Consider the following 65,692-nt stretch of genomic DNA (forward strand, 5'->3'; position numbering starts at 1 on the left):
GATGGGTAGTTATTTGCTATTTTTTTTTAGCCGAGACGCCTTAGCCCTGGCTTGGAACGAGCCATTGAGGTTATCTACTCGGACGAACCGCTGACGTAGGTGGACAGAGATCTGATCAGAGCTCATCACGAAGAACTCAAGGATCATATCCCTTCTCATGTCCAGAAGATCCTGGATCATATGGACGCCAACTGCTCCAGGCGGCCGCCAACTGACAGGAGTCATCCACTTCCTCGTCAGGTCACCCTCGAGGATGCCATGGTAGGGACATCCCAACCACCTCTCGACAGGAGCCACCAACTTCCTTGTCAAGTTGAGGTTGAAGCCGCCATGGAGGATCTGGAGGAAAAGAGCACCCGCCTCTTAATAGAACTAGGCCGGATCGAGAGGGAGATTAAGAAAAAACATGGTCAATGAATGTATTGGTACTTTTTAGTCTAAGGGTGACTTGTACCATGTCGGCCATGTATCCTATTACTGTACCAAATAATGAATCGGCCATATTGGTCAAAGATTCTGTCCTCGAGGTGATGTCTCCTCGCATCGGCTATTTGAACACAAGTCAATAGGAGTCGGCCATAACGTCTCAACACTCAATATCGTCGGCTACGCATCTACCCATATGCTAGGGTAATACCTCTTCAGATATCTCCCATTTAAAGCTCTTGTGAATTCCTCTCCTTCGATAGTTTCTAGTATGTATGAATTTCCCGGAGCGCATCGGCCGATTCTGTACGGCCCTTCCCAAGTAGGTGACCATTTACAGAATGTGGGACCTTTAGACCCTATTGGCAGCACCAACTTCCATACCAAATCTCCTTGGAAGAATTGCTTGACCTTGACCTTCTTGTCGTACCACTTGGCCACCCTTTTCTTATTTTCTTCAATGCTGATCAGGGCTCTTAATCGCTGACCTGCCAAATCGTCGAGCTCCCCCTTCATGAGGAGGGAATAGTCATCGGCCGTCAACTGATCCTGAAGTGATGTGCGCCTGGACCTCATCCTTAATTCCCAAGGCAATACTGCCTCGTGGCCGTACACCAACTAATAAGGGAATATTTTAGTGGCCCCGTGGCAGGCCATCCTGTAGGCCCATAAAGATTCAGTTAAGGATGCGTGCCACTTCTTGGGTTGCTCTTCTATCTTCCTCTTAATTAACTTGATTATCCCCTTATTGGATGGTTCGGCCTGACCGTTACCTTGAGCATAATATGGAGAAGAATTCAACAATTTAATTCCCATATCGCTGGTGAACTCTTCAAACTCTCCTGAAGTGAACATCGTTCCCTGATCAGTTGTGATGGTTTGAGGGATACCGAACCGATAAACAATATGATCTCTCATGAAATTGACCATAGCGGCCGATGTCATGGTCTTCAATGGAACTGCCTCTACCCACTTGGTAAAATAGTCAGTGGCTACCAATATGAACTTGTGCCCCTTGCTTGATGGAGGATAAATCTTTCCGATGAGGTCTATCCCCCAACCTCTAAAGGGCCATGGCTTGATTATTGGATTCATGGCCGAGGCTAGTGCACGCTGCACGTTGCCAAACTTCTGACAATCTTGACATCATTTATAATATTTAAAGCAATCTTCGAGTATCGTCGACCAATAATACCCATTGTTCCTGATCATCCACTTCATTTTGTGAGCCGATTGATGAGCCCCGCACACGCCCTCGTGAATTTCTCCCATCAGAACCTTTGCTTCTTCCGTTTCGAGACACTTGAGCAAAACCCAATCAATCGTCCGGTAAAACAAATCATCTTCGAGTAACACATATTTCGTGGCCTGAAAACGCACTCGCCGATCCACTTTCCTGGACAGGTCTTTTAGGTAATCGGCGATCTCTTTTCGCCAATCGTCGGCTGCAAGCTCCAGAGTCATGCCACCTTGAATCGGCCGATACCTGGACACGTGTTGGGCAAGCCTATTAGCTTCTTCATTGTAATTTCTGGGAATATGCTCAATAACCGCAGATTTGAATTCCTTTAAAAGTTGGAGGCAATCTTCATAGTAAATCCTTAAGACATCATCTTTGCATTCGGATCTCCCCATTAATTGATCCACAATGAGCATGGAATCCCCAAAAATCTCCACCGCATCGGCTTTGATCTCTCTCAATAATTGAATACCTTTTAGGATGGCCCGGTATTCTGCCTGGTTATTGGTCGCGGATGCCTCTATCGGCAGAGAGAAATCATAACTTGCCCCCCGAGGCGATATGAGAATGATGCTGATTCCTGATCCGGCCCCACACGAAGGACCGTCCAAGTATAGAGTCCATGGAACTGGTTCAACGATAGTGACTTCCGGCCCACAATGCTGAGCCACAAAATCGGCCATCACTTGGCCCTTGACAGCTTTGGCCGACTCATACCTTAGGTCAAACTCTGACAGAGCTAGAATCCATTTTCCAATTCTCCCTTTCAAAATTGGTAATGACACCATGTATTTTACCACATCATCCTTGCATACGACTATGCACTCCACCGATAACAGGTAGTGCCTGAGCTTGGTACATGAGAAATACAGACACAGGCACAGCCTTTCCACTGGGGAATATCTTGTCTTGGCGTCCAGGAGTATTCTGCTGATATAATATATTACTCGTTCCTTTCCTTCGAACTCCTACACCAGCGCTGATCCAATAGCCCATTCATCGGCCGATAAGTATAGTCTAAACAGCTTGTCAGCCTATGGTGGGACTAACATAGGTGGCGAAATCAGATATTGCTTAATGTCTTCTAACGCTTTTCGCTATTCTTCTCCCCACACAAATTCCTGGTCGGGTTTCAACTTCAACAAAGGAGTGAAAGCTTGAATACGCCCGGACAAGTTGGATATGAATCTTCTAATAAAGTTGACCTTACCGATTAGGGACTGCAGCTCAGTTTTGTTCTGCGGGGCCACGACCTTGTTGATGGCACCTATGATCTTCCAGTTGACTTCTATCCCGCACTCATGGACCATGAATCCTAGACATTGTTAGCCCGACACACCGAATGCACACTTGTTCGGGTTCATTTTCAACCCATGCTTCCTTGTGCACTCCAACACTTCTCGCAAATCGGCCAGATGCTCCTGATGTCCTTTTGACTAGACCACAATGTCGTCGATGTAGATTTCCACCAGGACAACAATGAGCTTGTGGAAGATGTAATTCATAGCCCGTTGATATGTAGCCCCGGCATTTTTTAGGCCGAAAGTTATCACCACCCACTCGAACAGACCGAGGTGGCCCGGACACCTGATAGCTGTCTTCGAAATGTCCTCTTCGGCCATTAATATTTGATTGTACCCAGCATTACCGTCCATAAAACTGATGACTTTATGTCCTATGGCGGCATCTATCAAAACATTGGCTATCGGCATCGGATACCCATCCATCGGCGTAGCCTGATTAAGGTTCCTGAAGTCAATGCACACGCGCAGTTTTCCATTTTTCTTGTATACGGGTACGATATTAGAAATCCACTCGGCATATCGGCACTGCCGAATAAATCTTGCTTCAATCAATCTTGTAATCTCGGCCTTTATATCAGGTAGAATTTTGGGGTTGCACCGTCGTGCAGGCTGTTGATATGGCCGATATCCTGGTTTTATAGGCAACCAGTGTTCGACAATGGACCGGTCTAGACCAGGCATCTCATAGTATTCCCAAGCAAAACAATCTTTAATTCTTTCAACAAACTTGTCAATTTACATTTGTACTCGGGATCCAAGCTAGCACTAATATACGTCGGCCTTGGCTTGCTGCCATCTCCTAAGTCCACCATCTCCAATGAATCGGCCGACATAAATCTGTGCCCAAGCTTTCCGTCTTCCTAGATGAACTGATCCATCTAATCTGAATCTTCAGAGCCGACTGCTCAGATCGGCTGTAGGCAAAAATCAGACACTTTTAGGAAATCGGTGTCCCAGGTTCTGCCGGATATGCACTTGATGTGTTCACAGCTCCACTGTTGTGCATCGACTGCAGCAGCACTGTAGGCGGAATCGGCGGTGACTATATCGATGTTGTCGCCGACCCACTGGACAAGGCATTGATGCATTGTAGATGGGATGTAGCAGTTTGCATGTATCCAATCGTGTCCGAGCAACATGTTGTAGGATCCTTTGCCATTAATAATAAAGAAAGTACTGGGAAGGGTCGTATTGCTGATGGTGAGGTCGACACAGAGTGCTCCGCAGGCAGGGGCACGTTGCCTTCGAAATTCTTGAGCATCATGTCTGTCTTGGTCAGATCTTCATCACTTTTGCCCAATTTTCGGAACATAGCATACGTCATGATATTGACTGCAGCACCTCCATCTACCAGAAGCCTAGTGACTGGCTGCCCGTTGACGTGTCCTTTGAGGAACAGAGCTTTGAGATGTTGCCGTTTGTTGTCTTCAGGTTTCTCAAAAGTGGTTGTCATTGGCTCCAAAGCCAATTGTGCCATTTGCTCCTCTATTCCTGTTGCGTCATCCTGATCGGCGGAGCCCATGAATTCCATCGGCAAGATGAACACCATGCTGACATCAGCTGCTGATCCCTGGTTGTCATCTTCCTCATCGGTTTTTCTCTTGGGACGCCAAACCCGAGACCTGTCGTCCCTCTTTTCCATCATCTGCCTCTGTTCTTCTTCTTGTTGTTCCCATTAGTGCAGACGTTGAATCCTTTGTTTCTGCGATTTGGTCAAACTGTCGGGGCACCATCTGGGGTTCACCGGTTTGATCGGCAGTTTTACACACTCTCAGTCTGGTTCTCGTCCTAGGGGGTTTTCATCCAACACCCTGGCATCGGCCATCTCCTCTAGCCGATCCCGTGCGCTGGCCCTGCCCCCCAGCCGTTTGCACTGGTCAACTCTGCCCCCCGGCCGATCATACCGGTCGACTTTGTCCCTTAGCCGATCATACTGGTCAACTCTACCCCCCAGCCGATCACGCACTGAAAGGCGCCAATCGTCCTGTTCGCGCCAGTTTCTGCTGATCGGCTGATCCTCTATCTCTGGAGCGTGACCTCCTAAACAGGCGACCGTTTCGATATTGACCGCCGCACTCAAGGCAGTTGTCGGCTGATGGTAACCTGAGGTTGTTTTCCTAGCAGTGGATGAAGAACGGGCACCGCCAGTGATTTTCGTGTCGGCGCATCGTTTCTTCGCGGTGTCTGGAATTTTCTTGCTGCCGCTGGTACTTGTTGAGTAAGAATTGGGAGGTGACGGGTCTACGCGATCTCTCTGATCCTTCACCCTCGTCTTAACCTCGTCTTTGCCCTTTGACATCGTCAACCGTAGTTTGATTTTTGGGGTCCACGGCGCCGCTTTTCTTGGCCAATTCTAACGTCAGCACCTTGGTTTGGAGTGTGTTTCTCCCCGCATCAATCATGTTAGTAGGGAAAGGATGCTGATCGATTTTCATCAGTTTCACTGGTTTCGCCAGGACTTCAAACTTGAGTCTGCCTTGCTCAATGGCCGATTGTATCTGCTGACAAAAGATCTTGCATTCATTTGTGTCGTGGGACGTGGCATTGTGCCACTTGCAGTACTTCATCTTTTTGAGCTGCTTGGCCGATGGAATAGTGTGGTAAGGTGAAAGCTTGATCTGCCCCTCTTGGAAGAGTAAACCGAAGATTTTGTCGGCCTTTGACGTGTCAAAACCGAACGCTTCTGGTTCTTTCTTCCCGAACAGGCATGATATCGCCTTCTTCCCTTTTACCCATTCTGCTAGGCCGATTTCTGCCTCTTCCTCTGACTCAAATCCCTCTAGGTATGCCACCTTCTTCTGAAAATTCCTCCGATGGTCGAAAGGGCGCACCTCTTGATTAGACAGTCGGTGGACAATCTAACTCAAGCTTTCGAACTCCTGAGAGGCGTACTTTTCTTTGATGTGTGGCAGGAGACCTTGGGAGGCGATATCGGCCAGCTGAGCGTCGGTCAGGACTAGGGTGTAGCACTTGTTTCTGATCTCCCTGAACCAGTTGGTCACTGATTCATCGCTCCTTTGCTTGAGGCTGGTCAGATCTGAGAGTTTCATCTCGTGGACTCCAGCGTAGAAGTACTTGTGGAATTGCTTCTCCAGATCGGCCCATGTGACAATGGAATTAGGCGGTAGCGTAGTGAACCACTGGAAGGCCGATACAAATAGGGACGACGAGCACAAATGCACTCGCAGAGCATCTTGTGTGGCGGCTTCTCCACATTGGATGATGAATCTATTTACGTGCTCCACGATTGAAGTGTCATCCAGCCCCGAAAACTTGGTAAAGTTGGGAACCTTGTACCGATGGGGAAACGGCAGCAGGTCGTAAGCAGGAGGGTATGGCGTCTTGTACGTGTAGGTTTGCACCTTCGGTTTCAACCCGAACTGATCTTGAATTACTTCCACTATCCTTGCGGTCCAATCCACTGGCTGCTGATGAACGACCGGTTGAGCAATCGGCACATGTTGCTGGACCGGTGGTGCAATGGCTGGATGATGGATCAGAGCGTGCGGCGGATTTTGCAGCTGCGTGGCCGGCTGAGCAGTTGACAGTTGGTGGCGTAGAGAATTTGTCATCCCATCGTATAGAATCATCGGCGCCGCACTTCTGAGTGTTTCTGCAGTGTCTGCCCCCTACCAATTTCTGACGAAACTGGTTGATATTGCGGGACTGTCAGCTGACTGGCCGACTAGAAAGAAGCTTGGACCGGAGATTGTCTGTAACCGACTGGCTGATCTGGTCTGGCCGCTATTGCTAGTGCCCCCAAGGCGTCGAGTGAGGCGGCGCATGCGATTGGTAGCATGGCGTACCATTATACCCTAGGGGCATTGAGGCATTGTATCCTCCATGTTGTGTCGGTATCGGCTGAGGAGCCGAGTGGGATGTGCCTGGTAGGCCTCTGACTGGAGCTATGATAGGTGGAGCGTACGCTGGCCCATGATACCCCTGAGCTGCTCTGCTGACAAGGGAACTGATGATGGCATTGTATACCATGTTGGTCATCACTAAGGATTGGTCGATGAAAGCCTGGTAAACGGACTGTTGGATCATATCGGACATCTTCCCCGAGTCCTCAGCGATGGTGATCTGGCGGGGGGTTGGAAGAAGAGCTTTCTTGACGGTTTCCCCGCTTCTGGTATGACTAAAAGATTGCAAGCATGTCTTCCTGTATTCTTCTAGGTGTTTTTGCTAATTCTTCTTTCTGGTCGTCCTTGAGATCTGCTTCCGTAACTTTGATGGCGTTGTCTTTGGAGATTTCGGCGGCTTTTGACATATTGAATGTTGAAGTGGTCCCACCGGGCGTGCCAAAAGTGTGTTGGCGCTAAAAATTGGCCAGTGATCTTCAGCGTCGGACACACGACCCGGGAGAATCTGCTTAACTCCTATTCGGGTTATCGCCCTGGTGCGGTTCGCGTGGCGTGCCAGTCAATCTGACCTGTTGATTGACAAGGAAAGAAACATATTAAATTCCAGAGGTTTCAATCAGCTAAAGTTTTGATCTGTCTCGAAAAGCGTATCAGCGAATCGGCTGATTTACTGTGGAGATAATCGGCTATAGAGCAGCCGATAATCATGTTGCAATTGTGAAGAAACTATTAGAGTAGGCTAAACAACGCTACAAATGCAACACTTGAAATAGATCTAATCGGCTATACGGCGATAAATCAATAATTGTTGGGATACGAGGTAGGCGACACTAGCGCAAATCAAAAATTTCTACCGCGTAAACCAGGAAAACTACCGTATAAGGATCACAGGATTACCACTCGACGCACTACTAGTGCGGAAGATGTAGATTCGCGTCGATGCAGCGAAGTCGATCAGCGTAGTCGTACATAGTCGATCACGTCGACGTCCAGCAGCTCCTCAGCAGCTCGTCCATGTGCAGCAAGATCGCCCTCGTGCCGCGGCTCGTCGTCGGCTCGTCGTGGCTCGGCGGCGGCTCGTCGTGGCTCGTCGTCGGCTCGTCCAAGTGCTGCAGGCAAAACACCTCCAAGGTATCCACACGTGCAGGGAGGAAGCGTCACAAGCCGGATTGCTAGATCCGTGAGTTGCAACTGGCGAGGGCGTGGGAGGCCCGGCGGATGTGTTTCGTCAAAAAGGTGTAAACCCTAGGGCACCCCCACCCCTCTATTTATAGAGGTTCCTAACGGGCCTCTGGGTCCAAGGCCCATTAGTACTTCTAAACCTAATCCAACTCGGATCACATCTGAATTGGCCTTCTAGCCCCTTAAGTGTGTGACCCTATGGGTTCGGATACATATAGACATGGCCCGAGTACTCCTACTTGGCCCAATAGTCGGTAGCGGCCTCTAGCAAGACGTGCCAACTCCTATATGCACACGGAGATCATATCAGACGAACCATCACAATATTATATACATGCTATTCCCTTTGCCTCACGATATTTGGTCTAGCTTCAAGCCGACCGCTCTTTCTCGATCCTGTGATTCGGAATCCCTTTGTAGGTTAACACTTAACTGTACGTAGCATAGCCATGCATTTTCGGATCCGATCACTCGAGAGGCCCAGAGATATCACTCTCAATCAGAGAGGGGCAAATCCCATCTTGATTGACCATGTCTCATAGCATGCTTCTTGACAAACCCGAAAGCTACCTTTATAACTACCCTGATATGGCGTAGCATTTGATAGCCCCTAAGTAGGTCGATCCACATCTTGAATACATGCGACAATCTCAGGTCTAATGACAAAGTGTATATGTTGTTTAAAGAGAGAACTACTTCTCGTGTTGGGTCAGTCCTAGCACATGTCTCCACATGTGCCCACATTATTAGTTCAACATCTCCATGTCCATGACTTGTGAAACATAGTCATCAACTAATACATGTGCTAGTCTAATATTCATGTGTGTCTTCACATGAACTCCGACTAGGGACAACTTTAGAATAACCATACAAGTAAAGAGTTTCACACACAATTCATCATCATCTCTATGATACAAATGGAATACAATATAAATCATGGATATTCAAGGAACACAATATAAATCATGGATACAAATGGAATATCATCATCTCTATGATTACCTCTAGGGCATACCTCCAACAATAATGAAGCCGACAGTTCGAATCTCAAGCTGGATAACTGGTGATAAAACTAAAATAATAGATAAAACCTATAGTTCTAGTTAATATCGATAACTGGTGAATAAATCTAAATGAAACGACAGTGATGCGCCCGAAGTTAAAGCTTAGATATTACTCGGTAGACGGAACTTACAAATCGGCCGGAGATCATGTCGATGTAGCCCTACCAACCCGTATGAACTCGTGAAACAAAAGATGTATTGGCGAAGTCGCCGACTTGAAAGTAAAGTACGATGAAAAAGTAGATTGTTTGTATTGATTGATGTGTTGTTTTACAAATCTCTAGAGATGGCTATTTATAGCCTATTACAACTGATTTCCTAACCGACTAGGATCTATCTCTAATCTTAAACGATAACAAATATTTACAAGCACAACTCGTATCGGAGTTGGTTATCATACTCCCACGGGCCAATCTCTTTCTATCTTCTTCTCCGGCCCACTTTAAGCCCATATTGGCCCAGCTGCCCCAACCTTCCAATCGGCCGACCTGCATCAACTCTATTCGCCAATCGGCCGATATACTATAGCACCAATCGGCCAATTCCCAATTGTAGCTTCTAATCCGCCGCATCGGCCAATCTTTTCCTTCCCTAACGCTGATTCAAAATACGTGTCAAAATCTGGTGTCAACACTAGCCCTCACCAAGATCACGTGGTCATAGAGGACCTAGTGACCCCAGGAACGATGCTAAAAGGACCAAGGAAAATAATGCCAAAGAAACACCAAAACACAAGCTCACCCAAAACTTACTATTGTCACCAACTGATTCGGTGAGCACAAGAACCCCTCACCGAATCAATATGTGGCGGCAAAAAGGATGAAACACACAGTAGTCACCGACTGATTTGGTGAGCACAAGAACCCCTCATCGAATCAAACTATGGTAACAGTACCTTGGAAAAGGCTGAAAACACTGCAATCACAAAATGATTCGGTGCGGCCTTACTATTCCCACCAAATCAATGAGTGATACCAGTTTGCACGGGAAACAGCCCGAGCCAACCAAGAAATCTCCACAACTCGAACAAACAACCTCCATATCGAACGAAATTTTAACCAAGGCCGTGCCTAGCCATGAAAAATCTTTGCCCAAAAGATCTTAGCAAAAAAGATCAAGATTTTGCCATCAATTTTGCATGAAAGCTCAAGAACACAAGAGAGGGAGAGTTTTGGGGAAAACCAAATCGAGCCAAATCCAAGGGAGATTTGAGGGGAGGGGGACACTTCAAAGTTGCTCACAAGTGTCCTAGCAACAAAAGTCCCCAAAAGATTTTAAAGGATTTGCGCTCAAACAGGAAGAACAAAAATTTCCCCAAAAATGCTCCAAAAATCCAGAAAAAGAAAAATTTGAGGCATTAGCCTTCAATCACCCATGAATTATTTGATTTCAAAAATATTTGACAAGATTCGTGGCTAGGTACCGCCCATCATCCTCCCACTATAGATTAGGAGCACTAAACCTAGAGTAATCACTTGTTAAGCCTAATCCTCACTCATTTTAGCAAACCCTAGCCTTTAGATGAAAACTAAGAAATAGAATGGGGAAGAAGAGATAGCTGAACACTTCAGCCCTCCCATACAAATAGGCACTTGACCAGATGACCAAAATGCCCCCAAGTCTATTTATTAGCCACCTTGTGATGCTTCCAAAGTTGCTTCGATTGCACAAAGCTATGGCACTTAGAACCTTTGGCAATGGTGAAGTTCAGAATTAAACACATGCTGGAAAGCCGAGACATCAAACCGACGTGACATAGACATGAATGCCAAGTACTCACCTCATCACTAACATTACTACAAATATGGTTCATTGACTTATTACAAAAATCTACAAGGGAAAAGCGGAACAAGCCTCCGCAATCATATCCTTTACCAATGAATTGTCTATATTTCACATGACAAATTTATTGGACTCTAACACTACCTTAAACCCATTCTTGCGCAAGACCGACCAGCTCACAAGAACTTGTTGATAGTAGGGACATGCTGCACGTTCCTCAATTGCACGATCTTTCCCAAAGTAAACTTAAGGTCTATCATGTCAACACCATGAACAGAAGCATGTGACCCATTCCCCTATTAGGATGGAGGAACCCTGAGCTACATGGTAAGAAGAGAACATAGATATGTCAGCACACACATGAACATTGGCACCTGTATCAAGCCACCAACCGGTAGATTGAAAAATTCAAAGAACAATAGGTAATAAATTACCATACCCGTCACCGTGTTGACATCCTTGGATCTAGATCCATAATTAGCCTTTTTATCCTTGCAATCTGTGTGGCCTGGACAATCCTTTGAGAAATATCCTAGCTTGCCACATGTATAGCAAGACAACTCGGCTTTGTTCATCTTCTTCTTCTTGAAGGTAGTAGTCTTGACGACCTTATTTTTCCCTTTATTCTTGTTGCATGGGAACTTCTACACCATGTTAGCACTAGATTGGCCTTGATCTCCTTTATCATCAGCATTCTTTCTTTTGAGCCTTCTCCTCAACATCAAGAGACGCTATCAGGTTTTCAACTGATACTTTTAGAGTTGTGGCGAAATTCCTCGATGTGGAAGATAATTTTGCAATTAATCCAGCCACAAAAATTATCGGGTATCTCACACTTGAGCTGCTCAAGGTCCTTCACAATGCACTGCACCTCATGCGCTTGCTCTACCTTAGAACAGTTGTTCACCATCCTGTAGTCATAGAAGCTCTCCATGAGGTACAGTTCACTATCTGCATCTATCACACCATACTTTGTAACCAAAGCATCCCACAACTCTTTCGCATATGTCGAGTCCACATAGATATCAACCAAACAGTCAGAGAGCACGCTAATGATACATCCCATAAAAAAGTTATTGGCATCCGTGAACTTCTGCTGTTGCTCAGCAGTTAGTTCGCCTTCTGGTTTGCCTTTTCTCGTGAACCAGATGTGCATCGTATTAAGCCAGAGATGGACCTTTGATTGCCATCTATTAAAGTTCACACTAGAAAACTTTTCTGGCACTCAGCAAAACTAACCATGGTAAAATCAGCAGATTGCCTAGTATAAGGTTTTTGGATTATTGGATAATTAGGCAATTGCAGTATTAATTTCCAAAATAAATAAATCATGACAATAGCAAATCCTAGGATGCAATTCTACAATATACTAACAGTAACAACATATGATTAAAGATTGGGTCAAGACACGACACACGTACTAAGCAGATGCAGATGACGAAGCCGTGATGACGAGCGTTGCAGATGGGATGACGATAGTGTTGTGGACGGATCGCGATAGCTGGCGTTGAAGAAGACAGTACGTCGCGACACGAAGATTGGACGGAGGATGAGCCATGGTGACGAACTTGAGCAGTCGCGTGGAGTGCTTCCCAAAACCTTATTCACCCTCTCCCAGTGCAGGATCACAAGGATGAGTTAGTTCTAAAGACCTGCTCTCTCGCTCGCCGGTGCACACCGATGCAACGGAATGGAGAATGGTAGCGCAACAGTGTAGAAGAGGCAAAACCTAACTCATGTAGACCACCTCAGGGATTCCCAAACCTAAGGAACTCCCCGTATAATAGTTTATGGTGCATCTTTTTCATAAGGGCGTGGTCCATATTTATAGAGAGGAAAACCCCCCACACTCTCTTCTATTAGCAATACGGGACTAATAGATAGTGTACCTCTATTACACTAATGGACGCTAATGGGCGTGGTCCATATTTATAACGCTAATGTAAATTTTTGTTTCCTCCTCATGACTCGTCTGATAGGAAGAGGGATATCATGATGCCTTGGCCAACAGCTAAAAATTAGATAACGGCAAAAAAAATGTCTGATTAGAGAGGCCCCTACAGACCACATCCTGCTTTATACCGATTTATTTATTTATTATATATTTGCCTCATCGAAGTAATTCCCATGGGTAGACCACATCCTGCTTTATACCGATTTATTTATTTATTACATATTTGCCCATGGGTACCGTTTCCTTCCTGGAGGCATCTACGATGTGCCTTCCCGCGCTACCGTGATGGATTCGTTGGGTGAAAAGCCAGCCCACTTCCTAGGCCAGCGATGATGGCGTCGCTGTGGGAATCCTTGTTGTGGCTGCTAAGCTTGACGATGCGCAATTTAGTTGTGATTGGTGGTAATGCCTTATTTTCACCCTTGTGTTGGGCGCGGTGTTGCTTTATGTGGTTGTGCCACAATTTCACCTTTATGCTCAAGTATGGTGTTTTCTTATTCGTGGTCATGTCACAATTCCATCCTTGTGCTGGAGTTTGCTGAGACCTAGTTTAGCTAGGTAGATCGTTGTGGTCTTCGGTTTTCCCAAATTAACCAAGCATTGTAGGATTTTTACCTCGTTCCCCGAAAAAACGAAGTAGTTGATATGTGGTTTGCCACACTTTTGAATATAATTCAGATGGGGACGCTCTCCCATGACCATTCAAAAAAAAAGTAATTCCAACTATTACATTTCATTGTTATTTTTGGATATACGTTATTAGAAAGAACACTGGCTAAATATGTTTATTAAAAACCGCATCGATGCTACAGAGGACAAGTAAATCTTAATGGATCGAGTACAAATAAACAACCCACACAAGTTCTCTGGAGAAGCAAATATTTTGCAATTTCCGTGAAATTAGTTTCATTCATCATCTTCAGCTCACAGTTTTAGGAAAAAAATGAAAAATTCAGCTTAAACGGCCGGAACACATCCTGAAATCTACTTCGTGTCCTCGTCTTAGTCAACTTGATGCCTTATCACATTGTGGCTATTCTCTGACCTTCCATTCCCCCAAGCCCCAACACCTGGTTACCGCTCCTGAACTTTTGAGGGCTCGCAGTTTTATTCAGAGCTTGAATGCAGCTTGCTTGTTCACCACACCACACCAAGAAATTTCCATTCCCTATTTCCTCCAGAATCTTGAGTCAAAAATATGTCATCTCCAAGGTTACACGTCGGATGACCGGTTTGCATACTCTTGAACTAACGCTCCAAAGAGAGATGGCCTCTCGATCAAATTCGCAGGCCGGTCAAACTCCTTTGCTAGTCCTGTTAGTAATTCAGGTTTTAGATTGATAATTATGATGATATTGTGCAGCATGAGCTAGAGTTCTAAAATGCTACTAATATTACTAAGAAGCTATGGAGTCCAGTGCCTTATAGCGTTATTGTGAACAGAGCGTTAAGCTTTAGATGGTTACCTGCATCGATAACTAGGACTCTGTCGCAATCCATAACTGTTGGTATTCTGTGGGCAATGCTGATGATTGTACAAGCTGAAAAGTCTTCCCGAATGATCTTCTGAATCACAGCATCGGTTTGGGAATCCACCGAAGCAGTAGCCTCATCCATGAACAGTATCCTGCTGCGTTTGAGCATCACCCGGCCTAGGCATAGCAGTTGCCTCTGTCCTACACTCCAGTTCTCACCGTTGTCGACAACTAGGTGGAGAAAAGGCAATGTTCATTATCAGTATGGAGCTGCAACAAATGTTTCAAGGAATTCCTTCGGTTCAAAATAATGTTATGAGGAAAAACTTAGGCTTTTTCAATGAAGTCCTTCGTGCAGTTACTGACACAGTACTCTTAAATCACTATTTTTACACACACGTTTAATGGAGAAAACAATATGTACCGCTGAAGTAGGAAAGATGAAATTCATATTATTTTCAAAACATATTAAACACATAACAGTTAACTGACCTGAAGCATCAAGCTTTTCGGATTTTGAAGTCACGGCTTCTCTCAATTGACACCGTTCCAAAGCCTAAAAGGGAAATAAGTTTAGCTTCTAATAAGATGATAACAGAAAATAAATAGATGAAAAAATATTTGTTGAAATATGTACCTGCCAGATTTCATCATCAGAATATTGCTCAAGTGGATCAATGTTGCTCCGAATAGTCCCCTCAAAGAGAACAGGCTCCTGAGGAATGATACCAAACCGAGATCTAAGGTCATGGAGTCCTAAAGTGCAGATGTCAACTCCATCAATAATTATTTTCCCCTCAGAAGGCTCTACTATTCTGAACAATGCCTGGATCAGCGTTGATTTGCCGCTACCAGTTCGACCAACAACTCCAATCTTTTCTCCTCCATGTATACTTATTGTAATGCCCTTCAACACTAGCGGAGTGTTGTGCCTATACCTAAACTGCAGAAGCACAGAGACAAACTCGTGTTACTTGATGCTTCTCAAATTCTTGACCGCTAACATATCGAATATTTTTTAATAAAAATGTAACAGACTATCAGTTAGTGATGTACCTTGAGATCAATGACATCGATGTCACCTTTTGTTGGCCAGTTAGCATCTGGTAGGCACTCCTTGATCCTCCATGCGGCCTCTGAAGGAATGTTTGTGAACTGCTTTATCCTCTCAACTGAGACCATTTTGTTTTCTATGAAGCAACTGATCCAGATGGCCCAAAACAACACCTGGTTGAGCGATAGACCATACGATAGTGATAGACCAACGTACTCTGCATCGTGAGAAGGGTATTCAGAGTTCGAAACCATTAGAGAACGTCACAGTATTTCGACACAGAACTCATGATGGTGATACTGTACGGTCAATCAGATGGTAGAAAGCCCACCTGGCTGCACGAAGCTACTTGGCAATGTGACCATGAGCAAGGCTGTGAAGCAGAGAACGAAGCTTCCGATCAGCTCGAGCCGGAAACCGAGCCACTCGTTGGCGCCATTGTTGTGGAAGTCCATCTTCAGGCTTGCGTTCACCCGGTTCAGGTTCTCCTGCAAGAAGCTGTCCTCCTTCCTGAAGCACCTGATGGTCATGACACCCTGAACCGTCTCCGAGAAGTGGTGGATCACCGGAGCCTTTGTGATCGACTCGAGGCGGGTCAGCTCCCTTGACGTTGCCAAATAGTAGCCCTGCGGTGAACAATACCAGATTGTCAAGGCATGCAGCAAATGCAGAAGACATCTAAGTGAAATCATCAGAGAGTTGTTGCCATGCATGGTGGCAGCAGAAACTCACCCGGTACCAGAGGTTCAGTATCACCAGAGGGATGATGGCGACGACAGACGGCCAGGCCACCTGGCACGTGACGATCAGCACACTGATCACGGTGATGTACATGGACACGCTCATCCAGACGAAGAACGGCAGGAAGAGATCGACGTTCGTCTGATCCGATGACGCCTGCGGAAAATCATATAAGCCATCTCAGACACTCAGAGCTATACATATATATATACACACTCATGGACAGGATCAAGCAAATCAGACCAAGAAAGAAAATAAGGACGTCGTACCCTGCTGAGGATCCTGCCGGACGGCGTGGTGTCGAAGAAGGACATGGGCGCGTGCAGGATGCTGTTGAGGATCTGCTTGAAAAACTTGTCCGCAGTCTGGAGGCCGATGAAGGCCACGAGGAAGGAGCGCGCCGCGACGAGCACCACCGAGACGGCGGCGATGATGGAGTACACGCTGATGAACAGGGACGGCCGGAACGAGGCGGCGTTCTCCGCGGAGGTCTCGTCGGCGAGCCAGTAGTCGCTGGCCACCAGCGAGCACTGCCACGCGATGGAGACCGCCACCACCACGAGCGGGCCCCACCAGCCCCACGCCTCCGTCATGTACTGCTTGTACACGGCGAGGCTCACGTGCCCGCTCGCGCGCTCCTCGTCCTTAATCAGCCGCGCCGACGCCTTCTCGGCCTTGGGCGCCACGATGGAGGACGACGACGGCGAGTCGGCGTTCCGCTTGCTCGACGGCTGCCGGGAGAGGGGGAGCTCGCCCTCGCTCGCCGGCGCCGCGCTCTCTACGAGCTCCATGGAGCTGTCGTGGGCCGCGACCAGCGCCGCGAAGTCGGAGCCGAGCTGGAGGAGCTCGTCGTACTTGCCCGATTGCACGATCATGCCGTCCTTCATCACCTGGATCAGAAGGGATGTGCATGCAGTGGTTGAGCTGATTCAGAGATGCCCATGCGACCGAGATCAATTGATAACATTAACATTTAACAGCTACCAAAAACACAATGTTCTTACGTATATGATATCGGCATTGTGCAAGAAATCAACTTGGTGGGTCACAAGCACTACGGTCTTGTTCTTCAGAGCACCTCTCACACATTCCTGCACAAACATAAGCAACGGTCGAGGTCAGTCTACTGCTATTTATTCGGTTGGGAATCTGAAGCGCATTTTATATCTGATCAAGTTCAGCAATTTTAGGACTGCAACTGTCAAACTACTAGAAACTAAAGTTAAATTGAGCGAGTACCTTGAAGATTTCTGTGCCGGTGTGTGCATCGACTGCGCTGAAGACATCGTCGAGGAGGTAGATATCGCAGTCCTGGTATACGGCGCGGGCGAGCTGGATGCGCTGCTTCTGCCCGCCGCTAAGGTTGATGCCACGCTCACCAATCTCTGTCTGGTCGCCAAACTCCATCATCTCCAAGTCTTTCTCCAGGCAGCATACCCTGATCACCTCCTTGTACCTCTCCCGGTGCATGGGCTTCCCGAAGAGAATGTTCTCCTCGATGGTGCCGTTCTGAATCCATGCTGTCTGAGCAACGTATGCTGTGCTGCCACACACCTTCACCTGCAATAGTAAGCAATACTAGATGAGGTTTCTGTTTATTTTCTATGAAAACATAAGGTTACTCTCTCAAAGATTGAACTCAAAGATTCTTTTCTTCAGCTTGTCAAAGTTTTCCAGAGAGTAGAGGAACACCATTTAATGGTTATGTAATGGAAGTTACAGTTAGCAGTCTAGTACATTGGGTTCGGTTGCTGTAAATCTTTTTTTTAAACCGATGTTATATTAATTAGAGGAAAAAAGAACTGTAAAAAACAACAAGTTTGGCACCCAAAGCAGTAGTTACTGTAAATCTCTTACATTAACTTCCATCTCAATGTAATTAGCAGAATGACTGAATCTTTAAGCATTATAGGTTGTTAAACTATATCAAACATCAGGTTCAGTTATCTACCTTGCATATCAATGCTCTAAAAGTCCCCTACTCTAAGTTTAGAGGGCTAAGTCAGAAAACCGCACTCCAGCAGACCCTTTACTTGGCTCCCAATCTTGGAGAGGCCTTCAAATTCCCCCCTCCACCCTTCATTTCTAGAGGGAGCCCTCTATCCACAGGGACTATTGCTGGAGTTGGAAACAATTTTGTGGCCCATAAAAAATAGACAAAACCACATTTGATCATTTTAGGAGCTTTTGTTTGAGGACTATTGCTGGAGTTGCTCATAAGAGAAACACTTTATTTACTTTGTCGGTTCTACAATCGGTTATTGTTCTGACTGGAATAATGTAACTTGCATATTACAGGACTTCTGCATTTGCTCAAATTTTGACACTATCAGTTAACTTTTTTACTTTTTACTCATGTCAACATCAATTATGGATTTTTTTTTCTTTCTTTGTTTTGAAAGTTGGAAAATGAAATAACCAAAAAAAGAAAAATTGAAAACCAAACCTAAATGAACAAACTAAAGGTTTGATCCTAAATGAACAAACTAGAGGAGTAGAAACGACAAAAGATCTGCTATCCCGGCCCATCCCAGTACGTATCCTGCTCCTATCACCAGAGAATCGATCTGGTCTCTGTACTATAATACTTTTTTAAGACCTAGATCCTATGACTGTACTATTCCCTCCGTTTCAAAAATTGCAAATTGTTTTAGCATTTCTATATTTATAGCTTTTATATATCTAAGTATCTAGACACATTCTATATCTAGGTGTATAGCAAGAACTACGAATCTAGGGAGTATAATACTATTTTAAATTTGTAGTATTTGTCTGATTTGATCTCCTGTACGTGCCACCCACACTTAATAATCTATCATCTGCTGTTCTTTTAGACTTATATATGATTCGCTTATGTGCGCGGCATCGTCGCAAAACTTGACAAGAAACATGAACTCCGGCGCTCCGGACAAAACATTTTGATTGGATGCTTCCATCAGGGAGATCACGGACGGTGCGATTTTTTTTTCTAGACAAGCCGTCTGGTGGTGATGTGGCACTGTGCACTGGATCCATCGAGATCCCTGGACGGGTCCTTGTTTGATCCTTTTATTTTGGAGTGACTTTTGACCTGCGTCGTGTCTTATCTACTGGCTGGATTGTAGCCTAGCTTCTTCCGTATTAAAAAGATATATCTTAAAAACATACTCCGTACATAATTAACGTCGTCGTCCAATGTACTGTAACCGTGTTTAGAAAAACATTTCCGTCACATCAAAGGTAAACAAGCAAGGAGGAGTAGCGCACCTAAGGGCCTCCTCCAACGGGGGCACGTCAGAGCACCAAAAACTCAACGCTAGCGTGGAAACTAGAGATAAAGATAAGCTCCTTCGCTAGCGTGGGAACTAGAGATAAGCTCATTCACGTGTCCCGATGCGCTGCTGGGTCCACTGCTCCTTCTCGCTCTCCCGTGGCCGGACTGAAAAGAGTGGACGAGCGCCTCCTACTCGCTAACTGCCGGCGGAGGGGAGAGCCCACGGTGCCAGGGCGCGGCACCGCGAGCGGCCGTCGGAGGAGCAGGCGGGAAGCGATGCGCAGGCCGCACTGTTAGACTTAATCTTGTTGATTTGTTAGACTTAATCGTGTCGTGTGTGTTAGCGTTACGTGTCGTTGGCTAGTTAGTGGTGTACGTGTGCTGCATGGTGCAGTGGCCGGATCGGCGATGCAAAGTGAGCAGATCGGCAACCAGGTGGCAGTGCCAAATGTGACGCAGAGTCAGCTGTGCAGGTTTTTCTCGGACAGGTGCTTAGCCTAGTGGTGGTGCACGTCCAGGAGCTGGAAGCGGTATGTGCGCACTCTGACGGCCGTTGGAGTTGAACGCGTACGAGCTGTTACCTTGGATGCTGCTTTGCATGTTCGATGCATTAGTGTTAGTGTAAGGATTAGCTAGCTTCTTGACCGGTTCTTGCGGCTAGTGGTTGAGCACGTCGCTAAACAGAGGCCAAGCCTGCTAGTGTGTGTTTAAATACGAGATCATATAATCAGTTTGTGCGTGAAAAAATATAAAAAAAGGCACAAGTGTTGTGCAGTGCCAGAAAAGCTCTAAGTGCCCTGTGCGTGCGTGTTTCTTCTGGTGAGAGTTCAGAGTATCTCCGAGAGCTAGTGCTCGTGTGCGCGTGTTCACCTTGCGTGAGGGAGCTGAGGGGCTGGGCCAACACGCACGGCGCGAGGTCGTGGCACCACGGCCGGCGCCAGCAGAGGAGCAGGCGGGTAGCGATGCACAGGGTGCACAGCGCGAGGTCGCGGCACCGCGGCCGGCCGGCGGAGAAGCTGCCCGGCGGCGGCACGCCGGCCCAAGTGCATGAGGCCGCGGTTATGCGGAAGTCCAGGGCCCGCATGTAGCCGCACGAGCCAGCCGATGGCGCGCAGGGGCGAGACCGTGGCGCGGTGTGCCGCTGCTGACGGAGCTACTGAGCGACCGGGCGTAGGCCCGCGTGGGTGAGCCCGTGGATCCCCCACAAACGGCTCGCTGGACGACCGGAGCACCGAGGGAGAGAAGGGAGGGATGGCAGTAAGGTAGAAGAAGGATCCATGGAAAGATATTGATTTTTTAGGTGGGTCTCACATCTTGAGATGGTGTTATGAGTTAGACTGATGGAGAAGCCATCTTTTATTCTTCTCTTATTGAATCTTGCTAACGTGGATCTGCCATGTAAACACATGAGCTAGCTGGTTGACTTTGGGGGTGTTTGGGAGGGTGTTAAAATTTAGCCCCTCCATTTTAGCTAGATTAAATGGAGGGGCTAAAACTTTAGGTCCTATAATCCATTAGCCCTTCCAAGAGGTACTAAAATGGACTAAAGGGGACTAAAAGTGGTCCCCCAGACCAATTTCCACCCCTACTCCTTTCCTCTCTCTCCTCCCCGCACTCTCTCTGCACTTTCCCTCTCCTGCGCCCGACCCCACCACCGCCATTGCCTCTGCCTCGCCTCGTCGACCCCGCCACCGCCTCCCCCTCGCCTCACCGGCCCCGCCACCTCGCCTTATCTCCGCTTGACCCCGCGGTGCCTCCACCTCCTCCTCCGCCTCCGCCTAGCCTCGCCTCCTCCGCCCGACCTTGCCGCCGCCATCACCTCCACCTTGCCTCGCCGGCCCCGCCACGTCCGCCTCACCTCATTTCCCCACCGACAGCCCCTCCTCCTCCCCGACCGCCTTCTCCTCTGGCGGCGCGGCCACCTGCCAGCAGCAGGGATGACGTCGGATGCGGCGGCCGCGCGTATCTCGGCGGCGCGGACGGCCGCGATGATCCGCCGCAGCGTCTTGAGGTCCTCGTCGCACTTTCCAGCGCGCCCAACAGCTTCCGCCGCTTCTCCGCGGCCGTCTCCGGCACTGGGGGCGGAGGAGGCGGGCGGGGCGGGACGACGACCGGCCACGGTGCCGCGGCGGCAGCGGGCGAGGGCGGCGCAGACTCCTCCAGGTCCATGAGGCGCGCCATGATGGCTAGCGGCGGCAGTGAGGCGCTTCCGGTGGTGGCTGTGGTGGTACGGGGAGATGAGGTGGAGGAGGTCGGCCCTGCGTCGTCACCCAAGGAGCGGGAGGATGAAGCGGGGGAGAGGAGGGGTAAAGGATAGGAGAGAAAGCAGAGACAAATAAGTCTTTTATCAAAATAAGTGCTAAAATTTAGCTTCCATCCAAACACCCCAAAGGGCTAAAATTTAACCCTCCATTTAAGAGAACTAAACTTTAGCCCAAGATTAAACTTTAGCCACCTCCTCCTAAACAGGTCTTTACCATTGGAGCCGGCCTAAGGTGTACTCGATCGTTTGGATAATCATTATCTTTAATGGAAGATAAACGTAGTAGCTGCTCCTACCCTGGCTGACAAGTGACAACAATCGATGACAAAGTTGATCTATCTCCTGTTTGTTGCAGCCCTGGGTGGGACGGGGCCCGGCTAGCTGTCGTCTTAAAGCGAACGGGGCCCACTTGAACGCTGGACCCGTTCTCCTGTTTAGGCAAACAAACCAAGAAAGCGAAAACAGCTGGTAGTCTGTGTACCACTCGAATCTAGGGCAATGCGGCATCAATGGCAACCACCGAAACACACTGTTGTAGTGTTGTCCCGAGTATAAAGTAACGGCAGCGTGTCAGTGCGTTATTTTTTTTCGAAGTCGGTGGACTGTCACTTTAGGGCGAACAGTGTTCGGCTCGAGGGCGTTAAAGTTTCACGCTCATCACATTGGATGTTTGATGCTAATTAGAAGTATTAAATATAGGCTAATTACAAAACTAATTGCACAGATGGAGTGTAATTCACGAGACGAATCTATTAAGCCTAATTAGTCCATGATTTGACAATGTGGTGCTACAGTAACCATTTGCTAATGATGGATTAATTAGGTGAATAGATTCGTCTCGCGAATTAGCACAGGGTTCTGCAATTAGTTTTATAATTAGCTCATGTTTAGTTCTCCTAATTAGCATCCGAACATCCGATGTGACACTGTTAAAGTTTAACACCTCGTATCCAAACACCCCTTATGCTGACTTGCTGTGTCATAAGGACCAAATCATTTATCATTGCGTGGTAGTACCTTCGTGAAAGCATTGGGAGCAAACGAGCAATCATTATATTTTCCTACCTATGGTACACAATGGATGTTTATTGATTTAGGTCCCGTCTGTTTAGCTCCTAAAATTTCTATCACATCGAATGTTTAGATACTAATTAAGAGTATTAAACATAGACTAATTACAAAACTAATTGCACAGATGGAGGGTAATTTTCTAGACGAATCTATTAAGCCTAATTAGTCCATAATTTGATAATGTGGTTGTACAGTAAACATGTGCTAACGATGGATTAATTAGGCTTAATAGATTCGTCTCGGGAATTAGTCTCCATCTGTGTAATTAGTTTTATAATTAGCCCATATTTGATCCTCCTAATTAGCCTTCGAATATTCAATGTGACATGAATTTTAGTTCGGACTAAAGATCCAAACACCTCCTTAGCTAGATTACGGGACCATGTTTCCAAGTCGGCCCACACTATCAATCAGGTGCAATGCAAATAGAAACAGCCAGGCATGCATTAGATAGCATGAATGAACGCAAGTGAAGTGAGCGAGTGAGGGTATCCCCTGGCGCCCGTGTCGCTTCCCCCTCCCCCCTCCCCCCGCGCGTGGGCGACATGAACGGCCGCTAACCCTAGCCGCCACTGCCAACTCCTCCGCCTCCCTCGCCCACCTCGCCGCTGCTAGAGGGGGTCCCTGGAAGCCCGCGCGACTCCTAAGGATAGTGGCGGCGGGACCTTGCCCTATGGGTCGTGAGCGCGGGATCTGCGCGAGGGGCAATGCTCGGTGGCCGGGCGGCACCGTGGCTGGGCGCGGGGGAGGTATACGACGGAGCTCGGCTCGGGGTAGCGGCAGCGCGAGTAGGGGCGCGACTTCATCTAGGGAGCTATGCTCCAAGCCCTGGAGGATGGCCATGTGATTGCAGCCACCATCGTGGAGGCTCGGGGGTGGCGGAACTGGTCCCCCAGCGACCGGATCCGGTCCTCCTGGGGCTAGGGGTGGATGAGGTGGCGCGGCTCGTGGCGGCGGTCTGGCATGGAGGTGCGCCGGTGATTTTCGAGAGCGCGGGCTCGGCAACATGGAGCGGTGGCAACGAGCAGTCTAGGCGTGCAACGGCAGGCGGTGGCGGCGACGGATCAGGGGATGCAGATCCGCACAGGAGGCCGGGTTAGGCATTTCCAAGGCTAGGGAAGCCGCGCGATAGCGGCCCTGATGCGTTTACGGCTGGCGCAGCATGTGGAGGCCGTGAGGTACGGCGGTGCTGGCAAGGACATGCGGCTAGTGGCCGCACAAGCGAGGAGGTGAGCGGCTCGAAGGCTACGAGGCCATGGTGGTGCTGTGGCGATGCGGAGGCCGCTCGCGTGGTGCCGTTGTGGTGTTGCGAAGGTCTACACTGATGGTGGTGGTGAGCCATTATCGCGGGAAGCTTTGTGTCTGCGCACATGGTACAGCTGAAATTCCGGCAGCGGCAAGGTGGAGGTGAAGTTATTGGAGTAGCTCGGGTGCACCATGTTACCCCCGACGGTAAAGCAAATCCGGATCCTTGGTGAGCGGAAGTGGCAAAGCCCCCGTTCGCTTTAAGGTGATGTGTCCGAGGAGTGGTGTACGGCGGTGGATGTGGTGAGGCCCCCACACGTTTTGAGTTGTCTTGGAGGGTCAGGATTCGGTGCGGTGTTTTGGTTGTTTGGTGTGTACAGTGCAGTAGTGGTGCTTCGGCGTTGGATCTTGTAGAGCGCTGGCCTTTTTGGTATGGTGCAGTATGCTCCTCTTTTGACTTCTGCTGACACAAAGCCGTGGATTGGGAGATCAACGACCGTGTGTGTGACCTGAGAACGACGGCGGCATAGTGGAGAAGCCCTGATAGCTACACAGCTTGCAGCGGACTATAGCGGCCAGTCCTGCGTGCCAGCGGCTGGTTCGGCGTGGGACATCGTCAGGGATGACGACACTGGTGATAAGGGCTACTTGTCGGCTTTTTCTGCTGGGTGGTGGTGCTGGTCGATGCTCAGGCGTTAGTGTTGTGTGGCTTGTGTCGATGTCTCAATTCAACCGGTCAAAGAGTTCTTTTTTATTTGAATTGAGTTGAGTTGACGCTATTTGTTGGAAGCTACTTTTGTGGCTATATTGTTGTTCTCAGTTTGTGTTTTAATATAATTGATCTTTTTCTTTTTAATATAATGAGCAGCTCCCGTGGGTGGTTCATTAAAATAAAAAAGTAAGTTACTCCACATACCTTGCCGGAGACCTTGCGCATCTCGCCGAGGATGCATCCGAGCAGCGACGACTTGCCGGACCCTACCATGCCCACCACGGCCGCCAGCGCGCCCGTCCGGATGTCCAGGTCGATCCCGCGCAGCACCTCCTGCCCGTCCTCCACCTCGTCGTCCCACGCGAACACGCCGTCCTTCACCTGCACGGCCGCCCCGCCGTCGCCGCCTGACGCCGCAGCGGCGGGCTCCCGCTCCACGGCGCCGTCGTCCAGCTCCGCGCTCGTCATGTACCTGGCCGCCGATCGATGTCCATTATTGTTCATTTTGCCATGCTATGTATATGTATGAATGTCTTGACATATATGTACAGTACATATATAGCTATGGCGTAAACGCAACGTACGAGTCGAGTCGCTGCAGCGAGATCATGGCCTGCGAGGCCTGGATCATAGCCTGTGGGAAGTTCCTCATGGGCTCCTGCAGGATCTTGAAGAAGGAGGTGGCGGTGAAGACGAGCCCGGCGTCGAGGCGCGTCCCTCCCCAGAGCACGCAGGTGGCGAAGACGAGCGCGGAGACGACGACGGGGGCGCTCCAGAGCGCGATGATGTTGCCGGAGATGGAGTACATGAAGCGGGAGAGCCAGCCGAACTCGAGGCGGCGGAACCGGCCGATGCGCGCGTTGAAGTGCTCCTCCCACGCCTGGAACTTGATCACGCGCATGTAGTTGAGCATCTCGTTCGTCGCCTTCATCCGCTGGTCGCGCTCCTTCATCAGCGAGAACTGGTAATGGTTGTTGCGGCGGGTGCCCAGGAGCACGAACACCATCACGCCGGCGACGCCCACCAGCGCCGACGTCACCGGAGGGCCCAGGTACGTGTACAGGAGCCCCAGCGCCACGCCAACCTGTAGTATACGAAACATTTTTAGTAAATAAAATTGATAAAGAAATCAGAAGCTTATTTGTGTTGGAGGACGTGGATGTAAAACAAATAAGCGCGTGCGTTTAATTGGTCTGGCACGGTGTTTGCACGCTCTTCTCGATAGGCAGATGAACTGCTGCTGCTAGTGTTTCTGCTGGATGATAATGTAAGCAAGGATGGTGGGATCGAGATGCGAGATACGTAAATAAAACTATATATTTAAAAAAAATCAAAATGAACAATTAGTAATGTAAGAAGTACGATGGGTCCGGATGCCAGGAGCAGAGACCCGTCAAAGGCTGGCAACCACAAGTACGAAGCAGTTGATTTCTCCCATAGAAAATACCCCGTAGAAACCGGTGCCCTGGGAGCACTAACTAAATACATAGAAAATTATGCACGTAATTTTTTTAAAAAAGACGAAGGTCATCTTCATCGATCCCTGGTAGCAGCACAGATGTTCCTGCTGCTGCACTGCAAACTGCACCGGGTAAGAGCAAGTTTAATAACTCAGCTAGCAAGCGGGCTGCAAGGTTTCTCTCAGTCTTTTCCTAACCCACTCGTACAATGGTTAGTTCTTCATCATTAATACATGGTCCACAAGTCATTCTCACAAAGTTTCTTGGTTCCTGTGCCCAAGTCAGTTGTAAGCTTACAGCCCGCTTCTCCTCTCTCACCTCTTCTCTCTCTTCCACGTCAGCATTCAGCCAACTTATAGTCCTTTATTATACTTGCTCTAAGAAAACAAATGTGGAGGCGGTTTGGTGAATCCACTGATGAGATCCCCTGCGCCATCAATGCCAAGCTCCAAAAGTGTACTAGTATTGTGGTACGGGTATATATGCGGCCCTGGGGTGGCGGCGGCAATGCAACGTGGCATGAACGCCCGCCATACCTGGCACCCAACTCCCACGTCAGCACTGATTTTGCATCCTCTCCTCTCTTTTGCGCTGTTCACTTCATTACAGCTGATTTATTGTAAGAGAAAAATACTGTTTGATGGCTGATAAGCCAGCTGAATAAACTCAAGCAAACAGACCCTTTGTACTCCCAAACTGACGAAGAAAAAAAAGGGTAATGAAAAAACTGACGAGGAAATAAGCTAACCTTACCGTCCTGTGACGAAAAGAAAATCCTGCCGCTGGTGTTCGTTCAGACGATAGGCCGGTAAGACAGAGAACGAGAGGTGGTGAACAGAATGAGCCAATGCATCCACCTAGGATTCATTGGCAGTACCTTCTTTCCAGGACAGCGTATACGTCGACGGCTGCACCGCCCCAAAAGCGCCCTGGATACCGTATGGCCCGGTGACTTGTACCGTCCCGTCCCGTGTGCCTAATCTGACCCCAGCCACAGCCTGCGCACGGGCCTGCCTCTGCGACAAAACCGCCGTGCCCGTCGCCTAACTAAAGCCTCCTAACTAAAGCCGCCGGATTCTCATAATTATTAGAGAGAATTCCCTATTTGACACTAAAAAAACTACTCGTTTCTTTTTTAACCTTCAGAAAATTTTCGTTCTCTATTTAACACTGAGTTCAACTTTCATTCCTTATATAACACTCTATTGGATTTTCCATATGTGAATCGTTAAATGCCCTATGAAAAGACGATTTTGGCCCTGTGGATCCCATCACCCTTCTCCCTCCTCTCTTCTCCTTCTCCCTCTGCTCCACACCGGCCTGTCGGCTGCCGTGCCCCCACGGGAGGCCGGGCGCCACCGTCCACCATGCCACCGCGGGAGGCTGCGACGCTGGGGCGAGGTGGCTGGCGGGTGCCGCTAGTGCAGCCGTTGGATCTGACCCAAGCAAAACCCAGCGGTCACCACCACTGGAGATCCATCACCATCGCCCCGATCTCGAACCCCACCGCCTTTGCTGCCTGCAGTACCTCCTGCTCATTCATGATCCAATGGCTGTGTCCCCGGTGGACTAGTAGCAGACGCAGCCTCTTGCTCGGCTCCCGAACCAAGCTCGCCGACGTGTCATGCGGGAGTGTGTAGACCTCATGCAGCAACCGGGTGAAGTCGTGCATGGTAAGCCGGCCATTTGGTGGGAACGATGCTCAGGTCCTTGTGTTGGTGGATCCCGACGGTGACGTGCGGGAAGCACCGCCGTTAGGATAAATCGGACGTGTGCGACGTCGGCGTCGAGGTCCACGGCGTCATACATGGATAGGCCGTGCAGGATGGTCTTGTACGCCACCGGCCACCACGGCCGCATGTTGGGAGCTGACGCGACGGTGTGGAGTAGAGGAGGGGGAAGGGGAGGAGGAAAGGAGGGAGAAGGGTGGTGGGATCCAGAGAGGTAAAATTGTCTTTTCGTAGAACATTCAACGGTTCTCGAATGGAAAATCTAACAGAGTGTCATGTAAGGAATGAAAGTTAAACTCGGTGTCAAATAAGAAACTAAAGTTTTTTTAAAGATCAAGAAAGGTACTAGTGGTTGTTCTGGTGGTAAATAGGGAATTATTTCTGATTACTTGCTGGTACTGTATTTGGAAAATGCTGTGCGCAAAGTAGCATAGGTCGTCGTCGGCGAATGGATCTGGACGGCTTGACGCGACCAAACGGCCGACAGGAGACAAAGGGGGGAGGAACCGACGAAGCCAGCAAGAACAAGGAGATGGATCCATCGATGCAGGCGCGCTAGCTCATATTGGCTTCATGCTTTTGTTCATAATCACAGAATTGTATTATATATATAGCGACGGATCTGAAATGCCTCGGAGGCACCGTTCCATCAGCTTACTGTATCAATCAGATGCATGAGCAAACGACATCATGGCCTGCGGATTGCAGTGGTCCGATAGGTTGTCCTGCACAACAACCAACTAGTAACTGCATTACTGCATTTGTGGGCGGCAGTGGGGCAGTGGCAGATCGGGAACACCGAACACTGGCATGCATGCCGTTCACAGGCACACAACTCGTTTGGCTTCAGGTGTTAAACCACGTCGCATGTTTGCATCCTAATTAGAAGTATTAAATATAAATTAATTATAAAATTAATTGTACAGATGGAGTGTAATTTGCAAGACGAATCTATTAAATCTAATTAGTCCATGATTTAATAATGTGGTGCTACAGTGACCATTTGCTAATGATGGATTAATTAGGATTCGTCTCGCGAATTAGCACATAGTTCTACAATTAATTTTATAATTAATTTATATTTATTTTTTCTAATTAGCATCCGAACCTCCGACGTGATACTGTTAAAGTTTAGCATCTCGTATCATCCAGATCTCCGTAAAGGAAAGTGCAAATGCGTGTGAGCGTGTGTAATGTAGCAGCCGTGTTTATGCCTAGGTGGCTAGTTCTACAATTTTTTGGTATCTCAGTGTCAGAAACCAACCAAGCGCACGGATAATATCAAAGTGACCTCTGTCAGAAACCATCCAAACGCGCGGATAAAAATCAATGTACGTCAGTTCTGATTCCAACCAAGACACGGAGCACGAGGCAGGAGCACGAGGCAACGCAAGCGCGCACCGTCCGCGACCGCGCGTTTCATTGCACGGACTAACCGATATTTAGATACTAATTAAAAATATATTTTATTAAATATAGGTTAATTACAAAACTAATTGTATAGACGGAGACTAATTCACGATACGAATCTATTAAACCTAATTTTTTAAATTATAAAAATTTATCAAATCTAATTTTACATATTTACTCACATTGTAAAATCATGAACTAATTAAGTTTAATAGATTCATCTCGCGGATTAGCCGCCATGCAATTAGTTTTATAATTAGCTCTTTTTAGATTCGATATGACAGCAACTTAACTTTTTAAAGTTAGTCCGTCGGAAAAAAAAACACCTGGTGCCCAGCCACGCGCGCAGGCCCCGTCGCGCGCAACCCATCGACATCGTCGTCAATCAACAAAAAAAAACCATGACGCCGCCGCCGTGCGATGGCCGGCCGCGCCGGAACCATCGTCTACTACCACGGTGAGGAAAGAAAATCAAGGCACGTACGACATACCTGGAGCGGCATGAGCCAGAGGTAGTGGATCTGCAGCATCATGTCGGAGAGCTGCTGCGCGTCGACGGCCATGTAGTTGACGATCATGCCGAGCCCGTGCCGCTGCCGCGCGGAGCACGACAGCCGGAGCCCCTTGCGGTAGAGCGCCACGATGAGGGCGCCCCGGATCTGCATCCCCAGCTTCTGGCAGTGGAAGTTGTACTGGTGGCTGCACAGCGCCTCTGCGCACTTGGCCGCCAGCAGCGTCGCCACCAGCCGCGCCCCTTCCCCCAGCGGCCTCTCCGCGCCCACCTTGGTGTAGTCTACGAAGCTCTGGATCAGCGTCGGCCCCACGTACATGACGGTGAGACGGAGCAGCGCCAGCGACGCGTTCAAGAGGAACAGCGGCCAGAACGTCCGGAACAGCGTGTGCCGGACCGGGTTGCTGGCCGCCGCCGCCGCGGCACCGGTGGAGGAGGAGGAGGAGGAGGAGGGCCAGTGGCGGGTGAAGAGCTCGTGCATGCGCTCGGGGCGGTGGGCGGGGGAGAGGGAGGGGACGTCGGATAGCTCCAGCGCCGCGCGGTGGCCGCGCCGGATCAGCGGGTTCATCCACGCCCACGTCGCGCGGGACGCCCACGACGCCGTTGCGTACGGGGTCACGTTCTTGTTGGTCTCGTCGTGGTGGGCGCCGTCAGCCGTCGGCGAGGATGCGTCGGCCACAACTGTGATGCCCGTCGCGCCGGAGACGGCGAGCAGAGGCAGCGGGAGGGACAGGACGAGCGCCGCCACCGCGAGCGCGTCGTCGGGGAGCGTCGCGGCGCCGGCCCCGGACAGCACGAGGCGCGCGACGGAGGTGCCGGCGAGGAGCGCCGTCAGCGCGGGCGCCGCGAGCCAGTAGAGCCGCAGCGTCAGCGGGTGCGCCGCCGCGCGGAAGCGCTTCTCATGTGCCACCACCGCCGCGGCGGCCGCGTGCGCCGCGCACTGCAGCACCAGGAACGCTGCCTCCAGGGCCTCCCCTTCACCGCCGGACCTCGTGACGAGAGAAAGGACGAGGAGCACGGCGTAGAACGCGGCGAGGACCGCGGACACCGCCAGCGGGACGACGAACCCGGCCCCGACCCGCACCGCCACCGCCGCCCGGCCATCCCCCCTGTCCAGCAGCGGCTCCTTGTCGGCCCCGCCTCCGCCGTTGAGGGCGCCGACATGCCGTCCCCGCTGCCGGCGGGTGGAGACGAGCTTCGCTACCCCGAGGCATAGCAGCGCGACGAGGAACACGCCCGACGTGGTCGAGAGGAGCACGCGCTGCGAGCACCTGGAGAGGAAAACGAACGCGGCCCACTCCCCGAGCCCCGCGCCGGAGCCGGAGTTGGGGAGGTCGCAGGCCTCCGTGGTGAGCCACCACGGCGGCGACGACGACCAGAGGGCCATGCTGGGTGGCCCGGTTCCGATGATCAGTACCAGCGGCGACGCATGCAGAGGCTGGAGACGAATCGTGCGGCCTGGTTGCGCGCCGGGGTTAGTCTCTGGTAGGCCTCTGCTCTCCCGACCGGACGAGACAAGAGGAGGGGCGGGGAGCAGAGGAGTTGGGAGGTTTCTTGGTGTCTGGTCGCGGTGAGAGAGGAGGAAGGAAGGGGAACAGGGGTTTATGGCCAGTAGCGGCTGGCGCATGTGTGGCGGCTGGCTCCATCGACGATCCCTGCTGCGGCGTTCTCCAGCGGGCGGGGCGGCAAACGGCGCGGTCAACGTGACGTTTGTGGTGGTCGGCCTGCCGTGCCGTCATTCACCACGGGAGACATACGCATGCGTACGATGGAGTGCTCTGCGACTATGTACCGATCCAGCAATATACTACGTGGCCCGGCGAGAGGCGTACATTTGGAGAATAGGGCCTTGTTTATTTCACCTCAAATCCCAACTTTGACACTATGAAAAAAGAAGATTCCCCATTACATCAAACTTGTGGTACATGCATGGAGTACTAAATTTAGACGAAATTAAAAACTAATTGCACAGTTTTGTTGTACTTTGCCAGACGAATCTTTTGAGCCTAATTAGTCAATATTTGGATAATAATTTACAAATACAAACGAAACGCTACAGTGTTGCTACAGTAATTGGGTAACTAAACAAGGTCTAGGAGTGAGCCGGTCTCTGGATGTGGATGCACCCTACACTGGACCAAATGGCTTCGAGATCTTTGCCCGTCGCCAAAACATGCGTCGCAGCTTTCGCAAACGATGGGCATGCTGTGTCCCATGAGGTATCGTATCTTCAAGAATATCTCTATTGTAAGGGCATGTAGGGCATATCTTAGGATATGTCAGGTACTGCTAGCTAAATTATCCATGTCGCGTGGTAAGTGTATAAGGCCCTGTTTGGTAACGTACCCTTAAACTTTAGTACCTGTCACATCGGATGTTTGGATACTAATTAGAAGTATTAAATATAGTCTAATTATAAAACTAATTGCACAGATAGAGTCTAATTCGCGAGACGAATCTATTAAACCTAATTAGTTCATGATTTGACAATGTGGTGCTACAGTAACCATTTGCTAATGATGGATTAATTAGGCTTAATAGATTCATCTCGTGAATTAGTATAGATGTTCTGCAGTTAGTTTTATAATTAGCTCATGTTTAGTCCTTCTAATTAGCGTTCGAACATCCGATGTGACTCTCCTAAAGTTTAGTACCTTGTATCAAACACCCCCTAAATGGCATAACAAATAAATAACTCTCCAATACACCAGCTATATCATGTCCCAGTAGTTAGCACGGGCATATACAATAACGCATGTCTGTTAGCTTTGAAGATGTCCAGCCAAATTTGGAGCATCCTATCTTCGCTGACAAATTTTCCACTGATGAGAAGAGAAGAGATACCACACATGACTACTCTACTAGAGTAATTAGCAAAAGGCCATACTATTTTCGTAATGGTAGAAGTACCTAATTTTTAAGGATAAAATAGATAATTCAGTCTGCTAGATGGATGACCACTTTTTTTTAGAATTTCTATAATTTATATTTTTTCTAGCACGTGAGGATTAATGTGGAGGCTTCAAACGAAATTTCCAATTAGAAAGTAATAGTAAGGTAGTTTTTTTGATCGAAATTAGCAAGGTAGTTATAGAAGTGATTATGCTAGTAGTAAAAGACAAGGATACCGTGTGACTCTGACGGTTCCTGAGATCTGTGCACGTTGCTGCAATATGCGATACAAATTGCAATTGATGGCCTACTTATTCAAGCTCTGCTTCAGACAATCATCATAATTCATATACCAACATCATAACTAAGGAGATAATCTGTGAACAAACATTCTAGGTGTGGTGAGGTTTACTACTCACCCTGTCACCCAGAAGAGAGACGACGACGTTTATCGGTTTATGCTGGCTCTGGTCTGTCCTTGATCCCGGTCTTCTCGTATCATCCACCCTTGCATGATCTGAATATCCCACGAAATAAACCCATCATATCTGTTCTTAGGGGCTGTTTGGATACTAGGAGCTAAAGTTTAATCCTTGTCACATCGAATATTTGGATGCTAATTAGAAGGACTAAACATGAGCTAATTATAAAACTAATTGCAGAAGTCCTAGGCTAATTCGCGAGACAAATCTATTAAGCCTAATTAATCCATCATTAGCAAATGGTTACTGTAGCACCTCATTGTCAAATTATGGACTAATTAGGCTTAATAGATTCATCTCGTGAATTATCCTCCATCTATGCAATTAATTTTATAATTAGACTATGTTCAATTTATCTAAATATCCGATGTGACAGAGACTGAAGAGCCAAACATACCCTAACTTTGCTATCGTCCACATAATTATTCCCGAGAGCAACAGGGACGCGCATTCAACTACAGAGACCTCAACACATAATTAAATACTATCACGCAATCTTTATTTGACAAGCTTAATCCTCATTGCCCGTCTTTGAGAATAAATCGAGATCTCTCATGGACGCCTTAATAAGCTCAGAGCGACGAAATTAAAGATGCTGCTTGATCCCTTGACGGGATTACAAGTATATAAGCAAAAGGCATCAACGTCTCAATTTGAATAGGAAAGGCATCTGTAATAAGAAAAATCCTGCGCATAACTATATGTATGAATACAGATTTTCTAAGATTTTCAAGTGTTTTTTATGAATGACCAACGGGTACAGTTGTCTTTAGAATTTGCTTAAATACCCAAATTGGTTTTATTCTAGCTAATTGTTATTTATAAGTATAGCTGGAAGATGTTGGTTGGAGATTCTTTTCTTGCTAATTTGTTTTCATACTAATAGAACGTACGAATTACACTACAAACCCTTTACTGCTTTAGAAAATTGTGAAGAACACAGTAACCTTGGTGTTTTCGGAAAAAGCCTCAGGAAATGTTAAATATTAGTACTAGTATGTAATAAAATCAGGGTGCGAGTGGTTCTAGGTAGTTCTGGTTTGCCACTTTAGTTCATTCCATCCCCACATCTATGAATCCATTCATAAACTAAGTTCGAATGAGTGAGTTTTGAGTCTAACCAATTAATAACCTCTCAAATGCAAAATTTGCATGCAACCCCTAGGTGTACTCCATCAGCAAAGATACTACTACAAGGACTGTGGTTGGAGCATCATGAAGTGTCAAAGACGTCGGTGGAATGACTACTCAATAACTACTAATTAAGATCTAAATCAGCTAGGTACCCTCTGATTCTATTCTACCAACCGGAGCAGATTTGTCAATGGCTTGGAGGCCAAGCTGGATTGACTCGCGACTCGGGGCGCTGGTAGTGAAGCGCCAGCAAAATTGTCGGGCAGGCAACAAGAGGCGCCGCAGGAATGGCCGGCCAATCATGTGTCCACCCCTTGCGTGGCTGGGATGGCATGGCCCCCCTCCATCTCAGTCGTCGAAAGGCATTTAATTTTCTGACCGAAGCGCCGGTCTCAGTTCGGAGCTGCAAGCAGGCCGATCGACCAGTGCAAGAAACCAGGCCTTCTTTACTTCCCGATTTGGGATAGGCAAAATTGGCATTTTGCCATAAATGCGCAACTGTAGCGTTTCGTTTGTATTTGTGAATTATTGTCAAAATATTGACTAATTAGGCTCAAAAGATTCGTCTCGCAAAGTACAACAAAACTGTGCAATTAGTTTTTGATTTCGTCTACATTTAGTACTCCATGCATGTACTGCAAGTTTGATGTGATGGGGAATCTTCTTTTTGCATAGTGTCAAAGTTGGGAGTTTGGAGGGAAGTAAACAAGGGCCAAAATGGTTTGGGTAATTTTGCTACAGGACATCGCAGGAACGTGGTATTTGCTAGTAGTAGACATCGTTCAATTCCGACACCGCCGCTTTGTGCATATTTGCTGGTGGACATTGTAATAAATAAAATATTCATTTTTGAGTTGGGATTTGAGAGAAAGAGGGTGCTACTGGTGGACATTGTGAGAAGTCAGTTTTACTTGTGTAAGGAGACCCAGTAAATCAGTTATCTTTACGTTAATTTCCCCTCGCAAAAAGAAAGTTAATTTTCTGCATCTTGCGTTCTGCAAACTATCTGTTAGCTCGTCACCTTGCGACGTGGTGGCGTGCAGCGTGCCGCATAAGCTGTCGTGCTCTCGGAGTCCCTGAACCTAGGTGCTCGCCGCTCACCACCAGTAGCACCAGCGCATCTCGTTCTCCCCGCGCCCGCTTCATTCACGCCGTTCTTCATCATCTTGTTCGGCGTCCACTTTAACCGAAGGTAAATTGGACTTTTAACACCCTTTCTCTCTCCTCTAAGCAAAATATTAATATTTTACTCAATGCAGTGTCCTATGGCAAAATAGCACAAAGGAAGAGTGTCTTCCAGCCAAGACACAAATGAACAATGTCTCCTTGCCAAATTCACATTTCTAGGATGTCCACAAGCAAATTTGCCCAGATGGTTTGCCCGTTGCGAATTGCGATCATCGGCAGGAGCCGGGAGGAGGTTACACGCGCTGACGCACGCTCGTGCCCGAGACTCCGTGAGAAAGGCAGTGCAAATTCCTTTTCAGCTGCGGCGATATATTATATAATATGTATATACTTTGATATACGACAAGGACGGGCACAAGCTAACACTGCATTATTCTTGCAGCACAATGGATTCAGTTGCGTGTAGTGTAGCCTGGTGATGGGTGTGCTCAGCGCGCCCCTCTGCTTTTCTGCGGAGTTATGAGCAAACAACTTTCCTCTTTTGTTGCCAAGATATTAACACTGGTCATTTCCTTTTCATGACTATCTCGGCTGCAATGCCCTCCTTAATTAATCACCGAACTGAATCAAATAATGAGCTAGTAATAATAAAATGATCATTTTAATTGTATATACTCCTACACAGTCATCTGCATCATGCAGAACACTAAAATAAAAATATATTACAAAATTATGATCACTTTATGATGTGATACTTCATCATAAACTATAAACTATGTAGGAACCCTAGTTGATTGAATCTATATACGTGATGTGATAATAGATCTATAAATCTATATACAATCATTGCTAAAAAACGGTTTCTAGGGGCGGTGTAACAACCTGGGTGCTTAAACGGTGTTTTAATCTTAAGAGCAAGTTCTTTGTGCTTAGAGAAAAGCTTTGGCAACTTTTAGGCAAAGTCCAAGCCTTGGGGCTCTCCATTTAGAGGTTTCCAATGTCATCTCGAGCTGAGCCCTATACCAAAGTTTTAGAGCTTCGGGACCTTAACAACTTTGCTTTAAGGAGCAAGTTCGAAATCTGCCCCGAAAGCCTTCAAAATCCAGGTCAAAGTTCCCTAATCTGTTCAACTCATCCTCTTTAGCCATTCCGGCTAAGTCTGGATTCAGCCGGACCTAGCGCCTTAGGGCGGGTTTATCTGTGGAAAGTTGAACAGAACATCAAGAAACCACTTTATAGAAGTTGGAGAACAAAGTTCCTACAACAACTTTGCTAATTGGACCTTGGTCCAATTCACCTCTGAAACTTCCCAAATCTGCAGCTCAAATCAGCCCACAACCCTGAAAACCAGCCAAACCGCCGTTTTTCGCTAAGTCCTGAAGCCAGTGTTCCTCCAAACTTTGGAGCTTTGAATCTCCAAATCCACCGCGTTTTTGAACTCCGTCAAATTATAAAAGTTGGATCTTGGTCTGTGTACTACAACTCTTGTAAAGGGAGTCAACGTGGCGCAGTTTAAAAATCGGGAGATCAAGAGGCTGGAAGATGGGCCCGGCAAAGGATCTCGCGGATCCGTTGGCCAGACAGCGCCAGAGCGCGCGTGCGCCACGCTCAGAGCACCGCTACCGCGTGGCGTGACCTCACCGGTGAGCGTCGCCTCGCCCAGTCACCGACTGCGACAAGATAGATCAGCACGCCTCTTTCCCAGTCACGCGCAGAAGCGCCCTGCGGACCCCTCCGCCCCGTCTCGTCTTGCCCGAGGCCTCGCCGGCCGCGCCAGGCGCACTGCCCGTAGCTCCGCCGTTGCCCCAGCCATTCTACGACCGAAGACCGGCCGCTGCCGCGTCGGTACCGCCTCGCCTCCCGCGCGCATATGTCTCACCCGGATCCCCGGCCGCGCGCCCCAACGCCTTTTGGTCCTCCGGTCACACCTCAGTCGCGCTGCCTGCGCACGCGCCCCGCGATGCTGCCGTCTTCGCCAACCACCGCGCAGGCAGTGATGACTCCCTCCCCCGCCTCACCAGTGGCGTGCCCCGGCAGAGCCGCTAGTCCCGCGCATGCTCGCGTCACACCGCTTGCCCTGTCACCTCGCTTGCAGTGCCCTTGCCTGCAGTGCCCTTCCCTTCCTCCTGTCCGCCAATGACACCGCCACCATGGATGGCCGCGACCACACACGTGCTCAGACCTAGCAGATCCGCGTGCCCAACAAACCCGCTTTGCCCCAGCCCCAAATCCTTGCTGCCCAACCAGGGCAAGATTGCGTCCGAGCTCGCCAATGGAGACGTTGACCAATCGCCGCCGCGGCAGAGCACTCCTTTTCTCCCTCGATCTTATCCTCTCGCCGCCCGAGCTCGTTTCCTTCCTTCGAACATTTCCGCACATCTATAAAAGGGGTACTGAAGCCTCTTACCGGAGTTCCCTTCGCCACCACCACCTTTGCCGCACTGCTTGCTTGTTCTTCTCCATCGCACTCACCGCCGCACACTCCTCTGCTTCACGCTCAAGCGCTGCCGCCTGGGCTCGTCGTGGAGCTCCCCCCTTCCGCCCAACACCACACCTTGCCGACCTCACCAGCCGCTTCGCCTTCCTTTCATGCAGCTCTAGAGCTTGCTTGTTGTCCACAAGAAGCACCACCGCCGCTGGAGCACCGCCGGACCTCGCCGCCGCCCGAAACTTACCACCTTACGCCGTTCCGCTTCGGCTTGTTTCTTCCCGACCCCAAGACCTTGCCCGTAGGACCGGAGGTAAGCTGTCGACCCCTGTCCATCTCGCCCGACCCTGTCCGCTTCGCCCGAGTGCTGTCCGCCTCGCCCGACCCTGTCCGCCTTGCCCGAGTGCTGTCCGTCTCGCCCGACCCTGTCCGCCTTTAGTGCTGTCCGCCTCGCCCGACTCGCCCGAGTGCTATCCGCCTCGCCCGACTCGCCCGAGTGTTGTCCGCCTCGCCCGAGGGCTCGGTTGTGTCTTTTTATTTTGACCGAGGGTATCTGTGTAAAATTCCGAGGACTTCTCTGTGTTAAATTTGAGGACCCCGGTACAGTTATTCCTTAGGTCTAAGGGTCAGATCGTAAGTTTTCCCCAATCCGACTCTTTTAGCTTGTTATAAATCGACAGAAGCTTGGAAATTACATCTTAAATCGAGGAAAAATCAGAAAAATATGAAATCACTTGGGTTGGAATCCTCGTTCTGAGTAGAATCCAATAAAGTGGGTTTCGCACCTTTTGCTGTAGTTTTGCTATAGTTTTTGGGTTAAATCTTTGCAAATGTTGTTGAAATCACCGTCTAAGTGTCTCACCCTTGCATTGCATTTCGTGTAGAGCTGAACCTCACAGACGACATGTACGAGCTGCACCCGGTGCCCAAAGATGAAGTCATAGCTGAGCCGCAGCCTGCAGGAGCTGAGCCCGAGCACGCTGAGGACCAGTTCGCTACCGCCCCGCTTGAAGGCAAGTCCCGGAGCATCACCTAGTCTTTCTAAACTTGTGTATGCCTTCTGCTATTATGTGTGTGTAGTTACGTTCCCGGAGTTGTTTGCAACCGTAGATGCATGACTTAGTTTCCTTTGATCTGAACACTAGTATGATAGGCCGAGTAGTTGCAATGCTTAAACAGGACTCGGTAAAAGTCGAGTGATTTCCTATCACTCGCGAGTTATAGGAGTTGCTTGTTCTCCTTTTTGTTACAACTATAAGGTGATGGTGTTCGTGATCAAGTGTTTGAAAGTACTAATCTCATACCTAGTATGGTATGGGGAAGCCTAGTACCTGATTGAACCAGGATGTGAGCGGTTTGATCCACTATCTCTGGAATGAAATTCCCTTGCAGCCGCATGTGGTGACGAGTGCGGTCATAGAACGGCAGAGGCTGGGTCTGTGGAGCCTTGTACCAAGGGAAGTGGGCCCGACACGGGTCTGGGGATTGATGGGGATGACCGACAAATGAAGCAACCCTTTGTGGTGCGTGGATGTCGTGAGATTAGGTTCGCCATGCATGGTTAAGAAATTCGAATCAATTCATTTGCCTCCACAGTTTGGGACTGCTTGATCGCTATGCTACACTGAGTAAGAATGGAACTTGATGGTGATGTTAATATGAATGCTTGTCATAAATTCTTGGAAACTTTTGCTTGTTTAGTATAACTGCTAACTTAGATTGGTAAATGAACATAGAACTTGTGGCTAAAATATTGAAAGTAAGGACCTACTGTAGTCGCTTTTGGAAAAAATAACCCCTCAGCCAGAAAGCCTTGCATGTCTAGAAGTTGGTGGAGTAGTTACCACCCATCGGTTAAGTCTTGTTGAGCATAGTTGCTCAGCCTTGCTTGTGGCACATCTTTCAAGTGATGCTGAGGCCCCTGAGTTTGCTGTTTGTGGCACTTGGCCTCCCCAGCTTCCTCCTGGGTGGACGGTCGAGTGGGATCCCTCCTCAGACAGCGAGGACGGGACTCATTGATGTAATGATCAGCCTCGTCGTGACGTCCGACTTCGGTGCTAGCTTCTGTTTGTCTTTTTCCGCTGCTTAAGAACTCTGCAAATTATTTTGAATTTCAAACCTGAGATTGTAAGAAATTAATGTACTTGTTTAATTTTGGATGATCTGTTGTATTCTCTGGAACCATTCACCTTCGTGTGAGCTCTGCTTTTCTTGGTCCTGTGTAGTGGTTTATCGGACAAAATCCGATGGACTGCCGAGTTAACTTGATTAAAACATATGATCGCGTGTCAGGTAACTTAATTGTGCTTTAGCTAAGTTAATTAGGGCAGTTCCACCACAGGCGGTTGAAACAACATTTTTCAGGGGTGGGTGCGCTACCTGCTCGTGGTTTTCACAGCTACAAATAGCTGTTTGCAGGAGCGGGTAATAGGCCCACCCCTAGAAATGTTATCTTTAGAGGCGGGTGACGCCATGATCAGGGGTGGGTGACGCCATGACCCGCCCCTGCAAACAGTTTTCCAGGGCGGGTGATGCACCCGCCCCTGAAAATGTCGTTCCTGCCAAAATTTAGTAACATTTTCTGTCAAATTTTTAAAATGTGGTTCTCAATCAACCCATTTAGATCCATGTTGACGGCTCTTAAGTACCAAATCTAGTCCGTCAACTCCTACTTAAACATAGAAAAGATGTAGTGGTAGGAGTTATTACTAATGAATTCCACAAGTGTTGGTGAATATTTGTATGCAGGTCCATTAGGACAGAAAACACACCTCAAAAATAAGGAAAGACACTCTCAACCAATCGGGAGCAAGCACATGGATCCATGGGACCACAGCTGGAAGGAAATCGACTACATTCACTGCCAAGCACTCTGTACCCACATGAGGACCCACAAGGCAGCGACCAAGAGAAAGGTGGTGTGAAAGGCGGTTGTGGGAGGTTAGCCGAACCCCTAGTTTGGCCGAATCCTTCTTGCCTCCTCTCGTCTCCAGCCGACGCGTTGCAGCGGTTGACGGTTTCCCTATGGTGGTTGTGGAAGATTCCCCAAATATTCTTGCTCGAAACCGACCATTGGAGCCTATAAATACAAGGGGAAGGGTCCCATTTCAAGAAACAACAACTTCCAACACAACTCCACCTCCATTTGGAGATGCCACCACTCCTATCAAAAGAAGAGCTCCATGGCGAAGCCCTGCTTTCTTCAGCACTCTACTCCGATCATGTACCTCTACGGATGCTGGCTTCCTTCTAAGTTAAGTAAGTGACTGTTTGTGATTCCTTATCTGGTTTAGTACTTATTTATAAGTGAGATCAGTTCTCTTACTCGCAGGTTCGCCGCTCCATATTCATATGGAGTGTTGTATGTCTACTACAATTTGACAGATGTAGTTAGCTACAGTAGTAATCAGTAACGTAGACATGGTGTATGTCTAGGCTAAGGGTTATCCTTCATTTGCCTTATATCCCACGAGTTGCTAGAGGTAGGTGGCAGGTGGTGATAGCCATGTCCGTCCTTTGTAATCCTCCACGTTCGGATATAGGGTAGATCCGTTAGCCGGAAGCGAGTTCCTTGACCCAAGAGATTGACCTTTAACTTATTGAGTGTTATCCATAGGAATCCTCTCTACCCTTCGCCTACCATTGGTTGGTTGTCCTTGGATACTAGAGTCATAGATATACACACACATTTCCCTGGATACGATACCCTTGGAATACTCTGAGGTGAAAGCTACAACGGAATCTGTGCGGTTGCGGATTCATTCGCATTCGTTAATTATACCAACAAGCTTTCTAGCGTCGTTGCCGAGGAATGGTTGTTGTTTATCTATAAACCTTTTGCTTTTCTTTGTTTCTACCTCTACCCTCACTATCCATGGAAGGTTATCCTTATACACCTTTCAACCCTTTGGGGTGAGTCTTTAGTGCCATCCTTTTAGAAACTCAATTCCTCATCCAGCTACGAGATTCATCCCTCACTCATAGAGCTAGTTTAGGAAAATTCCTTCTCGGGGTTAAGCTATGAGAACCCCTACCATCACCTGCGAGAGTTTGAGCACTTGTGTTCTTGCTAGAGAATATCCAGCTTGACACAAGACACTTTTAAGGGGAAGGTTTTCCCATTCTCCCTCTCAGGGAGAGCGAGAAAGTTGTACCTTCGCTTAGAGGAGAGTGTGATTGATAATTGGGAAAAGCTGAGGGCTAGATTTTGCTTCTCCATCTTTCCTCTATCCTACATCACTTATTTGCAAGTTAAGGTCCTCTGCTTCAAGCAGCGAGAGGAGGAATTGCTAGGCGCAGCATGGGCTCATTTCTCTACTCTTATGGAGGTTTGCCCAATCTTATCCATACCTGACCACATGTTGCTTCAACACTTTTGGTTAAGATTATTGGAGGACACTGGCCTGCAACTTGATGCCCTCTCCAAAGGCTCATTTTTGCTTAAGGATCCAACACAAAGGAAGGAAATCTTGGAGCATATCTGAGAAACTACTGCCCCGGTCGATCTGCATGATGATGCCTTGTCAAGAGGACAGCACATTGAGCAACTGAGGACTATCATCAGTAGAGTTTGAGCTTTCATCTCGACTATATCTAAACTTCTACTGAAGATACCTCTCCTGAACCGTAGGAATCTTGGGGAAAGAGCGCTACACGCGAATCGTACCCCCGGATTCCCTTACAGTGTTTTCTTCTGAATTTTCCTCAAGACCATGTCTCGAGGGAGGTTGAGGAAGGAGTGGTTGAAAGACCAAGATCATTCTTAATGACTCATCTGTTTCTACCACAACTTCCCGGAAGAGGTACCATAAGAAAGCCCAGTTCGTTTCCATGTCAAAGTAACATCCAAGGTGTTTTGTATACACCAAGGAATATGCTGTGACATTGACCACTGTATCATAGTCCTTGGGACTCATCCTTTCAGGTCAAGGGGTCGTAGGGACCATCCCGATCGAATCGACTGAATCAAACTCGTATTCTATCCTCGATTACCGATCGATGCCAATCAAGTCAAGTGATTCAAAACTCATATCTTGTTCCTTGATTTTAATTGATGCCTAATAGAAGTTATGTTCACCCATCTTATCAAATGAACTTCTATTAGAAGCTTAGGCTAGATTGCTTTGCCACCACACTCATCTTTGAGAAACGCGAAACTCTCTACCTAAGGAGGGGATGAGTTGAAAGAAACTCATTTCCCTCATGACCCGAACTCAGATCGTTCCTTTGGCCCACAGAGTTACACATTCTCTTTCATTACGGAGCCATGGATGCTCTTGAGTCGTTCTATCCAGAGATCAGGCCATTCACTCCATGAGCATGAAGTTTCGTCCCGATTCATCACAAGGATCATGCTCATCCTAGATATCTCCAAGATCTATCGTCCGTTGTGCTAAGGCACTACGAGTCGTATGATCACCTTAGGGTTTCCCATCATAGACACCATTTAGGTTGGTTGTCTTTGGTTCTGCTTTATTATAATATCTATGCAAAGCTCGTAGTTGTATTTGTGCACTAACCTTGTAGCCAAGACTTTACCGATCCATTCCAAATGGCGGAGCAAGGTGGACGTACATGTGGTTGAGCAAGGGATCACCATGAGATGCCTAAGAGCACAAGCTTCCTTGATTTAAATGATTTGACTTTATCAGGAAAGCTTATCCTTCGGGTATTCTCGGGACACTAACCTTGTAGGTTATGAGAAGACACATTAAGTATGGAGAGAAGCAAGGGAGGAAATGCATCGAGGGGACGACATCACTACCACAAGAACAATGCACATCATCAACATACCATTGTCACATGGGGCAATCATACCCTGCGATGGCCAAGGTATGTCATCAAGGTAAGTCCACCACCACGATCACTATAGAAATATACGTCATCTTAGATAAAAGTGAGATTAAGCCAAGGTCAATGTCATTGACTCTATCTCTACCTAGCTTTTACCAAAGTCCTAGCACATATAGTGGTTGGGACCACTCTCTCAGCTTCCCTCTCTGCTACATGCACGCACATGAGCAACGGGAGGCCCAACAAAGCCTAGAAGCAGTCTGAGCGCCACTGACTCTCAGCCTTCGTGTAGATGCTCCTCCAAAGTTCCTTGACCTGTCCCTTGGCATCCCATTGGGTTTGACGTTGCAGGAGAGGAGCCCCTTCTTTAAAATCTCATCCACCTCCTCTGCTCATTCACTTGACTTTCATCCTCATCAAACCCACCAAGATTCATGCGAAAAATCCCTGCTCTCACCACCATGGATGGCAAAGGCCTCGTTCCCTTTGTCAAGCCAGGGTCGACCTCTGATCTCGACGGGGAAATCGCTTTGGCGAATGTCATTGTCCCTGTCGGCGATCTATCGATGGAGGAGGTCCAGGCACTGGAGGTCAAGCCCCTGGTTGTCATACCTCCCGAGGGGAGAAGTGATGGCACGAGAGGTGCCGCTGGGGGTTTAACCGAACCAAGCTGGTGCCGCCTCGGCCTCCCGCTCGACTGTGTGCTCGCCTTTGCCAAGAAAGACACCAAAATTTCGTGCGCGCGAGACGAGCCCCTACAGAAGGCCAACGATGGATGACGTTCGCCCAAGGGAGGCGGCGAGAGTCCAGCTGCCCCACGGGATTGACATCCCAGGGCCATCGAAGACTGGAGGATGCAACAGCTTTGATTCAGCGTCCTACTCGGTGGAGACGCCACCGCCAGCATGTCACTTTGAGGTGTTTGGGGTGCAAACCCCGAACGGTGGAAGCGGAAAGGGGGTCAAGCCTGCTGTCACTCCTATGGAGAAGGGGTTGGCCAGATTCTTTGGTTCGCCTTCGGGAGGCGGCAAGGTCAGGCGGCACCTCTCAACGCTGCCAATCAAAAGGCCTGGGGGCCAATACCAGGACAGCGATGAGAAATCTGCAAAGGCCCTCACGGTTAAGTATCTAACCTCCATGATAGTAGACCTATGTTTAGAAAATAAGAGGCTTAGTGATGCATTAGCAGAGCAGAAGTTAGAAATGGAAGAGCTTAAGGATGACTTCCGTACCCTCCGTTGTGGTCTTTGCGCTAAGATAAAGCGCTTGTACAAGGCCACGAGGCACAACGATCTCTATGATGTAGCTCAGTAGACGTGCCTCCTTGTATCCTTTCCCATTAGGCGCTTTTAGAATAGGTTTATTTTTCCCTTTCACTTTATTTCCCTTTAGAATTGTAAGCACGTCCAATTTGATTTCAATAAAATTGTACTCACCGATCATCCAACCCGGTAGAGTCCTTGTGTCACTTACTTGTCTTTTGGAAGAAGCACCTAGGTACAAAATAAGTGTGGGGGAGAGCCACGGACTCTCCAGAGCTAAAACAATGCACAAACACCCACAAATAGAGCACACCACACTGCACCAGTACATACGCGAAAGGGGAGCTAGAGCTGGACCCACAGGAGTTCGGCCGAACCCGTGGTTCGGCCAACCCAGTGGGTGGCCCACTCAGGTCCATCTTTGTCCACTACATCAGTGTGTGTCTCTTTATCCCTGATCTCTCTGAATAATGAGTTTGAATGAATTTTAAATCTGGTCAACTAAATCAAACTCAAATCAAATGAAGCAATATGCTCCACCTGCTCTACATGCTTTCTATGGTTGGTTGCATATGTTTTATTCCATGCTTGACATTTTGAAGCTTGTGAAGAAATATCTTTAGGAAAGCATGCTCATCTAAGCAGTTGATGTTTGAGATATGGTTTGATGATACGATCTTTGCTCTTAATGCTTAAGTGCTTGGGAAAATTTATTTGAAAATTTAAAAATCCTTTTGCAAGCTCCTCTTTGATATGCCAAAGTGCTACCAAAGCCATATGATGAGTTACCTTGAAAACATTATGCATATGCTGCTTGTCTTTACATTGAGCTTTGCCAAATTGTTGTGACCTTTGGAAGAATTCTTTTCATACTTTCATGATCAAGATTCATGTGCACACCATATACCCCCTTGCTATGCTTCCATGAGAAGTTAGCATTGTACCATCCATTCATTCCATAAAATAAATGCTCCACCATATGTGTTGGTCTCTCTCTCTCTAGTTGTTGCTACAAAAGAGACATGGGCTATCAAAGAGAAATGGACACATGAAGGTCCAAAAATTAAAAAAAAAAGAGTTGGACACATGAAGGTCCAAGAAAAAGAAAAAGAAAGACATCCATGTTCTTAAAAAGATTTAAAAAGGGAGAGAGATCATACAAAAAAGAGTTTCCATCTCAAGTACCATCCACCATATCCATACATGTGCACATCTTGATCTGATTGTATGACTTATTTTTTTTCTTTGGATCCGGTTTTTGACTTTGCAATATATGTGATACAAGTATGCCTTATCCTTCATACCCTACCTTGAGCTCCACATATAGCCATCATTAGAAGTAGGATGAAGAAAGGCAAGCCTAATACCTTGGGAAGGACATATACACATTGAGTGATCTGAGAGAATCAGATGAGGAGCTAAGCAAGGCTTGTTTTTGAAAACTTATTGAAAAATCCCAAGCTAATTGACATAAGGAGTTGAGGTCACATAAGGAGTTGAGGTGACTTGATTCAAACCGTTCCATTCCTTAACTACCCAAGGTGGCATGATAGACACTTCAAAGTTCACAAGTACATGGTAATGCTTGGAATATCTCTTATGCTCACTTCACACCTTGAAAGTTATGTTTCACCTTAGTCCTTCCTCCTTCACCCAAGACGAGCAAAGTCTAAGTGTACGGGTGTTATTGACGGCTATTAAGTACTAAATCTAAGCCATCAACTCTTGCATAAACATAGAAAAGATGAACATCAACAATAGTGGTAGGAGTTATTACTAATGAATTCCACAAGTGTTGGTGAATATTTATATGCAGGTCCATTATGAGACAAAACACACCACAAGAGCAAGGAAACACACTCTCAACCAATCGTGAGCAAGCACGCAGATACATGGACCCACAACTGGAAGGAAATCGAGTACATTCACTGCCAAGCACCCTGTACCCACATGAAGACCCACAGGGTAGCGACCCAGAGCAAAGGAGGTGCGAAAGGCTATTGTGGGGGGTTGGTCGAACCCTTCTTGCCTCCTCTCGTGTCCAGTCGATGCATGGCAGCGGTTGACGGTTTCCCTATGATGGTTGTGGAAGATTCCTTGAATATTCTTGCTCAGAACCGACCCTTGGAGCCTATAAATACAAGGGAAGGCATTTCATTTCAAGACACAACAACTTCTAACACAACTCCACCTCCACTTAGAGAAGTGCCACCATTCCTGTCAAGAGAAGAGCTCCATGGCGAAACCTTGCTTAGGCTAGTGCTTAGGATAGGGAGAGAGTGAGGGAGAGTAGCTCAGAGGAGTGTTGAGTTCCTCAGCACTGTATTGAGATCATGTAACTCTACGGATGCTGGCTTCCTTCTGAGTTAAGTGAGTGTTCGTGATTCCTTATCTGGTTTAGTACTTATTTACAAGTAAGATAAGTTCTCTTCCTCGCGGGTTCGTCGCTCCGTATTCATATGGAGTGCTGTATGTCTTCTATGGGTCGACAGACGTGGTGTCTAGGCTAAGGGTTATCTTTCATTTGCATTATATCCCACGGGTTGCAAGAGATAGGCAACAGGATGACCCTATCCGTCCTTTGTAATCCTCCATGTTCGGATATAGCGTAGAGCTGTTGACTGGAGGTGCTTGACTAATTCAGGGTAAGCTGGTGCCCGAAGAGAGTTCCTTGACCCAAGAGATCAACCTTTAACTTATCTAGTGCTATCCATAGGAATCCTCTCTACCCTTCGTCTACTATTGGTTGGTTGTCCTTGGTTACTAGAGTCGTGGATACACACACACATTCCCCTGGATTTAATACCCTTGGAATACTCTAAGGTGAAAACTACAATGGTATTCGTGCACTTGAGGATTCATTCACATTCGTTAGTTATACCAACAATCCAACACTTAAAGAACATTGTATATGCAATAAAATATATATAACCGGTTCGTACATGAATAAGAAAAGGGTAGGAGTACATCCATGCCACAATACAATATAACTAGTTCTGACAATAATGCAAGTTCGTACATGAATACTTAAGGTTTTAGAGAGAACAAGTTCAAATCCATAAGAAAAGGGTAGGGGTACATCCATGCATGTTACATATTTCATACTACTCCGCTTCGCTTCCTTAGATATGGAACATAGTTAAGGTCTCCAATCGTAAAGCCTAGAACTTCATCAAAAAAGTTAGAGCAGGGATGAGTGCACTCTCCTTCACTTCACATGGATGGTCACATACACTACCATAAATCTCAAACAATGAAAAGGTAAACTGATGTGGCCTATAGAAAGTGAGATGTGTCTGGAGCTTAAAATCTTTGGTAAGTATTGAGTTTCCACCCATGTAACTCAAATCCAACACATCTAAGACTTGAGCCAGAATCGCACGAAAGATCGTTACTGCATTGGTATTTTGAAAGAGATCCTAAAAGATGATAATAATGTGATGAAAGTTAAAATATGTAACATAACTAAAGATAAAAGAATGATAAAAGAATGTTCCATAACATGTCATGTTGATTCAGCTGACAAAGCCTCTTAGTAGTCACAATCACATTGCTTTCTCTCTCCTCAAGATGCTTTGTTCGAAAATATGACAAGTCTGGCACAAAGTACCATGATCATTAAGCTGTTGTAGGCAGGCCTCCACAGCGGTCCTATTAAAAGTTATCCTATTTGGTGCTACTTGACCCCATGTGGCAATTGAAACCATCGGGATGGCCTCTCCTGGTGACATCGAGGTGAACTTTGTTTCTCGAACTTATACTTGAAAAGAGATATGTACTCTTTTAAAGTGAGGTTCACCAACAACCTTGGTTTGCACTAAAGGAGAAGTACCACCTATAGTTTCGACAGCATCTTTGAGCCATCTAATAGGGTCAATAAGCTACATTGTATGTAAGTAAATTTAGAAATTATTCATGTGTAGTAAAAAATCAATTACAAGAAGGAAAGAATATTACTATATTAAGAACTGATTCTTTGCTTTGATCACCTTCTGGCAAGTCAATAATGCCATTAGGGAAGTGAATTCCTGGAGGACGAGACAACGGTGGCTCCTCAAACATGTAGTGTCCCGTGCCACCTCCATGGCCGCTACCATCACGACCGCCACCACCATGGGTAAAAGAACTTTTACTTGCCATAGTTAGCCAAATATATCCAAATTCAATTGTAATAAGATAGATTATTCCACAAACATCAACTTTAATGATAATTAGGTCATAAAACATCATAATTCACGAAATGCTCAGAATAAAAGATTATGCAAAATAATGGAATAAATTTACTATTATTGGTTTAGATCTCATGTACATTGTTATAACTAATCATAATATATTTATTATCATATTGCAATTATCAGGTGCCGCGACAGGAGCCGCGGGAGGAGGCGCGACCGGCGCTACAGCCCGGCAGTGGAGAGGCGGCATGGGGAGGTGCCTCGACGGGAAAGGCGACGCTAGGGAAGGGAGGAGGCGCGGCGCGACAGCCCGATGGGAAAGGGGAGGAGCTGCAGCGGCGAAGCCCGCGGGGGAGGGGAGCGATGCCGGAGCGGGGGAGGAAGGCGGAATTTCGGCAGCCAGACAGCGTCCCGTGCGCTTCTCCAAAAAATTGGCTAAGTCCCCGGTGCCAAATGCCTATATAGAAGGGCATTAACAGGGGTAGGTGACAGCATCACCCACCCTTGGTAATGATTTCTAGGGGCGGGTGACGCCATTAACCGTCCCACGCTAAGGTTTTAATGAGCTATAGATCATGGAAAAAATAAGCCAAGAGTATTCAGTACATACAAGGGTTAAGAATGTAGAAACCTTAAAGTATGGCTTCAGTTACATGACATAATTGATTCAAACTACATGAGATAATTGATTCAAACTACATATTACATGAGATAATTGACACTACATGAGATATTACTAGTTATATATTATGCGGTAACAATTCTTGATTCTCCATCTTTGCATGCCAAGGGCATTTCATCTTTCTTTATGCTTGCTTCTAAAATCATCATCTTCTGTGGTAGGTATGTGAAGAGATTCATTTCATTGTACTGATTATATTCTTTAACGTCTTCGACACCATCAACTCCTAAGATTTCTTGTTTTCGAGGGACTACAATGTGCTCTTTTTTGCAGGATCAACAACATACATATACATAACCTGTGCGACCTATGAAGCAAGTACCCAAGGGTCATCTTTGTAACCAATATTGTGGAGGTCAACAATTGTGAGCCCATAGCCGTCCACTTTGGGTGTTTGACCCAATGGCACTGAAAGATCAGGATTTGTATATTGGAATCATAGTGGACTTCCCACATATCATGTATGACGCCATAATATGTGGTACTTTAGCCTGTTCTCTCATCTAAGGTCTCAAGACGAACACCATTGTTCTGAGACATAGCCTTCTTATCCTTCATGATAGTATACAATAGATATCCATTAATATCATACCCTTGCCATGATGTGCCCTGGCTAGACGGGCCAACTGCCAATCTTTTGATCTTCCATGGTTTCCCATTTGATAGATTTAGGTCCTTCAACCATGCAGCTAAACGACGCTTGTGTTCCCTCATGACCCAATCTTTCGAGCGGCCGTTACTTTGAGCACAAATCACACTCAAGTGTTGACCGACTAAAGGTGACATTATTGTGACGTGTTGCATGATGCTATAATGGGCTTGTTGCACATATTGGAAGTCCTTGTCAATGAAGGTTTTCCTCCCTACTGTGCCGATCCCTTCCAACTTCCCCATAAATCGTGGAACAGGTAAACCAATGCGTACTTTATCCTCTAGGTAACCTAGGCAAGACTTGATGATTTCCTCTGTATTGTATCCCTCTATCATGAATCCCTTGGGATAAGCACGATTCAGAATGTACCGGTTGAGAACTGACATGAAATGCTCATACGTCCACATTTCGTGTAGGTAAAGTGGACCCAGTGCCCGTATCTGTTTGACCATGTGAATCATGAGATGTTCCATTTTATCAAAAAATTTCGGAGGGAAGCACATCTCCAGCTGCACCCTAATAAATTATTGGAGGTGTTTCAATTCATCTTCATCGATAACATTTTGAGAAATTTTGTTGAAGAAGTAACACAACTGAGTGATAACCATCTTCACATATACAGCTGCAATTGGAAGGAACAACATTAGCATCACATGACAATCAGGACAGTTCTAGCAGGATGGCGAGAGATCTTTAATTGAGACTAGTTTCCTGATGTTGGATAAGAATCGACTTGGTACTCTAATCCCTCGTAACGATTGACACACTGCCTTCTTCTCATCTAGTGTCAAGTTGTAGTTAGCCGGGGGTAGTTCATATTTTCCATTCCCCTTATCGATAGGGTGAAGATCTTGTCTTATCTTCATGGCTACCAAGTCTTGTCGTGACTTCAAGATATCCTTTATCTCTAGGAAGAGACCAATTGTGTTACCAAATACATTCTTCTTTAGGTGCATACTATCGATGGCATTGCGGACCTCAAGGTCCGGCTAATAGGAAAGTACTTGTAAAAGATTGACAGCTTCTTGAATGGCACGCCATCGATAGGTGGCTTATCTCTATTTCTCTTCTTCCCATCTCTTGCCATCTTCCCATAAGGAATCTGGATGGTCCTGACCATGTTGAAAATATAGTGCCCATCTCGTTCTTCTGGAGCAGATTCTAGTTTGGGCTTGCCAAAAAAAATTATAGAACTTCTTACTTCGGTACCTGTGTCCTTCCACCAAGAAGCACCTGTCCCCAAGGTAAACTACCTTTTCTAGAACCTTCAAGGAAAGACCATACGGTGTCACCAATGCACACCGTGCATCCTGTCTTACCTTTCACCTTTCCTAACAAGACAAACAACGCTTGGTAATCATTGATTGTGACGAAGATAATGACTCTTAGATTAAATTCCCACCATGTAAAACCGTCATTGATGTCTATACCATCCTTCCATAAAATTTCCATCTCTTGCATCAAAGGCTTAAGAAAAACATCTATATCGATACCATGATGCTTTAGTCCTTGTATAAGGATGGATAGCAAAATGTACTTTCTCTTTTGGCACAACTATGTTGGCAGGTTGTACATCATCAAGATCACTGGCCATGTGCTGTGAGTGCTGGTCCATTCAACGAACGAATTCTCCATCCGTACTTAGTGCAAATCAAACATTTCTTGGATCGTTTCCAAATTGTGGATACCACTAATCGAACTTCTTCCACTAGCGAGCATCGGATGGATGTCAAAACTTTCCATCACCTTTCATGCGCTGATCTGAATCCCACCATCGCATCAGTTCAACGTCCTTTGGGTTTGAGAAGAAATGCCTAAGGCGATAGGCAACAGGGAGGTACCACATGACCATGGTAGTAATTCTACTCTGCTTCTCAGAAATGCCTAAAGTAGTGTCTTCTGGTCAACAGTGGCAACACTATTCCTTGCACCCTTCCTCTTCTTTTTATTCCCATCGGTTGGACCTTGCATGTCATCATCACAATAACTGGATTTGTTTTTGTACCGACTTGCAGAACATACAAGACATTAGTTCAAGCCTTTGAAAGTATCCCCGCAGTACAAGATAAAATGGTTTGAATATGCATGAATTCTTTCCACACCCATCGCGAACGGACTGACAAGCTTCTTTGCTGGATGTGTTGGCGGGCACTCTATTTGGCTTTGGAAGCAACCAAGCCAAGATACGCAATAGATCATTGAAGCTACCATCAGACCAGCCATGCTTAGCCTTTAGAATCAACAGCTCAAGTATCAAATGAAGCACGGTCTAGTGTTTTGGACATCCCTTTGAACGCTCGTACACATTCTCCTCCACTGATTTCTTCACCATCTCGAAGTTTGCTAACCCCTTTGCACTACCAACCAATAGTTCCGCTTTGGTGTGACGCAACAACTGGCTCAAGAAATCACTGTCATCAAATTCGTCGTTGCCACTACTATCATAACTGCCATTGTCATCACCACCACCATCGCCACCCTCGTCAACACCATCATCACCATTGGAGCCACCACCATCATCATCGCCGCCACCCTCATCAAACATTCTATCAAACTCGACATCTTCCATGATTTCATCGAGTGGATTCTGAGGGGGTGCTTTCTCACCATGATATGTCCAGATCATGTAGTCTTTAATGAAACCTTGAACCATCACATGCAATTTTGTTGTAGTTGTCTCCCTGAATACTCTCATGTTCTTGCAGGTTTTGCATGGACAAGCCACTATCTTTGTCTTCTCGACCATTGCATTATTCTCCGCAGTTTTAATGAAATTGTTAAGTTCTCTATGGAAATAGGTGTCCGTTCTTTGTGCTTGGTACATCCATGTCCTATCCATCTCTCTGAACAACAAAAAAAATTACACAAAATGAAAATATCATCCATGTCAACTTTGTTTTATCCTAACAAAAACACTATATATATATATAATTACACACATGTATTATTTCCTAATGAAAATATCATCCATGTCAACTTGATTAAAACTATCATAAATGTTAAACGAACAAGTACTAAATATATAATTACACATGTAGTATTTCCTAATAAATAAATGAAAATATAGAAATCTTGGAAAAAAATGAAACAAATTATTCATCATCCATGTCAAGTTGTTTTGTCCCACAAATCTTGAAAAATGAAAATTATATCATGCATGTGTCAATATAGAAAAAACCAAATCTTCTTCTCTCTACTCCATGGATCTTAGAAATTCATTATATGAATGAGGCTACAACATCAAAGTTGAGTCCAAATTATTAGATAATATTGTTCTCCTACCTAAATAACCTAACTTCATCCAAAAGTTTGAGGTAGATGGAGCAGCAAATGGCTAATCCACACCTTGGAGATCTAGATCTATCCAGAGGTATATGGAACTCCATTTGAGCCTAAAACCTATGCAATAAGCTTCAAAAAGATAAGAAATTAGCATCATCTTAGCTCCTATAATCTCCAACTCCAAGAAAACCAAGTTGAAAACCTCCCCTCCACCTTTTTTGCCCTTTCAATTTTCGAGCAGCACCTTCCCCGACCAGTGACTGTGCTGTCGTTAGGAGGAATAAGTTCTAGCTGGCTGTTTTTGTCGCCCATTTTCAGACTGAAAAGAGCATTTCCGGGGGCGGGTCACCCTGTGGCCCGCTCCCTGCAAATGGTTCTTTAGGAGCGGGCTGGATACTATAGTAATCACCCCCGTGTTGTAGGTACGTTGTGAATTAAGCTCTGATTGGTGAACTATCACATATTAACATCATAAACTATACATGTAGCAAACGATATATATATGAAACGATAGAGTAACACAAGGCATCGTGGTGGTTCTCCAATCAGAATACTGAAAATTACATTTAACACTTAGAAACAGAAATAATTTGATCAAGAGATGACGATCAAGATCTGCGCCACAGGAGCCATGCATACTATTAAATTGCCTTAAAAACGATATGTATAATATTAGCTGTTGGGGGAGGTATGATATTGTTCTTTAACAAACTGGTCGTGTCACATTTACGGAATGTTTGGAGAAATCCGGCCTCTGACTTCAGAAATAAATCTATTGTGTAGCAGTTCGGTGATGGCTGTGTACATGCACAAGTAAATCCAAAATGGGCATCGATCCAAATACTATCTAGTTCGGCTCGAAGTACAGTATATCTTTAGGGAAAGAAGATCAGTTCCAACAATAATCTTATATAATATAGTATCTATATTACTCCCTCCGTCCTAAATTATAGGTCCTAAATTATAGGTCGTTTGACTTTTCTAAATTGATAATTTTACTATGCACCTACATATACAATATGTCTAGATGCATAGCAAATGCTATGAACCTAGAAAAGCTAAAACGACATATAATTTGGAATGAAGGGAGTACAACTTTTCACTCGTGTCTTTGTATCTTTCAGAGGTTGACACACCACGAGTACCACGCCGCAGTTTTAAATTTGGTCGTTGCTACCTCCTAGTCAACTAGTGCTTCGATGTCTATGATGTGAGAGTTCACCGATCAGCTGGAGTACAGCGCATTCCTTATTCAAAAGCTATATTATTCAAGTGCATTTGCATGACTCGCACCTATATTATTCAATAATACTAGCACATATGACTTCAGGTATATGATTTGATAAAAAAGTTTAGTACTCCCTTCGTCCCCAAACTACTATATATCTATGTGTATATCAAAAGCTATATACTTAGAAAAGCTAAATGAATAATAATTTGGTACGGAGGGAGCACAGCTAGATATGCAAAGTAGAGCGTGTACTAGCAAGAAGCTGATGAACTGAAGATCTCCCAATAAATATTGTAATGTCAACCCTGGCATCTTGACATGGAACTCGCACGTTTGCAGATGCATGCATGATACGACATAATGCACAAATCTCCTATTTAACCCTTTTGCATGATTGATCCCGTTAAAGTGGTCCGTCGGTATGCTAGCTGCAGAAACGAATTCAATAGCTGTCCTTGCTGAACAGTTGGTGAGAAAGAGATAGAGCTATTGAAAATATAAACATAGTGTGAATGGTTTATTTGTATTCAGCCGCGTGGGTACATTGTGGTTTGGATCTTATTAAAGCAGGTTTAGAGTTAGGGATAGAAACTAACATTGGTAGAGAATTGGCCTTTAGTCCCAGTTGGTAGGGTGCATATCTCTCGAAAATCCATCCGGGATAAACCAACCGGGACAAAGGGGGGTCTTTAGTCCCGGGTCTTTTAACCGGGAGTAAAGGTCCCCCTTTAGTCCCGGTTGGTGACACCAACCGGGACTAAAGGGGTCCCCTTTAGTCCCGGCTCGATTCCAACCGGGACTAAATGGCGCTTGCATGGCACTGCCGTGACGCCTGAATTTTTCATGCATGCATCACGTATACGGAGTACCGCGGCCCTTTCAATTTGTAACCTTGTAGTTGAGATTTTTTTAGAACGAAATCAACTAGTATTTAAACGAATGGGATTTGTAATTATACAATTACTATATATATACACAATCCTTATACGCAATTTATATACACAATTCAACTAGCTTAGTACAAATCGATCATAATTAGCGCGTATTATATATACAAATAAATCAAAGTATCTTCCTACAATCTTCCCGTCGTGGTGTTGCTGATCGGAGTGTCTAATTGTCGTCCATCGTAATAAAATTCTCCTTTTGGATTTACCACCTCGTCCATTATGAATCCAATGAGACCTTCACATATTGCCGCTACTCTTTCTTCCTTCAAGAGTCGTTGTTGAATATTTAACATCTATAATTTGGAAATTTGTGAATGTTACATGAACAAATACATATAAGGAGCTAGAAAATAATTAACTAGTAATATATTTATTTTACGTACTTTAAAGTTGTGCGGCATCATCTTCGGTCCCTTGGGTCCCAAAAAACTGTGCATGTGCTCACAGATGTAGTAGCCACATAGATTATTCCCGGGTTCCTGTCTTAAGCACTCCAGTGCGGAAAAAAATAAGTTATGAAATATTCGTGTTATACAATGTAATAAAAGTGCAGACTGCATACGTACCGGGAAGTCTGTGTTCCATGTAAGTTTTTCTTTGAATGGACCTTTGTGTGTCCTTATAAATTGTTTCCATGCGCTGCGGATTAGAATAATGAATGACATAGTGTAACAGGGATAAAATTTAGGAAATAAATTTTTGCATAGAGATAAAGGTCCAGAATTATTACAAGCCTAGCATGTCTTGCAATTCTTGGTAGTCCACCGGATCTTTCCTTAACGAATCAAAGACAGTGACGTGGCTTCTTTCAGGCTCAATTATAATAAGGATCCAGTGGAAGCTGCGTGCATAAAATGTTCATGCATATTAGAGCTAACTAACATGTAGAGATAAGGAAAAAGACATTGAAAGTAGACGGTATACACACACTTACTTGAAGTTGTATGGAAGTAGTATGAAATCCTTGAATGTTTGTTTGTGTAGGAAATTGTATATTTCCGCAAAGGTTTTTTCCGGCGCTAATTGTATCTGTTGTTGGTTAACTACAGATGGATCCATGAAGCCTATATGTAGGTACGCATCTCGGCGGCATGTCAAAATTGTATCTGAATTAGCATCCTACATGAAATGGAAGATGAAGTTAGTACGGTGACGCACGCCAAAATTTACATGTAGAGATAAACGGACACTTACAGAATCCAAGCGCTGATCAGAGATACGTCCAGGGCATCATGATGGTACACTTCGTATATGTCCTTGAAGTCTAGCCACAGCACTTTCTCCCCTTCACCGTGAAAATCTATCGGTTTTACCTTCATGCCGATCATCTCCCTCGAGTCGGCAGATGCCATCATGTACCATTGATGGAATTCGTACATCTTTGTTGATAGCTTCCGTACCAATGAAGGCTTTACTAGAGGTTTGCCTAGCTCATAAGGCCACTTCGGCTCAGGGGGCGGTGCAGTTGGCGTCTCAACTTGCCCTATGCATTCATCAAGTCCCAGACCTGTTTCTTCCATGAACTTCAATACATTTGCTTGTTGATCCAAGGGCATTGCTTTTACCCGTTGAGCATCTTTTTTTGATAAATGGCTGAGGTCGGGGACTGGACCACTGGAAGATGACTTTCCTTTCCTTTTATCCTTTTCATCAGCCTTTACTAGAGCCCGTTCATAGTTTGACAAGAGTGGTATCCTTTTCTTGGCTCCTTCTTCCATCCTGATAAAAAAGTTTAAATCTCGCCGACTTATTGGCGGTGGCTCCATCTCCCTTGCCTTTTTTTCTTCGACTTGTTTCTTGAACCACTCACTGGCCTCTCGTTGGATTTCTGCCCACTGTTCTTCATGAGACATTGCCTCCCAGCGTTCCTTATGAGTCACTTCAGGCTCCTTTGTTTTCTTCTTTCTCTGTCTTTGCTTGGGAGGCGGTGCTCGTGACTTCTTTAGTGGTGCTGCAGGTTCCTTCAAGGGGGCCGCTCTTGGTGCCGGCGACGGTGATCGGGGAGGGGTGTTGTTATTGTCGTCGTCGCTCCCAGCACCAGGATGTGGTGGAGATGGAGACCTTGATATAGATGGAAGGGACGGTCCTGGAGCAGGAGATGCCGGTCTCGAGGTATGAGGAGAAGGTCGCTGCTGGGGATCTACAGGGAGCGGTCTTGAGGTCTGAGGAGATAGCTCCATGCCGGGAATAATGATGTAGCGTTTCTTCCATAGAATGATCCCATGAAGCGCATCTGCCAATGTCTTTTCCCCGTCGCCTCCCGGGAAGTCGAGCTCTAGACCTTCATACTGGGGATCAACTATTTGCTCTACGCAGACGCTGGCGTAGCCTGTTGGAATGTCCATGCCATGACTGCTCTGCCCTGTCAGGGTTGCTAACGCACTCCCGTACGCTACCTGTAAATATAGCAGAAGTAAACAAGTTGAACTCCGATCTCGAGGCCTGGATCAATTGACAAGATTGCATAAATATTATGTATAAGTATACCTTAATAGTGAGGTTGCCGACCGGTGCATGCAGCTCACATGAGGTCCGTTGCGTGATGGCATCCACGGGGAACCGTTGCTCCTCCACGGGTAACCTAGACGTCTGCGCATCGGGGACCCCTGTAGAAGCACAACTGCTCAAGAGGCGTTGAGAAGGGCTGGCGGTGTTAGGATTCGGCATTGCTCCAGATTGGGCCATCTCCGCAACTGCGTGGGCCACCCGCCGATTGATTTCATCCATCATTCGTTGTTCTAGCATCTACCGCCAGCTCTCCTCGATCTGTTCCTTTCTTCGCTTCCGGCTTCTGTAAGAGGCGCTGTCGCCTCGGAAAGCGAACTTCCACGGAACCACCCCGAACCCTCGGCAACGTCCTGGGTGCTCTGGATTACCGAGGGCCAATGTGAGCTCATCATTTTCTCGGTCCACCTTCAACCTCCCAGCCTTGGAATCTTCAATGTTGTTCATGAGATGTTCGGCCTTCTCACGTATTGTGTCATTGAAAATCAACGTCCCATCCTCTTAGCTTAGGGAGCCTCCATGAGCGTAGTACCAATTTTTTGATCGTTCGGGCCATTCAATAGTTGCAGGTACGATTCCCCGTTCGATCAGATCTTGTTCCATCTTCCTCCACTTGGGAATTGCTGAGCCATACCCACCTCGTCCCAAATGATGGTGGTAGCCCTTCTGACTAGCATTTGCTGTGTTGGTCGTGATCTTTTTCACACCTTCTTCACTCCTCTTGTATTCAACAAATGCATCCCAGTGGTCCCTCAACTTTGGCCACGCGTTGAAGTCTGGAGTTTTGCCCTTCTTGATGTAGTGGGTATCTAGCATCTTCTTGAATGTCTGGAATTGAGTAGCCATCTTCTTAAGCGTCTACGCTTTGACATCCTTCTCACTATATCCTTCGGGGAATGTGAAATGTCTCTTCACGTCTTCCCACAGCATATTCTTTTCTGTCTCTGGAAGGGCGTACGGATTAGTGCTTCTGCCCTTCCATTCTCTGATGCTGATAGGCACGTTGTCCCGGACGATTGCCCCGATTTGACTCACGTACTTCTTTGCTACTTTCTCGGGAGCAACTGGCCTGCGCTCTTCTGTAACTTCGGTGATGACAAGCCTCCCTTCCATCACCTTTGTACGACCTCGGGTCTTCTGCACTTGTGTCGATCTGGAGGGCTAACAGTTCAAGATTCGTTAATTAGTACATAGTAGTAACGGTGGCGTGAAACAATACAAGAATGGTTGTATATACCTCGCTGGAACCTTCCGCCACGGCAAGTTGTTGCTGCGGCAGTTGCTCTTCATTCCCATCGGCGGACATGTTGAGGAACATGTCCGCCTGGGTGCCCTCTTCATCCGTGTATGATAGTGGAACGTTGTCACCACTACCATCACCAGCGATTATCTGCTCCATGATATACCTTGCGGTCTCATCGTCTGCCATTTCAACTATTGATGGAAACATACATGGAATCATACATGACAGTCATAGAAATCGTCTTACTACAAATTTGTACAAAGTCCTACAAAGTCCGGAATCATACATGTATATAATGAAATCATAAAATAACATGAATCGTACAAAGTCCAGAATATTTATACAAATTTCTATGAATTTTGACGAATTTCTACAAATTTCTATGAATTTCTATGAATTTCTACGAATTTCTACGAATTTCTACGAATTTCTACGAATTTCTACGTGTGGTGCCTAGGTTGTGACGGCGGCGGTCAGGGCGGCGGTACGGCGGAGGCGGGGACGGTTCACCGGAACCACGGGCGGTGCCTACTAGGTTGTGATGACGGCGGTCAGGGCAGCGGTACGGCGGAGGCGGGGACGGTTCACCGGAACCACGGGCGGTGCCTACTACGTTGTGACGGGCGGCGGGACGGCGGCGATCACGGCGGCGGGACGACGGAGGGAACGGCGGTGCATCCTACGAATTTCTAACTTCATTTTCTAACTTAAAAATCTAACTTAACAAACCAACTAGAAATCTAACTTAACAAACTAACTAGAAATCTAAAAATCTAACTTAACAAAATTAGAAATCTAAAAATCTAACTTAACAAAATTAGAAATCTATCTAAAAATAAAACTTAATTTTCTAACTTAAAAAAAACCCTCCCGGCGCGGCAGTGGACCTCTCGCGCGCGGGCCGGCGACCGGAGGCGACGAGGTGGCCGGGGGCCGGGCGCGTCGACGGACGAGGAGGGGATCGAGGCGGGCCGGCCGGGGGACGACGACGGCACAATGGGGGACGTCGACGGCGCAAAGGGGGACGACGACGGCGGCGGCCGGCGAGGGAGGCGGACGGGCGGCGAAGGCGGAGAACGCGCGGGACTTGGCGAAAATTTGGCTAAGTGTGTAACTGGCGGGGGGTAGAAGGGAGTACAGTGCCTTTTAACCCCCCCCCCTTTTATCCCGGTTCGTAATGGCACCCGGGACAAAAGGGCTTTTTGTCCCGGGTCCCGTCACCAACCGGGATAAAAGGGGGGCCTTTTGTCCCGGTTGCTGTTAACACCCGAGACAAAAGGTCTTTTTTCCTATTTTTCTTCTCCCGCCTGTTTTTTGGAAATGGATTTTATTTTACCTTTTCACTGCATTTCAGGATGAAAAACAAAACCTTCACATATTTTGTACATGCAAAAATATATTTAATGAACGAGTAAATTGACAATAAGTATGAATTAATCATTAATTCTATACCAGTTCATTTAGCCTGTAAAATATTTATTTTACTGCATTGCTGTGATCAAGAAATTATTCAATTAAATTATTTCAATGCGCAGAAAAATCCATGTTAGTATGTGGTTAACAATGTTCATGTTTATCTAAAAAATCTTCACCGAACAAATTTAATAACACATGAAATCATACATAGGGTAAATTACAAATTGTATCAATTAATACACAAAGGTCATGTACATTTAACACATTACAATACAACGTTGTAAAATTTCTTCTTCACGAAAGTTCCTTGATCATGATCGCGGCGTAAGTACGGAGCCTCTTCTTTGGATAGCAGGATGCTTGGATCAACTTCAACGGCGAATGGAGGCATGCCATCAAACTGATCATAATCATCTAATTGGTCTGTTTTATCCTCGACTCCCACGATTTTTCTTTTACCTGGAAGAACTATGTGGCACTTTGGCTCCCATGTCTCTTCTGGATTCCTCTTGGGTTTGCTGCACATGTCCTTCACATAGAACACCTGATGCACATCATTGGCAAGTACGAATGGGTCATCACTGTATCCAGTCTTGCTCAGATCTACTATTGTCATTCCGTACTGATCTTTGGTGACGGCAGTTAGCTTCACCCAATTGCAAAGAAATAGAGGGATGTACAACGGTCCGTATTCGAGTTCCCAAATCTCCTGTATGAAACCATAATACGACTCCTTGCTATTATTTCTGTCCATGGCATCTATGCGGACACCACTATTCTGGTTCGTGCTTTTCTGGTCCTGGGCTCTCGTGTAAAATGTGTAACCATTTATCTCATAGCCTTGGAATTTGACGATTGTGGTAGCAGGTCCCCTGGCTAACCAGGCAAGCTGTGGGTGAATCTCAGAGTTACCCATAAGTTGTTGGCGCAACCAGGAGGGAAAAGTTTCCATGTGATGACGGGTAAGCCAAGCATCGGATTTGGTCGGGTTTTTGGAAGTTACCATCTGCCTGTGCTGCTCGATATACGGAGACACAAAGGATGACTGTTGTAGAACAGTGTAGTGTGCCTTGTCGAACAAATCAGTATCATTGCTCAAACTTGATTTCCTTCCAAGGGTGCCCATTCCTTGGAACCTCCCCTCGTGGCGTGAAGTTGGAACCCCAATCGAGTCAATTGAATCAATAAAATCAACACAAAACTCGATCACCTCCTCTGTTCCATATCCCTTGGCGATGCTTCCTTCTGGACGGGCACGATTAAGAACATAGTTTTTTAGGACTGCCATGAACCTCTCGAAAGGCCACATATTGTGCAGGTATACAGGTCCGAGAATACCAATCTCTTTTACTAGGTGAACCAGTAAGTGAGTCATAATATTGAAGAAGGATGGTGGAAATAACAACTCAAAACTGACAAGACATTGCACCACATCGTTCTGTAGCTTTGATAGCTTGGATGGATCGATTGCCTTCTGCGAAATCGCATTGAGAAACGCGCATAGCTTTACGAGCGGCAACCGGACATTTTCTGGTAGAACACCCCTCAGTGCAACCGGAAGCAACTGGGTCATCAACATGTGGCAGTCATAAGCCTTGAGATTTGTAAACTTCTTTTGTTTCATATTTATTATTCCCTTTATATTCGAGGAGTACCCAGACGGGACCTTCATACTGTTCAAGCATTCAAACATGCTATCCTTCTCTTCCTTGCTGAGAGTGTAACTGACAGGACGTAAGTAGTGCTGTCCATTATTTCTCTTTTCCGGATATAGGTCATCTCGTTGCCCCATGGCTTTCAGGTCCTGTCGTGCTTCCAATGTATCTTTTGAAGTTCCATAAACACCCATGAAGCCTAGCACGTTCACGCAAAGATTCTTCGTCAGGTGCATCACGTCTATTGCGTTGCGAACCTCTAGGATTTCCCAATAAGGTAGCTCCCAAAATATTGACTTTTTCTTCCACATGGGTGCATGTCCGTTATCGTCGTTCGGAACAGGTTGGCTACCAAGTCCCTTTCCGAAGACTACATTTACATCCTTCATCATCTCAAACACACGCTTTCCATTACGGTGTGCAGGTTTTTTACGATGGTCTGGCGCCCCTTTGAAATGCATCCCGCTCTTTCTCAGCTGGTGGTGAGCAGGGAGAAATCGACGATGACCCATATAGACGACCTTCTTACAGTGCTTCAAGTACATGTTGTCTGTGTCGTCTAAATAGTGGGTGCATGCCCAATATCCCTTATTTGTCTGTCCTGAAAGGTTACTCAATGCAGGCCAATCGTTGATGGTTACGAACAACAGTGCTCGTAGATTAAAGATCTCTTGTCTATCCTCATCCCACACACGTACACCTTCTTCCTTCCAGAGCTGTAAAAGGTCATCAACCAACGGCCTTAGGTACACGTCAATGTCGTTGCCGGGTTGTTTTGGGCCTTGGATAAGCGCCGGCATCATAATGAACTTCCGCTTCATGCACAGCCAAGGAGGAAGGTTGAACATACAAAGGGTCACAGGCCAAGTACTATGGCCACTACTCAACTCACCGAATGGATTGAATCCATCAGTGCTTAAACCAAACCTTATGTTCCTTGCTTCACTTTCAAAGTCTGGGAATGTTCTATCAATTGATCTCCACTGCGTCCCATCTGCGGGGTGTCTCAGCATCTCATCTTCCTTACGGTCTTCTTTGTGCCATCGCATCAACTTAGCATTCGCCTTGTTCCTGAACAAGCGCTTCAAGCGTGGTATTATAGGGAAATACCACATCACCTTCGCGGGAACTCTCTTCTTGGGAGACTGCCCCTCGACATCACCAGGATCATCTCGCCTGATCTTATACCGCAAGGCTTCGCAGACGGGACAAGCATCCAATTTCTCGTATTCATCACCACGATAGAGGATACAGTCATTAGGGCATGCGTGTATCTTCTGAACATCCAATCCGAGAGGGCAAATAATCTGTTTAGCTTCATATGTTGTGGACGGTAATTCATTATTCTCGAGGAGAATCTTCTTGACAATGTTCAACATCCCCTGAAATGCCTTATCGGACACACCATTTTTTGCCTTCCATTGCACAAATTCTAGGGTCGTACCTAGTTTTTTATGGCCCTGCTGGCAACCTGGGTACAACAATTTTTGGTGATCATCTATCATGCGCTGCAACATTGCTGCTTCCTTCTCAGTTTCGCAATCTCTGTATGCATCTCGTATCACCTGACCAAGGTCATCAGTAGGGTCATTTTCTGCAAACTCATCTTCATCAGCCTCGCCCATTGTAGTACCTGCAAAAGCTTGGCCTGCAACCCAGTCCGGAATGGTGTCATCTTCCTCCTCCTCCTCGCCATCTTCCATTATAACCCCTAGTTCACCGTGCTTGGTCCAAACCAAATAGTTAGGCATGAAACCGTATTTAAACAAGTGGCTGTGAATAGTCCCCCAGGAATCCTTTGAATACTCCTTCCTGTTATTGCATTGGAAGCATGGACAACATACGAACCCATTCTCTGGCTTGTTCGCTTTTGCCACTTCGAGAAAATAATGCAAGCCATCAATAAACGCCTTGCTCCGCCTGTCTGCATTATACATCCATTGCCGGTCCATTTGCATCGTATTACGCATGAAAATGGATTACACTTGACAATGGATTACGCGTGAAAATCGATTAAAGATACAAACAATATGGTACAATACAACAACATGAAGATCCAAATACACATATTTAAATTAAAGTCCCAAACAACATGATACAATACAACAAGTCATCCACTAGTTATTATCAAGGAGGACTTTAAGCATCCTTGGACGGTGAAGACGAAGGTTCCGCTGACCCAACCTCATCCTTAGGTTTATTTGTGCCGCCTGAAACGGTAGTACTAAGTGGACGTGAAACACCCGGGACTGAGGGTGGAGCATAACGACCACCAAAAGGAGGTTCCTGACCCGCGGCAACAGCTTCTTCATGACGTTGCTGCAAATAACGAAGCATTGCGTTTTCCAGCGCGCTCTTTTTCTTCGGCTTATGCTGAGGGCCAACTATGATTGGAACCTTGCCATAATAGGAACCACGATCGCCCCCACCATCGCCACTTCCTCCAGTAGCAGAAGCCATCTATGTACAAAAATTATTATCTTAACACTGCATAAGTTGTTCAACTTGAAGACCGTGATCATCTCGCGAGGATGTCCTCAACTGGGCGGCACCGGTATTCGTCATGAAAGAGGTTACATGCTACGGAAAAGGGGACATGGTCACGATGTCCGTATCCACTCTTTCTCGTAGAATCGAACCTCCTTCTTGACATACGTTGCTGCTCGGTGGAAAACATCCTCGGAGAGATGAACACGGTATGCAAGTTCAACAAGTAGCAGAAGTCATCTATGTACAAAAATTCTTTCCTTACCACTACAGAAGTTGTTGAACTTAAAGACCGTGTTCATTTCGCGAGGATGTCCTCAGCTGGGCGGCACCGCACTTCGTCATGAAAGAGGTTAGATGCTACAGAAAAGGGGACACGGTCACGATGTCCGTATCCACTCTTTTTAGTAGAATCGAACCTCCTTCTTGACATACATTGCTACTTGGCGGAGAACATCGTAGCAGAAATGAACACGGTATGCAAGTTCAACAAGTAGCAGAAGTCATCTATGTACAAAAATGTTTTCCTTACCACTACAGAAGTTGTTGAACTTG

The 65,692-nt window shown here is 46.7% G+C and overlaps 2 protein-coding genes across 2 annotated transcripts; both read right to left on the reverse strand.

Moving 5' to 3' along the window:
- Positions 1-13,574: 13,574 nt before the first annotated feature.
- On the reverse strand, positions 13,575-31,342 carry LOC101781364 (ABC transporter C family member 14). Its single transcript, XM_004968662.4, has 13 exons — positions 29,721-31,342; positions 25,214-25,713; positions 24,834-25,101; positions 17,325-17,645; positions 17,090-17,176; positions 16,355-16,975; positions 16,077-16,241; positions 15,676-15,970; positions 15,347-15,561; positions 14,928-15,233; positions 14,783-14,846; positions 14,282-14,521; positions 13,575-14,129 (listed from the first exon to the last, which is right to left on the reverse strand). The coding sequence occupies exons 1-13, from the start codon at positions 31,125-31,127 to the stop codon at positions 14,029-14,031; spliced, it is 4,590 nt and encodes a 1,529-aa protein (XP_004968719.1). The 5' UTR covers positions 31,128-31,342; the 3' UTR covers positions 13,575-14,028.
- A 29,942-nt stretch (positions 31,343-61,284) lies between these two features.
- On the reverse strand, positions 61,285-64,587 carry LOC111257239 (the record flags this gene model as incomplete). Its single annotated transcript, XM_022826454.1, has 4 exons — positions 63,543-64,587; positions 62,908-63,431; positions 61,999-62,754; positions 61,285-61,884 (listed from the first exon to the last, which is right to left on the reverse strand). Coding segments are annotated over exons 1-4 (2,925 nt in total), but the record flags the coding sequence as incomplete, so codon positions are not given.
- Positions 64,588-65,692: the final 1,105 nt, after the last annotated feature.

The sequence above is a fragment of the Setaria italica genome, chromosome V, assembly GCF_000263155.2.
Source record: "Setaria italica strain Yugu1 chromosome V, Setaria_italica_v2.0, whole genome shotgun sequence".
Lineage (NCBI taxonomy): Eukaryota > Viridiplantae > Streptophyta > Magnoliopsida > Poales > Poaceae > Setaria > Setaria italica.

Excerpts from the sequence above, each read along its gene's own strand:
- LOC101781364 (XM_004968662.4), bottom strand. The coding sequence starts at position 31,127 with ATGGCCCTCTGGTCGTCGTCGCCGCCGTGGTGGCTCACCACGGAGGCC. Across the intron at positions 25,102-25,213 it reads TCGCTGCAGCGACTCGACTC|GTACATGACGAGCGCGGAGC; the intron begins GTACGTTGCGTT and ends ATCGGCGGCCAG. Across the intron at positions 17,177-17,324 it reads CCGGCACAGAAATCTTCAAG|GAATGTGTGAGAGGTGCTCT; the intron begins GTACTCGCTCAA and ends ATGTTTGTGCAG.